The 72,089-nt window shown below is 41.2% G+C and overlaps 1 long non-coding RNA gene across 2 annotated transcripts, besides 2 other annotated features; it reads right to left on the bottom strand.

Annotated features, from left to right (window-relative positions):
* Nucleotides 3,225-3,364: an enhancer, noted in NCBI's record as "active region_22327". NCBI's record gives its function as "activates an Ori minimal core promoter by ATAC-STARR-seq in GM12878 lymphoblastoid cells {active_cell/tissue: GM12878}" and the evidence as "EXISTENCE:reporter gene assay evidence [ECO:0000049][PMID:35858748]".
* Nucleotides 3,515-3,574: an enhancer, noted in NCBI's record as "active region_22326". NCBI's record gives its function as "activates an Ori minimal core promoter by ATAC-STARR-seq in GM12878 lymphoblastoid cells {active_cell/tissue: GM12878}" and the evidence as "EXISTENCE:reporter gene assay evidence [ECO:0000049][PMID:35858748]".
* LOC105374634 (uncharacterized) lies at nt 62,497-67,964 on the bottom strand. Of its 2 annotated transcripts, none has more exons than XR_001742494.1 (3): nt 67,912-67,964; nt 67,441-67,593; nt 62,497-62,681 (listed from the first exon to the last, which is right to left on the bottom strand). It is a non-coding gene; the product is annotated as an uncharacterized LOC105374634 (long non-coding RNA). The 2 variants fall into 2 exon arrangements; XR_001742495.1 differs by lacking the exon at nt 67,912-67,964 and adding an exon at nt 67,751-67,843.
* Between the last annotated feature and the right edge of the window lie 4,125 nt (nt 67,965-72,089).

Raw genomic sequence — 72,089 nt, 5'->3', positions numbered from 1 at the left:
GCTGCAGTGAGCTGTGATCACTCAGTCCCACAAAAAAACAAAAAGGAAAGAAACAAAGAAACAGTGCAAAAAGTTTAATACTGAAAATGGGAAGGAAGTTACAGCCCTCTCAATTTCAATAACCTCAAATTGCTTGCATGTCTCACAAAACAACAGGTTAAGGTATGAAGAAAAAGTTGGGTAGCCAGGGTCTGCTGTCTGAGGAGTCAGATGCAGCCTCCAGAGAAGTGTCACTCCCGTCCATTCTCACACCCAGATGCACCAATGGGCACCTGCAGTGATTACCGTGAGGAACAGACCAGTTCATTTCTAGCCCCAAAGTCTCTGCCCACAAGCTCAATGGTGCATGAATACATTTTTATTTTAGTTTGGGGCAGAATGTATTGACATCTTTAGGAATTATTTGCATACCACACATTCTTAACATTGTCTAAGACAATTGATGAACATTTATTTAAAATAGTTCTTATTCCAAATATTGCTACTGTTATTGTTCATAAAAGTGTGACTTGAACTGACATACAGAGTAGATTTTGAGTATCTACAAGTTTTGCCACAATGAATGCTATGAACGTCACAGACTTTCCTAAGGTTAAGAGATACTTCAAATCCTATGTTCATGGAGGTTCTGAAAACAAGAGAGAAAGGCAATCCAGTACAAAGGATGAGGCCACCGAAATGCCAGAGCATTTGTTGTTATTTCACTTCTGAACTTGATGACAAGGGAGGACCTCCACCCAAGGAAACACCAGGACTCAGGCCCAACCCACATCACTCATCTTGAAAATGGAGAGTCTGTGAACATTTGAATAAAAAGATTAGCATTATAACAGCAGGGAGAAATCTCAACAGGGAAATACTCTATTTATAAGCTGAGTAGAAAATATAAATATTTCATCCTCATTTTAATGTCTCAAGTGAATGCTAATTTCCATAAATATCCCAGTGTCCTTTCAATTTTCTAACATTTACTCATTCTGTGATGTAAACAGTCTTAACACAAAGACAGGAAGCTTTCACTATGATCATTTAAAGAAGAAATACTCACTTTTCTCCTGGCATGATCTTCTCCAGTTTAACTTGAACGGGAGGAAGTTCAGGAAAACAGAGACTGTTCCTTCCTTGTAATACCTATTCAGTTTCCGGCTGGGTGCGGTGGCTCACGCCTGTAATCCCAGCACTTTGGGAGGCCGAGGCGGGTGGATCATGAGGTCAAGAGATCAAGACCATCCTGGATAACACAGTGAAACCCTGTCTCTACTAAAAATACAAACAATTAGCCGGGCATGGTGGCGGGTGCCTGAGTAGTTCCAGCTACTCGGGAGGCTGAGGCAGGAGAATCACTTGAACCTGGGAGGTGGAGGTTGCCATGAGCCGAGATTGCGCCACTGCACTCCAGCCTGGCGACAGAGTGAGACTCCATCTCAAAAACAAAACAAAACAAAACAAAAAACATATTCAGTTTCCAATGAAACTGGAAATCACTAATCACACCTATTTTTTTTTCTGCTTACAGTAGCAAACCAAACTTTCAAGTCACTGAGACAGAATGAGTCTTGTTTTTCTTAACATGTAAGTGAAGCAAACAACCAGATGAACAATTTAATTATAATTGAAGTACAGGTGCAAATGTAAGGCAGGATCCCCCAGGGCTGTCTCTATTGGGTTCAATTTCTAAAACTGATCATCTGGCTGACTCTGGCTAAGGCTGTTGCTGTTAGATGTCAGGACAGGGACCTCTGGAAAGTTAGCTTGGAATTACCTAGTTTCAAGCATGTCTTGTAAGCACCAAAGAAAGGAAGTGATTGGTCAGAAAAACACATTGAGTCAGGTGCCTTCCCCATGGGATTCTCCTTGTTCTACTTCAGGTAAAGACGAGTAGTGAATTTACAAAAATGTATTACAAGAGCATAACCTCACTAAAATGGGATACGCATTCCTGTGAAGCAGAAATGGGACCCAAACACACTGTGTTTAGTAGAGTCAAGACTCAGACCTCAGAATCAGATGGGAGACCCATTCCTGCTGAGCAGCATAGACTGGAGGAGACCTCTGTGAGCAGGGACCAGTGAGGCTCACTTACCATCGTGTGTCCCTGCAGCGACAGGGCTGAAGAGCTGATATGAACCGAGTTCTGAACTAGGCCTTAATGGGCCCCTGAAGCCTTAGTAGCACTGTAGTCTCCTTTCTCCAAGGAAGATGTGTCCCAAAGCCCCCAGTGAACACTGAAACCACAGGTTGCACCAAACCTTCTATGTACTATGTTTTCTCTTATATATGTACCTATGGTAAAGTTTAATTTATAAACTAGGCACAGAAAGAGTTAACAGCAATAACTAATAATACAACAATTATGATAATATGCCAGCATCACTACCTTTGCATTTTGGGGCCGTTCTTAAGTAAAACAAGGGTGACTTGAATATAAGGACTGTGATACCACAACAGTCAATCTGATAACTGAGATGGCTGCTATGTGACTACCAGGCAGGGAGTGTAGACAGTGTGGATCCACTGGACATAGGGAGGATTTTTGTCCTGGGCAGGATGAGAAGGATGGTGAGAGATTTCATCATGCTATTCAGAAAGAATTTAAAACTTATGATTGTTTATTTCTGGAATTTTTTATTTAATATTTCTGGGCCACCGTAGACCTATAAACAAAAAATAAAACTTTAAGGCCCCCAATCATCTGAGTGGACCTCTCCTCTTGGCCAAGGGCATTCCAGAGTTAACCTGAAAATCTAGTTCAGGCCATGATGGAAGAGGGGGTTGGACCTAACCTCATTCTACCCTTCCAGCATGAACATCAACACAGACTTTAAGTCTGATAAGAAACATGTACAACCTATTCTCTCTGAAGCCTGCTACCTGGAGGCTTCATCTGCATGATAAAACCTTGGTCTCCACAACCCCTTATCTTAACCCAGACATTCTGTTCTACTGATAATAACTCTTTCAACCAATTGCCAATTAAAATATGCTTACATCTATCTACGACCTGGAAGTCCCCCCTCCCACCTTCGAGTTGTCCCGCCCTTCCAGATCAAATCAGTGTAAATCTTACATGTATTGATTGATGTATTATGTCTCCCTAAAATGTATAAAAGCAAGCTGTACCCCAAACACCTTGGACACATGTTATCAGGACCTCCTGAGGCTGAGTCACTGGTGCGTCCTTAACCTTGGCAAAATAAACTTTCTAAATTGACTGAGATATGACTGAGTTATTTTGGGTTCACAGACCAAAGGTAACTGAAAACACAGAAGTGAAACTGCAAATAAGTGGGTGCTATTATATCTGTGTGCAGACAGGGAGGGGAAAATTAAGCACAGGTGAACATACACATGAAACAACTTGAGACAAGCCTGGAAACTAAAATTCCAAAGCACGTGAAGAAAGACAGTCCCAGTGATGGAAGTCTGAGCTCCACAAACTCACTAAAGAAAGCATTCATCCCAAAGAAAGTGCAAGTGAGAGAGCAGTCTTCCAAAAGAGAGAGTGGCATCCAAAGAGACAAAATAAGAGCAATAGAACAGAAAGCGAACACAAACCAAGTAGAAAGAGACTATTTAAAGAGCCAGTTAGAAAGTATAAAAAAATAAATTTCAACAGGGTAATTAATGTGTAATAAGAATAAGGTGTTAGGGAATTAAAATGTTGTGGTGGCAAATATCCAAGTCTCATGGCCCCAAGTATGTTACCAGTGGAAGGTATCCAAGTAACCGGCGGTGAGTCTGTAGAGCTCTGCAGCAACCTTAGTTCTTGCCTCCTCAAAAGAAAGAATTCAACTGAGGGGCATAAGGCAGAAGAGGAGACCGGGACAAGTTTCAGAGCAGGAGTGGAAGTTTATTTAAAAAGGCTTTAGAACAGGGAAGAAAACAAAGTACGCTTGGAAGAGTCCCAAGTGGGCACTGAGGTCAGGTGCAGTGTTTAACCTTGACCCCAGGACTTTGTAGGCTTGCCCCTTTCCCATGATTCTTCCCTCAGGGGGGGCATTATTTCCCAGATGCACGGTGTCCTCCTTAGCCTTGGGAAGTGAGCACAGGCAGTGTGTTTAAGAAGCTGTGCACATGCCGGTCTGAGGCTTTCTTCCCTTTTCCTGTGGAGTGCCCCGAGTGGGTCATACTCCGCCATTTTGTCTCTTCATGCACATGCCCAGGAAGTTACTTCTCCCAGGCGCCTGCATTCAATGAACACTTTACTGCAACAGCTGTGGGGTATCAGTAAATGGCCTCTCCCTGGCACACGCTGACAATTTATCACTTTTAGAGAGGCAAAGTGATCATTGTCGAACCATCACCTGACATTCCTAGTGGATGAGGGAGGGCCCTTTCCTGGCCTGCTCATGCTTGTCTAAATACCTGTAACAAAAGACAGCACCAGAGTACTCAACCTGAATTACAGAGAAATTTAGAACAAAGAAAACATAAAAATGATCGTAAAAGAGTAAGGATAAATTGAGAAGCTCCGACATTCACCTGGAGTTGGAGTTAGATGGAATGGTGAACAGGCAACATTTGAAGAGATAGTGGCTTAGAATATCCCTGAAGTAAAAAGAGACATAACTTCACAGGTGTTTCCTGGGTGTATGTGCAACAGGGTAAACTTTCAAAGTCTGTATCTAGTTACGTCATAATGAAACTGAAGAATATCAGGGGTAGAAAGAAACTTATAAAAGTTTCCAGGAGATAGAAAAAAAAACAGTTAACCCACAGAAGACTGATAATTTCTTAACTAAATATTAAAATTAACCGCTGCCTAGAAAAATCCATTAAAGGATTAAGTATATCAATTAAAAGATTTAGTTCATGCAGATAGCATAATTATTCATAATACAAATTGAAGCATCCCGTTCAAAAAAGGTAATTCCAGGCACAACCATAAACAAGAGTTTATGGTTATAATAAGAACCATAAACTCTTATCACTAGAGTATATCTTTGAGTTCTGTTCAACCTCTTCCTCTGTCTACACTTTAAAAGTCTGCAAATCTTTGGATTTGCACATGAATAACCCTCAGATCTGCCCTTTCAGTCCTGCTGCCTTTCTCCCCACGCAAATACCTGTGACCATCTCCTCCACTTCGATACTCAGCCCCACTCAAGGAACTCTTCAAGCAGTAGGATAACATCATGTGAGGTGCCTTTTTTTCTTATCTTGGTGAATGCTATCTGCACCCATTGCACAGTACTAACACACTATCTTATGATTTATCTACATGGTGCAGCAGTATGTTCCTTCAGTGTAAAGCAAAACATAATTTTTATCTGATATTGTATTTTGCAAGCAAAGCCTCAAATAGTTCATTAATTGTTAAATAATTATGTAGATGGCTTGAAGATCATTTTATAACGTGCACAAATGTTTTGCAAATTTTCCTTTATAAGTTTAAATGTTTTTTAATGATATTGGGAGGAATCAGTGGGCATTTCTGTCGGGCTGGGGACATTACAATTTTCCCAATGTAAAATAACAAAACGTAGTCTTCTGCTTTCGGAAAATTCAGAATTAGTTTAGATTTGTGTAATGAAAGTTACTTGGATTTGCAATGCAGTCATTATTGCAGTCACAACTGATTTTTCACCTTCTGGTTTAAGATCTTGTTATGCAACAATACAAGAAACTCATCTACAGAAAGCTCTGCAATGAAACCCGTATTGTAAGAGGGATTCGGTGACCCAACAGAGTGGGACTAGCACACCCGTTGCTTCGGGTCTGACCCTACCTGCCTCTTCATCTGTGCACCATTCCTCTCCCACCCCTAGGACCAGTTCATGCAACTTGAGTTTGTCTGATCAGTCATGATTTTAAGTAGGATGAGAGTTAGGTCCTGCATGTGAGGATTCAGTATTGAATTATACTTGCAGCTTGGACTAGCATGAGGGTTCTAGGTCCTTTGTTCCCTTGACAATGTTGAATTTTACCTGAGCCTTGTGATCCTGAACAATAGTGATAATTGAAGAAACCCTCCCACCCTCTTTTGTCCTGGGAAACAGTTTATTGCAAAGAATCACTCTTCTCTGTGTAACGTATACAAGACTCACAGTTGCTCCCCTGTATACCTACGGAAAAAACAGACACAGATCCTTCAAATTCCCATTCCTTGCCTCTTAAATAATGAGCTGAACTCTTTGCACTCACTCACCAATCTGAGGAAAATACCTGATCCACCAAACTTCTCTCCTTCTCCAAGGTCTCTATACTTCAATTTATCCTCCATCTGAACCAGCAGACAATCTCTCCTTAACCACCTCTCTCAGGAATCAGTTAGAGAAAAACACTCCCTGATGGATTGTGCCATCACACCACCTACTCTCCTAAAGCCAGCTCTTTCTAGCCTAATTCACTTCTTTCTATAAAAGAAGAGTCTTTTCTGCTGACCTCTGAGACAAGTGCACATGTTATGGCCAGAGCACACTCCCTACATCAGTAGTTCCCCTCCCTTCATTGAAACAGTCCCTTTGGATAAAAAGTCTTTCTTTATCTAGTTCCAGGTTTGTTCTTATTTGACACCATGTACTTAAATCTTTATATCTGAGTTCCTGGATCTAGGCTTTTATTTCTGAAATACCCCCAGGGTCAAAAATCATGTCTTTAAATTCTGAGCTTGGGAGCCAGCACTCATTCCTCTAACACCTAACAGTGAGGTCAGACACTGCCTCAGCTTGGGAAAACTGTAGTCCCTGTTTCCTGTCAGCCTCTGACTCCACGGGATGCTGCTACCTTACTTAATTCCTATAGTCTCAGTGTATTCTTCATCATGTGATAAATACTTATTAAGTCACGCAGGTGAATTCACTAGGCTAACCTAGGCTTCCTCCTGAATCTTGTCGCTGTGGGCTTTCCTACAGTGTCTACCTCAGCCCAGTGAGTGGGTATGACCTCATATTCTAGCTTCTCAGAGTCTTCTCAATTCCCCTGTATCTCAAAATTTGAAAAAAAAAATCATCGCAGCACTTCTATTTTAAAATAATGAGGGAGTACTGGGGAAGAATTTTTACAAAACTCATGGAAGCCAAGACATTTTATAGGGTTTATAACATTAAAACAAACTGTAAACAACATAATTGCCCTTCTTTAAAGAACTGTGTTTAAAAATTTCATCTATGTATATGACAAACCATTATAAAACATTTAAACAAGCAATCCAGATCTTTAAAAATCAATACAGTTAGATCTCAGAAAATATGCTGAGTTTAAACATTTTGGATTAAATTTCTCTAAGGATTACAAATATCAATTTCCAGTAGAATGGCCTATCTTCAGATATCAAACTATTCAGCAAGTAAGATATTTTGGCAGCAACTTTTCACAAAGATTTACATTTTGGAATAACTTAAAATGAACTGTGATTATCTCTATATTAGGATGTTCACTGCTTTCTACCATAGCAACCATCTCCTAAATAATCTCTGCATGCTTGGAATTTATGCATAAACTTTGCTGAAATAATTTAATTTGGAAATATAAGGCCCTCCCTGAAGTAATTTGGCACTCATGAGACATTGGCTGTTTTTCCTGGAAAATTTTTCTGATAACTAACATTAATGTAAGCTTGTGTGGCTAGATGATACCTCATCTTATACACACATATGTCAACCACAGGATTGCAGACGCAGAACTACAGGGTACAGTACTCAATAATAGCCCAATGGAATCAAAGTATCCTTGTCTCTTAGCTAGAATTGTTCTCATGCAGATTCAGCTGTTTAAGAAATATGGTTATTATACACTAGAAACTTTCAGAAGACTGCTTCCTGCCCTTCCTCTGTCACCTCAGTAAGAGCAAGTCCTCTCCAAGTTGTCCTCCATGAAAAAAGGTGTGGAGAGAGGAGAGAGCACAGATGCATGTGAGATTTGGTTGGATCAAGTTGTACCTATACCACCTTCAAGCTTTTGACCATGGCCAAGTCACCTAAACACTGGTTCTCATCTCCTTCACTGGTGAAATCATCTAAGTCTCTCTTTATAAAATTGTTATTCTGCAGTGAGATAACACATGCCAATGCACTTGGGAGGCTGAAAGCATGACTCAGTGAAAGTCACCACCAAAAACAGAGAAAACTTCCATGCCAGCTTTGATTTCAATCCCCGTGTTTCAGATAACAAGTGCCACCAACTCAAATATAATTTCAGTTAAGAGCCCCTTATACAACTGTGGTAATTTCCTTCTGCACATAAAATGCACATTATTTTATAAACCCAGAGTAAACTGCTATTAAAGACTTAAAATATAACAGTCCCCCAAATATTCTAATTATGTGTGACTAAGTCATAGGGATTACAGCAGATTTGAATCTGACTTCAACCAGAGGTAAATTGTCCTAGCAACTCAGAGACCCATGAAAGACAAACTGATGTTGTTACTGAAATTCAATGAGATTTTGGGAAAGTGTGTTATGCAGCATTGTTACAGTAAAACTTCCCTAATATAAAAATTGGTATCAGAAATGGGGTGCTGCCCTAACAAATACAGAAATTACATGGCACTGGCAGGGTGGCAAGCAATAGCTAAATGATATTGGAGACTGAAAAAAATGGTTATTTATGTTATGCAATGGCAAAATATTTGGTCAAATTATTATCTCTGATAATCTAAAGTCAGAAAATTTTCTAATGGACTGACCTGGTGGCACTGGACAAAGAGGTTATAAGTCAGATTGTGGTAGTATGAGTTTATTGTTATTATTCTATTTGACAAAGTTCTTTAAGGGGGGTTTGATTTCATAAAAGAACTACAGAGTTTCAAGCAGAATTAAAGGGAATAGGTAGCATCTAGAAATTTCAGATTCTGAAGATTTGAAAAATAAGACATTTCTCATTCATATTTACACAATACATGGGGTTCAGCATACCTTATCATCACACTGAAGGCACTTGTAAGCAATGTTGCAAGATAGATTACAGAGCATCTGAAGGTTTTAATATATCCAGGATGTATGGAATGGATGGCCTCCTGGGTATCCATTTCCCATATTGCTAGATATGTTACTTTTTTCTTTCCATATTCTCAGTGATTTTCCTTCCACTTCAAGAAGTGGCAATAAGGAGCTGCTTTGTATTAATTTATTGAGGGCTAAATCCACCTTGATTCTGGTAACCCAGTTGCCAATAGGTGTGCCATGATGGGTGTTCCTGCATAGCCTAGCTTCTCCCTGACTGAAGGTCAGACTGTGTTATCTGTCTAACCAGGCAATATGTCAAGACTTTCTTTTAGTGTTGGTCTTTTATGAAAACATATGAATGGTCTTTTGTTTTCCCTTTGAAACTTACAGAGCCAAAAATTATAAAAACTTTCAAGGCACATTACATATGCTTGGTGATGAAGTGTCAAACATAGGGTGTTGATACATATAATGATGCTTGAAGAAGAACTGAGGAAGAATTTTGACATTAAGAAGGAAATAATTGATCAGTCTATCTTGAAAAGAAAACATTACATTTAAAAATCAGGCCGGGCGCGGTGGCTCACGCCTGTAATCCCAGCACTTTGGGAGGCCGAGGCGGGAGGATCACGAGGTCAGGAGATCGAGACCATCCCGGCTAAAACGGTGAAACCCAGTCTCTACTAAAAATACAAAAAATTAGCCGGGCGTAGTGGCGGGCGCCTGTAGTCCCAGCTACTTGGGAGGCTGAGGCAGGAGAATGGCGTGAACCCAGGAGGCGGAGCTTGCAGTGAGCCGAGATCGTGCCACTGCACTCCAGCCTGGGCGACAGAGCGAGACTCCATCTCAAAAAAAAAATAAATAAATAAAAAATAAAAAGACACCACATACTCATTAAAATAGCTGAAGTCTAGAACGCTTACAATATGTGAAGCAATAGTGGCTCTCATTTATTTCTGGTGAAAATGAAAAATGATACGGCAGCTCTGAAAGGTAGATTGGCAATTTGTTACAAAGTAAACATAGTCTTCCCCTAGAATCTAGTAATGGTGTAGCTATGTATTTACCTAACCAATTTGAAAAATGATGCCCCAACAAAAACCTGAACATAAATATTTATGGCATTTCATTCATAACTGCTGAAAACTGAAAGCAATCAAGAAGTCCTTCAATAAGTGAATGGATAAATGATCTGTGATAGATTTATACAATGGAATAATAATCAGTGATAAAAAGGAAATGAGCTCTCAAGCCAAAAGAAAATGTAAATGAACCTTAACTGCATATTGCTTAGTGAAAGAAGGCAATCTGAAAAGGCTGTATGATTCCAATTATACGACATTCTGGGAAAGGCAAAACTATAATGACACTAAAAAGATCAGAGGTTTCCAGGGGTTCACAGGAAAAGGGGAAATAAGTGAAGCACAGAAGGATTTTTTTAGAGCAGTAAAACCATTCCGTATGGTACTGTAATGGTAGATACCTGACATTATACATCTGTCAAAACCCATAAAAATTTACAGCACAAAGAAAGAACTTTTACATATGCAAATTAAAAGAAGATCAATTAGGAATTTGGAGGATCTCCATGGGAATGCAGTCTGTGACAAAAGAATATAACTGTATTACAAATACATGAAACAACTTCACTAAAGGGGATGGGGGAAACTATGAAGAGGACTGGAGTTTGTAAGACTAAGGACAAAAGAAACTGCACTTAAGCACTGTACTCTGGTTGATAAAGTTGTCACATATGGAGGTACAGATTAACAATTCTGATACTATTACACATGTGTACTAGAATTGAAAAATGAACTGAACAGATTTGACTGGTAGGAGGCAGATTTATCTCTGTTGGAGGAAGAGTTTACAGATAATCAAGAGAAAGGCTAGAATAATTCAGATAGTAATGGATTACATTAGGAGATGTTGAGGCTCAGAAACCAATACCCCAAAATTTTAACATGCTGAACTAAAGAAGCCTCAAGTTTCTCTGACCTTTCCCTCTCCCACTTTCTTTCCCAAAGAAGTTAGATCTTCTTTATCTGCCTGAGATTCAGACCCACCAAGGAGGATAATTGTTTTTTCTTCCCCTCCCTGTAAGATCATGCATGTGACCAAACCTGAACAGATCCTTTTGCAAGATAATGATTGTGTCCAAGGATCCTTTGAATCCCAAAAATACCAATTTGCAAGTTAATGTATGTTCCCCATCCAATAATTCTCCATACCAATCATTTATTGCCCCTCCATGAAATTCTTCTCTTCCCATAACAAAAATCCAAGCCCCCCTTACTTCTGTAACTTCAAGATGGTATATAAGCTTCTGTAACTCATTGAAGGGATGGGTTTTCATTCTGAAGGCTCCTGTGTATACACATTAAATAAGTCTGTATACCTTTTCTCCTATTAATCAATCTACCTCAGGTCAGTGATTTTTCAGCAAACCTTGACCCTTTTAACCTCCTTGTGGCCCTTGACCCCACAGAGACATCAATATAAACTTGTAGTTAGCTTAATAGAGATGCATGGCTATGTATAGAAATGTTTATAGACATGTGTACTTCTGGTGTTAGTATACACGTATATTCCTTTGATCCATCAGGTGAGAGGACCTAGCAACAGACACTCTTGTAGAAAAGAGCACACAAGCACTCAGATCTTGGTTCCTAATACTATTCAATAAGCAAGGAACAAGGACTACTTGGAGAAAGGGCTTATGAAAAGACTGGGAAGAACATATACAAGATGAGACATCTTATAGCATCAAACAATGATGGAATGTTATGTTCTGAATGTTTGTGTGTCCCCAAAATTCATATGTTGAAATTCTAACTCCCAATGTGATGGCATTAGGATGTAGAAGGTAGGCCATTCTCTGGGAAGTGATTAAATCATGAGGATAGAGCCATCATTGAAACTGCCTTTGCAAAAGTTATAACAATAAAAGCAATCTAACCTAACTGACTGCATCTTGCTTCTAACCTCATAAGCTAACTGCATTTGTTAAATTTAAAACAAAGATAATAATAGTTCCTTCCTGAAAGTGACCCCTCCTTGCTGGGGGCCAAAACCACCTCTGTAAGGCTAATACAAGGCCATAAGTTTAGAATTACAGAAGGGGCCTGAATTCTGCTAAAATGTAGGCATAAACATTAATCAGCTATTGTTTCCTAGCTTGCCTCTTTTCAATAACTTCCCTGATTGCTCCTACAGATCACATCACTATTGTCTAAACCTAAGATTGGTCTTTGAAATATTTTTCAGACTTTGGCATTCTGGCAACCAACTGACTCCAATGGGACCCATGACTCATACCAATGAACTGACTCTACTGTGACCCCCAATCCCACAGGAACTGACTTAGCACATGAAGATGGTTTGTATACTCCTATGGTTTCATCCCCAACCAATAAGTCACACCAAGTCTCTAGACCGCTACCCTCAAATTATCCTTAACATCCTGGCCTCCAAGTTCTTGGGGCAGGGGATTTGAGAAATGTTTCACATCCTTCTGCTTGGCTGGACCTGCAATTATTAAACTCTTTCTTTGCTGCAAAACCTGCTGTCTCAGTGCATTGGCTTTTTGGGCAGCAGGCAAGAAGAACCCCTCAGGCTGTTAAAACAGTAATAGGATTAGTGCCCTTACACAAGAAACCCTAAAAAGCTCTCTCACCATTTTTTCACCATATGAATATACAATGAGAAGAAAGCAGTCAGCAGCCTGGAACAGGGCCCTCACCAGAACCCAACTATGTTGGCACCCTTAGACTTCTGAGCTTCCAAAAGTATGAGAAATAAATTTCTGTTGTTTATAAGCCACTCAGTCTATGGCAATTTGTAACAGAACCCTGAAAGAACTAAGATATGGAGGGATGTCAAATACAAATTCCAACTAGAAGAACTCCTAATGCCCAAAGTGCAAACAATTTGAACAGTAAAATAAAAGAGTATTAATCTATACAATGAATATCCATATATCTGTTCTGATCTAAAGGAAGAATTCAATAAATAAGTAAGGGAAATGGAAGCAACAAATCTCAGTTGCAAAAGAATCCCAAGTTATTTCTATAGATATTGTTCCCTGAAGATGTAGTATCGCAAATCTCCACTCCTTAGGTCTAGGCTCTCCCAAGGAGTCTAGATATGAAAAAGTGTCTAGACTTTCTAGAGTCTAGCATTCTAGAGTCTAGACAATATAGACAGGAAAAAGTGTACTTCACATTGGGGAAATCTGACAAACACTGCCCCAGCCAGGTGACCAACATCAATATCAAAAGTCATGTCGATATATGTACCCTTGATACAATGTGATGAAAATGTCACATTACCTCCATGGCCTTCCTACTGGAAGTTCATAACCCCAGGTTAATCATGAGAGAACATCAGACAAGTCCAGTTGAGGGACATTCCATAGATTATCTGACCCCATACTCATCAAATCATCAAGGTCATCCAAAACAAGGGATGTCTACAAAACTATCACAGCCATTAGGAGTCCAACGAGACATGACTACTAGATGTAACAAGATATCTTTGACGGGATCCAGGGACAGAAAGGGGACATTAGATAAAAACTGAGGAAACATGAAAAGTGTATAAACTTTAGTTAATAACAATGTATAAATAATGATCCATTCGTTATAACAATGATATTATACTAATGTAAGATATTAATAATAGGTGAAACTGGATATCAAGTATGTGGGAACTTTCTATACTATGCTTATAATTTCTCTGTAAACCTAAAACTGTTCTAAAATAGAAAATTTATTTTTTTAAAAAAGACCTCTTATTTTGTGAGCCCTTCCAAAGTTACAGTAAAGTGATAGAAGCAAAACAAATGTTCTCAGATTTTGCTAAGGAGGCTGAATTTAGTGAAATGCACAGTGAAAATGCTGAAGCACAGGGAACTTACCCCAGGAACTGACTGGCCATAACACCAATCCCTCCAGAGGACAGAGGGAAAGGAAGAAGAGAAGTCACAAATGTTTCAGGACAAATGCTTGCAAGAAACATTAAATAATGCAGATAAATGATTGCTGTTGCAAATGAGTTTGACCATGACTTGAACAAAAACATCACATTACAGATACAATTTCAAGTACAGTTGTGTTCTCAGAAATTGAACATTCACAAACAAAGGGAATGCAAACACATGCTGTTATGTATTGAATTATGTCCCTCAAAAAGATGTTGAAGTTCTGATCCACAGTACCTGTAAGTATTTGGAAACAGAGCCTTGCAAATGATTGAGTTAATATGAGGTCATTAGGATGGGCCCAGATATAATATGACTAATGTCCTTATAAAAAGGAATTTTGGATTCAGACAGACACACATACAGGGAGAATACTATGTGAAGCTCAGTTAGACTGCCCGAGCCACAGAGCTCCAGAGATTACCAGCAACCCCCAGCAGCCAGGAAATAGCCAGAAAGAAGGTTCCCCCTCACAGCCTCAGAAGGGACCAACCCTGTCAACACCTTGATTTCAGACTTCCAGGCTTCAGGGCTGTTAGACCATAAAGTGGTGTTGTTTAAGCCACTTGGTTAGTGGTACTTTGTATGGCAGCCCTGGGGAATTAGTACACATGGCTCTTTCCTTCCTTCCTTAGTTCCTCCCTCCCTCCCTCCTTTCTTTCTTTCTTTTTCTCTTTCTTTCTTTTGTCTTTCTTTCTTTCTTTTCTTTCTTTTCCTTCTTTCTTTCTTTCTTTTCTTTCATTCTTTTCTTTCTTTCCTTCCTTTCTTTTCTTTCTTTCTCTCTTTTTTCTTCTCTTTCTCTGTCTCTCTCTTTTTCTCTCTCTTTTTCTCTTTCTCTTTCTCTCTCTCTTTCTTTCTCTTCTTTCTTTCTTTCTCTCTCTTTCTTTATCTTCTTTCTTTCTTTCTCTCTCTTTCTCTCTCTCTCTCTATCTTTCTTCTTAATGTTTTGCCAATTGCATGCCTCCTGATTATTCACTTCTAGGGCATCACATATGATGAAGAGAGACCACCTACCATTTGTGTGAATTCAGATGTGGACCAGCCCCAAGTCATGGACACTCTCTCTTTCACCTGCTTACTCTTGTCGACATTCACCATCCACCAAACAGCAATAGTGACAGCAGACTCCTATCTTTCTCCAACAAACTCCAATCAACGACATGTGTATTCATAAAAAAAACTTTAGTATTTCCTTGTTTATACATTTGATTTTGCAAAGTCTTTTTGTATTAATTATGTATGTTTAATATATTGTTTTATTATTTTTGTTACATTACATGTTCATTTCAGTGTAGAAGGAAAATATAATTAACATCTTGGTCTTTACAGTATCATTGCATACTGCAAACAAATACACAATCTAATGAGTTCACTAAGTGTTAAATAACTAGGTACCTGGTATTTTCAATTATTTATATTGTGGAGAAAGTGAAAGTTTTTTTTTTTAAAAAAGTCTTTAAAATTTAAAATGGTGATAGTTTTGGTTAGCTGTGATACAGTATTTTTGTCCCATTGTGGCTACACTGCTCTCCAACATGAGTCATGAATCAGCAGATCCAATGGCACTCAAAGGATCTGTGACAAGCAAGGCTACTGAACAGGCACTAAGGTCCATTCCAACCAATGACTCAAATCACAGAACCTTAGGTTTCTAAAATAAAACTTCAGAAAAATATTCCTCTTTTGATGCACATCTTCCAACTTGCTACTGAACCCTTATAGTCTCCAAGACTAAGATTGGATGTGAGTAGCAGGAAACCCATCAAGTAGAAACACATGCAACAAATAGGGTTTCATAGAGTCCTGAAAGCACAAATGAGCAGCATGACCATTTGGCACAGATCTCAGGCAACTCACTTCTTCTCTGGATCCTGTCCCTCACCTCACACCTAGGACCTCATGCAGAGTTCCCTATGGATTAGTTGACTGAGGAAGAAGAATAATATTCAGGCTTTGTATGTAGATCATTTTTACAATATGGTGGCACTAACCAATGGTTGACAGCTACAATATTATGGCATCACACAGGGATGTCCCTAAATGACATAGGTGAGGGAAAATTATCCAGGTAGCCAGAATTTTGAGCAATATAATTTGCTGTTCACATTTTCCAGGATAAAAGACAGAATAGAAACAGCTATATATTGATTTATAAGCTATGGTTAATGAGTTGGTTTTATGGTCAGAGACTTGGAATGAACAGTCTTTTGGGGTTGAAAGGCTGGGTAACAGGTGCATAGAAAGATCTTTCAGGATAGGCGCAGGCCGTGAAGATGTTTGCAAGCCTTACGATTGCCTGTCAGAGGGCATCTCTGCAGAGGAGGAGGCTGTTAGAACCAGGTGAGCTCTCTGTTCATTGTCGTCCTTCCTCAGCCACACCAGTGCCAAACTAAAGGGCGTGATGTCTGGTATGAGACAATCCATGGGGTCAACAACATGGAATTTTTCCCACCAACATGGATCTGGCTCCTGTTGCTGTTGAATTCCATTCTGACAAGAGCTCCATGCTCTGGCATGGTCATCTTTCCTTGAGGGGCCATCCAAGTACCTTGCTCCAAGCTGATTATGTGAAACAACTTCTATGATGAAAGGCGCAATGATTTATACTCTCTGAAAAATACACATATTTTGCATATGAATATGGATATGTATTTGCTTTTCTGATCTTTAATGCTTCTGTCAGCAAAATCCTCTGTGGTATGTGGAATACCTGATTCACCATCACGCTGTCTCACCATCACAGCTCATAATAAAGCAATGAGTGTTACAGGGGAAGATGCTAATTCCCTGGAGGACTTAGTGGTGTTGCTACACAGTAAGGGCAGAAGGGACTAAGTTTAGAACCTAGGGGATCCTCAGGGGTTCATATTACTGCTCACATCCTGTGTAAAATATAAGTGGGAAACTATAGCATCCTAAACGGAAAAACAAGATCACTTTAAAAATAAAGATTTGGGTTACTTAAAAAATAAAAGTTTGGGCCACCCTAACTCACCCAGGAGTAGCTGTAGTACTACCTGAGAACAGAGGAAACGTGGACTGGAGGTACAGTTATCAACTATGTTTCCATTGCAGAAGCATGGACTCTAGCAGCTTTGCATATTTCCTTTCTAGCTTGTTATAACTTGCATGTATTTACTAATTTTTGTCCTTCCTCTTTTCCTCTATATTTTATGTAAGAATTGTTAGTTGTTATGAATTTTACAATTTAGTCTTTAATTTACAGAATGTTCACATGGGATTGTGACTGAACTACCAGAGAAATGAGCATTATCTGAAGGTAGACACAGGGACTTTTGAGAGTGGAGTCTGCCCTCTTTGTAGGTGAGACCGTCTTCATCTTGATGAGGCATAGTTGCATTTTCTAAGCAGAAGTCTGCAGTTGCTAAAATGGAAAGGGTTTTAAATACAGGGTGTACTTGGATGCTCAGCAGCCCAAGGGGTGGGCTGTTCAGTCATTTGTTATTGTTTCTCAGTTCCTGGACTGTGTGATGCTGGGACTGCAACCCTGAAACCATTTCTCATTCATTCTCACTCATTTCCTGTCAGGTTCTGAGAGTCAAGATATTGGAAGAAGAATTGAAAGGGAAAAGGCACTTTCTTCCTGGGTCCAGCTCCTCTAAGCATCTGTCTCCCACCCACAAACACATGCAGCAGAGGGCAGCTATAGTTCAAGGCTCTCCCTTCCTCTGGCATCAGCTCCCAGGACAAATGCCACAGCACAGTTTTCGGTGTTCCAAGATCCAGCCACGTGGTGATTTGCCCTCACATCTAAATACGAGCGGTTTCTCTGTTGCCCCATTCTGAGGTCTGGGCGTTATCCTTGTAGGGGTTCTCCTCTGAGCTTCAAAGCCAATAATCCAGTTCCTTCTTGTGTTTCCCCAACTGTAGAGAGGTGATGGCTGTTTCCTTCAAGTTACTAGTAAATGCATCACCTAAAGCCTGGAGGTGTTAGGTACTTCCAAAATTTACTAATTACCCGGGTTACCCTTTTCTTGCCTTTTTAGAGTCTCAAATTATATGTAAACAATTACTTGTGTCCTCTGTTAGAAATACCTGGCATGCTTTCTGCTTTCTGCATTAAATCCTAATGGATTCCGTTCATCAGGGGAAATCTGCACCTTCTGTATGTCGAATATTCGGAATCCTCATGCTGCTTGTGGCTGCAGTGCACGTCGCACATCTAGAACTGAAGCCAATCCCTTATGAGGCAGTGACCGTGACCCACAGAGAAGTGTAGCAAGGAGGGTCGGCTCTCCAAGGCCATGGCTAATTGTGAGAAAGAAAAACCAATATAACAAAAATATTGGACTTGATAAGCCTGAGTCTGACAGAAAACTACACAACATGTTACCGCACCTGGGTGGTGAAAGGACGGTCTGCAGAAGAAAAATGGCTGGTTTTGAGTTTGCAGAGTAGATTAATTTACCCCGATTTCCAGGGAATTACCTAGAAAGAAAGGAGCATGAAAGGTGAATTTTAGTCTCCTAGATTGGATTCTGGATTTCTAAAGTAAATAAAACTATTCCTAGAGAAAGAGGGGTTCCAATGCAGTTAAACGGCTCATACTTTCAGAGAACCAAGTGGGAGCAACCTCCTGGGGTCCACCAAGAACTGGATATCAATGTTGCACTCCAGAACCCAGTCTGCAGTGGTACCCCTCAAACTGCCATTGAGTTAAATAGAACCTGATGATCTGAGATTCTTGTACCAAGCAATCTTCCTTCCAGAGAAACCTAAACTTGAGCAACCAACCTACAATTATGTTCTGAAATAAACACTGTTTTTTTTTTAAGGTAGAGTCATCCAAATATAGATACTTCCCCTCTCCTTTTACTGGGAGAAACTTTCCTGAAGTTAGAATAACATGTGACATATCTAACCCACAAGAACAGAAGAGAAAACAAAGTTATAGGGGTGAAAGAATTACCCAGGTAAATCACAGCAGCCAGCCTCTGGGTGTCAAGTACAATTGTGGAGTCTGTCTTGGAAATAATGGGTGGCTGTGTCAGCAAAACCAGGCATGGCTTCCATCTCAGAAAAATAAAATCCTCATTGGACAACAATTAGTATCAGCAAGTTTTGAGTTCTTGAATATAGTTGAAAAATGTATGTGAGAATTTCTTGGTGCCTGATTTCTCATTGTCTTGGACCCACAAAAGCTACATGAGGTATTCTGGGAAGCTTATGCATGACAAGTAACACAGGATACAAGCCCTGATGAGCCAGCCTGAGCCACTTCCGACTGACTGCCTCTTGCACTGCAACTCAGGATTTCGGAATATTGACAACCAGAGGTGGCTCTGATGACACATAAATTCTTTTTCTTTACATTATTAAATCTCTGAAATAAAGACGGATAAATTTACAGTAGTGGGTGCCATGTGACATCCTTCAGCTTTAATTCAGAACCCAAATGCTATCCTATGCTGGCCAATATGCCATCTTCATGGTGTGTGGTCACCCAATGGTTCACACACTTGATTACATTAAAATGTACTTTAGTTTTCAGTATCTGATGGCACTCTCAAAGCAGTAACATTTTGGAACTATTAGAGATATTTAACATAATAACTCCATTTCTCAAAGTGGTGATGTATTCTGTAAAGGCCACGAAGCTGGTAACCATGTACCTCCTAAATGATTAAGATTTTATCAATTTGTATTTCTTAAAGTGAAGAACACTGGCATTTAAGCTTACATACACACACGCCAAAATAAAACAAACCTTTCCCAACCACTGAGTTACTGTAAAGCTCTTATTTCTAAAAAATCTAAAAGCCATAGAGTATCATGTTTAATTTTGTGAAATTCATCGGAATCTGCTTCTAGTTTTTGATTTGGGTGAGTCCGTCTTCCCTCACAGTCATCCACTCTCCCAAAGGGACTTGTTTTTTTATTCAGAGAAGCAATTTTCGAAAGTTTAGAACCCCAAGGTTTGCCAAATGTGCGCTCCGGAGGGAAGGCTGAGACCATTGCAAAGCGTTACCTGCACTGCACTGACTCATTATGAAGACGAACATGCCACTGACCCTCAAGAGTTTTAGGCAACATTCCCTTGACATCAACTCATTTCAATACGATTGCATTATAAAGGACCATCTCTGGCACTGACTGAATATTTCTAGATATACTTTTGCCATTTTACAAGTATGCCCAGAGTCAACCTTAGCTTCTTTAAGCTAAAAATTTCAGGAAAAAATAATCTAAGCTCACTTCCTCTTTTTCGTGTTTCTTGATTTAGATCTAATCATTTCCTAGTTTCCTTTGAAAATACTCCCATATTGAGACTTCAGCACCCCACTGACAGTATTAGACAGATTACCAAGGCAGGAAACAAACAAAGATATTCAGAACTTTAACTTGACCCTTGACCAAATGGACCTAATAAGTATCTACAGAACACTCCACCCATAAGCAACAGAATATTAAGTTCTTCTCATCTGCACATGGCACAAACTCTAAAATTCAACACAATCAGACATAAAACAATTATCAGCAAGTTAAAAAACAACAACAACAACAACAAAACAAATCATACCAACCACGCTCTTGGACCACAGCATGATAAAAATGGAAATAAATACTAAGAAAATGTGTCAAAACCATATAATTACACGGAAATTAAACAACCTGCTCCTGAATGACTTTTGGCTAAATAATGAAATTAAAGCAGAAATCAAGAAATTATTTTAACTTAATGAGAACAGACACAACATACCAGAATCTCTGGGACATAGCTAAGGCAGTGTTAAGAGAGAAGTTTATAGCACTATATGCCCACATCAAAAAGTTAGAAAGGTTTCAAATCAACAACCTAACACCACAACTAGAGGAAATAGAGAAACAAGAGCAAACCAACCCCAAAGCTAGCTGAACATGAGAAATAACCAAAATCAGAGGTGAAGAGAAGGAAATTAAGATGCAAACAAACAAAAAATTACAAAAGATCAACTAATCCGGGAGTTGGTTTTTTGAAAAAAAAAAAATATAAGATAGACTGCTAACTAGAATAATAAAAAAAAGGGGAGAAAAGATCCAAGTAAACACAATCAGAAATGACAAACGGAATGTTACCATTGAACTCACAGAAATACAAATAACCATCAGAGACTACTATGAACACCTCTATGCATACAGCCTAGAAAACCTAGAAGAAATGGGTAAATTCCTGGACACACAACCTCCCATGACTGAACTAGGAAGAAACTGAATCTCTGAACATAGCAATAACAAATTCTAGACTTGAATCAGTAATAAGAAGCCTATCAGCGCCCCCCCTCAAAAAAACCCAGGACCAGATGGATTCACAATCAAATTCTACCAGATGAATAAAAAAGAGCTAGTACTACTCCTACTGAAACTATTCCCAAAAAATTGAGAAGGAAGGGCTCCTCCTTAACTCATTCTATGAAACCAGCATCATCCCGATACCAAAAGTTGGCAGTGACACAACAACAATGACAACAAAACTTCAGACCAATATCCTGGATGAACAGAGATGCAAAAATCCTCAGCAAAATACTTGAAATCTAAATCCAGCATCATATCCAAAAGCTAACCCACCACAATCAAGTAGGCTTTATCCATGGGATGCAAGGTTTGTTCTACATATGCACATCAATATATGAGATTCATCACGCAAACAGAACTAAAGACAAAAAGCACATGATTATCTAAATAGACGTAGAAAAGGCTTTCAATAAAATTCAACACCTCTTTATTGTTTAAAAATCTTCAGTAAACAAGGTATTGAAAGAACATACCTCAAAATAATAAGAACCATGAATGGCAAACCCACAGCCAGCATCATGCTGAATGGGCAAAAACTGGAAGCATTTCCCTTGAAAACCAGCACAAGTCAAGGATGCCCTGTCTCACCACTCATATTCAACATAGTATTGTAAGTCCTGGCCAGAGCATTCAGGCAAGAGGAAGAAATAAAGGGAATACAAATAGGAAGAGAGAAAGTCAAACTGTCCCTGTTTGCAGACAATGTGATCCTATTCCTAGAAAACCCCAAAGTCTCTTCCCAAAAGCTCTTTGATCTGAAAAAAAACTTCAGCAAAGTTTCAGGATATAAAATCAATGTGCAACAGTCAGTAGCATTCCTGTACACCAACAAGATGCAAGCTGACAGCCAAATCACAAATACAATTTCATTCACAATTCCCACAAAAAGAATAAAATATCTAGAAAAACAGCTAATGAGGGAGGTTCTACAATGAAAGGTACAAAACACTGCCTGAAGAAATTGGGAACAATACAAACAAATGGAAAATCATTCCATACTCATGGATAGGAAAAATCAGTATTGTTAAAATGGCCATACTGCCCAAAGAAATTTACAGATGCAATGCTATTCTTATCAAACTACAAATGACATTCTTCACAGAATTAGAAAAAAAATTACAATTCATATGGAACCAAAAGGAGTCCAAATAGGCAAGGTAATCCTAAGCAAAAAGAACACAGCTGGAGGCATCACATTACCCAACTTCAAACTATACTACAAAGCTACAGTAACCAAAAGAGCATGTACTGACACAAAAACAGATATATAGACCAATTGGACAGAATAGACAACCCAGAAATAAGGCCACACACCTGCAACTATCTGATCTTTGACAAAGTTGACAAAAACAAGCAATAAGGAAAGGACTCCCTATTCGATAAATGGTGCTGGAATAACTGGTTAGCCATATGTAGAAGATTGAAACTGGACTCCTTCCTCATACCATATGCAAAAATCAGCTGAAGATGGGTTAAAGACTTAAATGTAAAACCTAAAACTATAAAAAACCCTTGAAGGTAACCTAGGAAATATCATTCTGGACATAGAGCTGGACAAAGATTTCATTATGAAGATGCCAAAAGCAATTCCAAAAAAAAAAAAAATGACCAATGGGACCTAGTTAAACTAAAGAGATTCTGTACAGCAAAAGAAACTATCAACAGAGTAAACAGACAAGCTACAGCATAGGAAAAAATATTTGCAAACTATGCATCCAACAAAGGTCTAATATCCAGAATCTATAAGGAGCTTAAATTTACAAGCAAAAAACAACCCCATTAAAAAGTGGCCAAAGCTCATGAACAGATACTTCTCAAAAAAAGATATACACATGGCCAACGAGGATATGAAAAACAGCTCAAAATCACTAATCACTAGAGAAATGCAAATCAAAACCCCAGTGAGATACCATCTCACACCAGTCAGAATGGCTATTACTACAAAGTCTAAAAAATAACAGATACTAGCGAGGTTGTAGAGAAAAGGGAATATTTACACATTGCAGATGGGACTATAAATTAGTTCAGCCATTGTGGAAAGCAGTTTGGCAATTTCTGAAGGAACTTCAAACAGAATTACCATTTGATCCAGCAATCCCATTACTGGGTATATACCCAAAGGAATTTAAATCATTCTACCATAAAGACACATGCACACATATGTTCATTGCCACACTATTCACAATAGTGAAGACATGGAATCAACCTAAATGCCCATCAATGATAGAAGGAATAAAGAAAATATGATACATATGTACCATACTATACTTTACAGCCATTAAAAAAGACGGAAATCATGCCCTTTGCAGCAATGTGGATGCAACTGGAGGCCATCATCCTAAGTAAACTGACACAGGAACAAAAAACCAAAACTGCATGCTCTCACTTATAAGTGGAAGCTAAACACTGAGTGCACATGGACAAAGAAGAAGACAGCAGACCCCAGGGTACACTGGAGGGTGGAGGGTGGAAGGAGGGTGAGGATAGAAAACCACCTATTGGGTACCACATTGATTACCCAGGTAACAAAATTATCTGTACACCAAACCCCCATGACATACAATGTACCTATATAACAAACCTGGGCCAGGCGCAGTGGCTCACACTTGTAATCCAAGCACTTTGGGAGGCCGAGGCAGGCAGATCATTTGAGGTCAGGATTTCCAGACCAGCCTGGACAACATGGTGAAACCCCATCTCTACTGAAAATACAAAAATTAGCTGGTCGTGGTGGTGCACACCTGTAATCTCAGCTACTCAGGAGGCTGAGGCAGGAGAATTGTTTGAACCCAGGAGACAGAAGTCGTAGTGAGCAGAGATCATGCCACTACACTCCAGCCTAGGAGACCGAGCAAGACTCCATCTCCAAAATAAATAAATAAAAATAAATAAATAAAAATAAATAAATAAAACAAAACAAAAGAACCTGCACATGTATCCCTGAACCTAAAATAAAAGTTGAAAAAAAAAAACAAAACAGTCGTATGTTGCTAACAGTTGTTTTGGATAAAACGTGCCTCATTCCCTGCTGCCTGTAATTTAGGTGAGAAGGCTGGAGTGGGTGATACATCCTTGTACGTGTAGAGACTAGGATATCGAAACCACAGTGATCATAAGAGCTATCTCTCTCTTTTTTTAGATGGAGTTTTGCTCTTTCACCCAGGCTGGAGTGAAGTGGCGTGATCTTGACTCATTGCAACCTCCGCCCCCCGGGTTCAAGTGATTCTCCTGCCTCAGCCTCCTGGGTAGCTGGGATTATAGGCACCCACCACCACACCCAGCTAATTTTTTTTTTTTTTTGTGACCACGCCTGGCTAATTTTTTTGTATTTTTAGTACAGATGGGGTTTCACCATGTTGGTCAGGCTGGTCTCAAACTCCTGAGCTCAGGTGATCCACCTGCCTCAGTCTCCCAAAGTGCTACAATTACAGGTGTGAGCCACTGCGCCTGGCCACGAGCTATCTCTTAATGCTGTATGAGGATGGGGTGCAGCAAAAGCAAAACCACCTGTAGCAGATTGCTGGGTTGATTGGTAGCAACTCCATTGAGAAACAAATGTGTTACGCATTTTACTAAAATGTTCACCTAAAATAATTTTAGAGTGTTTTCCTTCCCTCTCTCAAATCCGGGAATCAGTGAGTAATGAGAGTTCCCAGGAGTGGGTGCTGAGGTTCCAGCTGCCTGCCCAGGCTTGCAGTGCTGCTATCCATGCGAGATCCTCTGATCACAGACATCTCCATTGCTTCCTACAAGGGTTTAGCTGGTGCACGGCTTGCATGGATGTGTTAAGTGAAGCAAGGGGGAAGCAGCAGAGAGAAGACAACCCCAGCTGTGACGGGAATCTCCGTCAAAAGCCTTAGAGAAAACCAATCTCTATCATATGCTCTCTGTATCAACATTCTCATAGGCACACAAATGTTTCTTGCCTTGTGAAGTTTTTTAAAAAAATAAAAGGCTTGATCTTTGTATGCTTGTTGTGTAACATGCTAAGTTTTACAGCAAGTTCTCTGAAAATTTCAAGCAAAGAATAATGTAAAGTTAGAAATGTTTTATATTATAGATAACAGAGATACAATAAAATAAAACTAAGATAAAGCTATAGAAGACTTCATTATGTATGTCCCCTAAGAACACTGTTAATTTTCATCTTAGCTTGAACCTGGGTTTGTGTTTCCTTTCTCTCCCATCCACCATTTAAAATAGCTTTTATTCACAATTACCACCACTTGGAAGCAACCAATGTGTCATTCAATAGGTGAAGAGATAAACTACATGACACTCTGGAAAAGGCAAAACCATGGAGACGGCAAAAGGATCTGTGGTTGCCAGCGGGTGGGGGAGGGCAGGATGAATAGGCGGAGCACAGAGGATTTTTTTAGAGCAGTGAAAATATTCTCTATCATACTATAAATGAAAGACTATGTCTGGGCACAGTGGTTCATGCCTGTAATCCCAGCACTTTGGGAGGCCGAGGTGAGCAGATCACTTGAGGTCAGGAGTTCAAGACCAGCCTGGCTAACGTGGTGAAACCCCGTCTCTAAGAAAAATACAAAAGTTAGCTGGGCGTGGTGGCAGGCACCTGTAATCCCAGCTACTCAGGAGGTTGAGGTGGGAGAATTGCTTGAACCCAGGAGGTGGAGGTTGCAGTGGGCAGAGATTGTGACACTGCACTGTAGCCTGAGTGACAGAGTGAGTCACTGTCTCAACAATAAATAAATAAATAAGTAAATGAATAAAATATTAAGTGATATAAATAAGTGAATGATTAAGCCATAAAAAGACATGAAGAGACCATAAATGCCTATTACTCAGTGACAGAAGCCAATCTGAAAAGGCTGCATACTGTATGATTCCAACTACATGACACTCTGGAAAAGGTAAAACCATGGAGACGGCAAAAGGATCTGTGGTTGCCAGGGGGTGGGGGAAGGCAGGATGAATAGGTGGAGCACAGAGGATTTTTTAGAGCAGTGAAAATATTCTCTATCATACTATAATGATGCAAACACACCATTATACATTTGTCAGGCTCATGGAGTGTACAACCCAAGACTGAACCTTAATGGAAACTGTGGACCATAGTTAATCCATCAGTATTAGTTAATAAATTCTAGCAAATATACCACACAGTATGTAAATAATAGGGGAAACTGTGTTGGAGAAGAGAAGGGTACAGGGGAACTCTATTATAGGATAGATTTTTCCAGAAACCTAAAATTGTTTTTAAAAATCTACTAATGTGGCTGGGTGCGGTGGCTCATGCCTGTAATCCCAGCACTTTGGGAGGCCAAGGCGGGCGGATCACGAGGTCAGGAGATCGAGACCATCCTGGCTAACACGGTGAAACCCCGTCTCTACTAAAAATACAAAAAATTGGCTGGGCGTGGTAGCGGGCGCCTGTAGTCCCAGCTACTCGGGAGGCTGAGGCAGGAGAATAGCGTGAACCCAGGATGTGAAGCTTGCAGTGAGCCAAGATCACACCACTGCACTCCAGCCTGGGTGACAGAGCCAGACTCTGCCTCAAAAAAAAAAAAAAATCTACTAATGTTTGATAAAACTGATAACATTGGAGCTATAAGTATTGATGCACAAAGCTAGGAGATGAACCCCATAGAGTAACTGTGTGCAAGGAGAACCAGAGTAGAGAATGAAATCAAACAAATATCCATAAAGATGAGGATCAACCTACCAAGTCTTTATCGTTGGTTAATTTGGTCTAGTATTTCATGAAAAATGTATTTGAAACATTCATAAGGATCTACTGTGTGTTATATGCCAGGTTAGGCTTAATATAACAGAAGTAAGCAAGCTATCATCCAGCCCTGAAGATCTGACCCATGACAATCCAACCCACCACATTCAAGTGCACTGCAAGCTGCAAAAGAAGCAAAGAATTCTGAAGGTGTGGGTGAAAAGCCGTCACGAGGAACTGCGCGCATGCACCTCCTTTTCGTGTTCTGAGATGGTACGGATGACGATGGGATGCTAGTCATCCATTGGCATATTAAATGAGCTCATGGATTAGACTCTTTTCAGAGCTGCAGGTTGCTTGCATGATTCTCTCCTGGGAGGGCACTCAGGCACAGAAGCAGATCAAGTCCTGGTTTGATAAGACATAGAGAGAAGGAGAGCCTGGGGTCACCCAAAGTGAAATCAACCCAGGAACAAAGCTTTGATTCTCAGAAGAGATGGGAAATTCCACGAAGGACAAAGCATCCACATATTTTGTTAGATGTGGGTCTGAGCTCTATGGAGGGAAGAATTTGCAATGAAAAACAGAGGTCTGTTTTGCTAAAATCACTGCAAGAGGATGAAATGCAGGCCACATTTCCAGGGGACCCATCTAGCAAGGCATCCTGCATGAAGAGCCCAGGGCTCTTACCCCACACCTCATGACACAGTAATGTGAAGCTCTGCTTGCTTAAAGTCTCTGCTGTTGGTAGCAATGAACTGCAGTGCTGGGCAGAGCAGCTGTCACCCCTAGCTAGAGACTGCAGTGTTTGTGGCAGAACAATCCACAGCCAGCACTTGGCAGAAATGGGTGTGTCTGCAACAGCACCATGTCCTATGAGACATACAAGGTATCTCAAAGGGATGCCCAGAAACACTTGGGGAGGAAGCTCTGCATGGAACTGGAGGGTCCTCATCAGGTTGGAGGAAAGCTAGTGAAATAGGGTTCCCCTAGGCTATAGTGGTCATGGGGACTCTGGTCATCCTTTAATAAATCTGTACTTATTAAGACTTAAAGCCAAGAGATTTTAAATGCCATATACATTTATAATGATTGCACGAACAGGAGTTAGGTTAAAAAGTGTCAGCACCTTTCCAATAATACAAGGTGAAGACCACAGGCAGCAAGAGGGAGCTGAATGTCAGAAAGAAGGAATAGAGGGCCCAAAAGTCAGCAGGGATGATTCCAAGAGTGCAGGAAATCAAGCTCCATCTAGGTCTGGTCTTAAGGGATCAAAATCTCTCCTGATATGTCTACTGAAGGCAATTTCTGGGGCTGTCCTTGGTTATCTTTGAAAATCATTGCTTTCTGTGGCCTCGAAAATACATGATGTCTGTATGGACTAAGTGACCCTGCCACATGCCAGACCATAGGTAAAACGAGTAGAAACATATGCACGAGTGGGAAGAATACGCAGGAAATCAGGAGTTCATGGCAGACACTCAATATGACCTGGAAGTCTTACTGGGTCTGAAAAATTGTGGCAATTTAGCAATTCAGAACACTGCCACTGAAAAGAGAGAAAAATGTTTTTCAGATTTCCAGCTCCTGCTGCAAAATACGAGACAGGGTACAACATATTGTTACATTGTTATTCTAAAACATGATGTTTATTGGAAACAAAGTGAATAGTTAAATAGGAAAATAATAAAAGAAAACAATAAAACAAACAAGCTATTAATTCCCAGCCCAAGTGGATGTTATGTCTCATTGTATGGTCAGCCGTAGCAGCATTCTGTTTACCCAAAGATTAGATTTCCAGCAACTTCAATTTTGTGTTAGCAAACAGCTGTGACAAAGCCCATGAATTCAAAGCTTTTGAACCACCTTGGAATGGAAAATTGTGCATAAAATGTAAAATCTTTCCCTTTATCTTTATCTTCACTGTCTGCGTGCACTCTGTACACACGATGCTTTCCTGTGGGCCACTGAGCTGTGTGTGTGCTCTGTAGCAAATTAATCACAAATTTAGCAACTTAAGACAACACAATTTTATAATTTTACACAGTTCTGGAGGTCAGAAGTCTGACATGGGTCTCATCATACTAAAATCAAAATGTCGGCAGGACTGAGTTCCTTCCTGGAGGCTCTAAGGAAGCCCATTTCCTTCTCATCCAGGTGGTTGACAGGACAGAGCAGGACAGAGTTCCTTGTGATGGGACTGAGGCCCCTGTTCCTCACTGGCTGTCTCTTGGAGGCCACCCACACTTTGTGGCTCATGCCTGTTCCTCCATCTTTGTGGTCAGCAGCACTGGGTTGAGTCTCTCTCACACTTCAGAAGCCCCTAGCTGTTTCCTCCCTCTGGAGATTCATCCCTCTGGGGATTCTGCCTCCGTCTTCCACTTTTAAGGGCTCACGTGATTACATTGATCCCGCACACATAATCCAGGATAATCTCCCCATTTCAAGGTCTGGTACAGGCCTTAATTCCATGTCCATCTGTGATATAATGTATTCCCAGGTTCCAGGGATTAGGACATGGACATCTTTTAGGGGAGCCCAATTCTGCCTGCCACTCCCTCCAAGTGAAGGCAGGATTTGTGTGGTTCATTTATGTCAAAGTTCATGCCCCTGTCCTTCCACACTCTTCAGACACAACCTCATCATTCCTCCCTCTGCTTTTTGCTTACAGGAAACCGTTATCCCCAGGACACTAGCAAAGTCAAGACACTCTCACTCTTGCTAATGTGCCATTATTGAGAGCAGAACAAAATCCAGATAGCCCCTTTCTCCTTCAGATCCTCCACAAACTAAAAACTGCTCTGACCTCTGCCTGAATGCTCTCTTACTCCCCCTGCTTGTTGACTCTTCGCGGTTGGGCGCAGAAAATGGACAACTTCTCAGTTCAGTTGAGTGACAAGTTGTGTTGCACTTTCTACGGAACAGACTTCTGTCTCATGGACACAGGAGATGGAGGGAAGGGCTTCAACGATTTTTTATTTTTGATGACTGGAGAATTCCTTCTTTAATCTGTTTGGAGGACTCAAAGATCACAACTTTTCCTTTCTCAATTGTCAGCTACTTATTTATAAAAATCGTCATGACATCACAAGGGAAAGAGCCACATATACCACAGAGGAAAGGCTTTAGGTTGATGTTTTTGTTCATAGGGTCTTCAATGCATTTTTCATGCTCAATTATAGCTGGTTAAAGTCAATGCCAGTGACCTACAAGTGTCAAGGAAAAGGAGCATTGTCCATGTTCTAAAATAAAAAGTAAATGCAGTGCAGTGGAAAGAGTAAGGTAAATTCATCATGCATGGCTTCCATGCTTGGAGTTTACGTGAATTTATGACCTAAACAAGTAAAGGCCCCATCACCTAAGCTAAAACAGGCCTCACAGCTTCACCATTTTACCTGACCACTAAGGGAGGTAATGGGAATTGGGGGTTAAAAAAACAAAACCCAGAAAATCTTGAGACTCATTAGAGAAGGAATTGAAAGGCTTCAATAAGGAAAGACTCAGGGGAAAAAAATCAGGGGGCTCAGAAGAGACCTGGAAACAGAAGTTTCTATTAAGACAATGGTATTTTAGATGCTGCTCTTGAAAAGGCAGAATTTCAAGATCCCTACCTCCAGGGCAGTGTTCCCCTACATGGTGGGATTCAAGAAGGTCCTGGAGCTGCAGCCCATTTCCATGCCCCAGATCCCATTTCTCTCCTCCTCCCCACCTGCTGAGATAGTAGGACAGGTGTGGCTTCCTCTCCTAACAAGAACACCTTTTCCCAACACACACACACACACACACACACACACACCCTTGAGTCTCCTTGCGATGGAGAGGGTCACGTGGTGTCTCACTTTGGCATTATTCTTGTCAAAAATGCAGAACCTCAATCTAACCATGAGAAAACGTTAGGCAAACCCCAACTGAGAGAATTTCCACAAAGGGCCAGGTTACTGTAGCCACACCTTGGAAAATGTTTAGCAAGAAGCAGCAGAAGAGTGCTCCCCAAGGCAGGGGTTTGGGGCGTTGTTGCCTTCAAGCTTGCTTTTATCCTGACACAAGAATCTTGCCTTAAAGGAGCTGATAGAACAGTTTGGGAGGTAAAGACTGTTCAACTGCATGCTGCAGATATAACCACTATGTAACTCAAAGAAGAGGAGAGGGGAGGTCATCTTCAATTGTTGGGTTGGGAACATTGGGAAGACATTGTTAGATGTGCAGAAGCTTTCTGAGGGGAGAGATGAAATGAAATCTGAGTTTGGACAGAAAGATGTATTGTACTGAGTTTGGGGAAAAATAAATATTCTAAGAGATAAAAACACACAATGGTCTAGCAGTGTGGAGAACAGCCCCTGGGTTTACAGCAGAATGATTTGAATTTAGAAGACAGCAGCACCTCCTAAGCAAGTGTGGAACAAAGAACAAGCGTAGTCACCATTGAGCTAATAATTCCTGCCTCTGAGTCATGCATTCGTTCCTATGGCTGCTGTAACAAAACTCACAAATTCTGTGGATTAAAACAAGACAGGTTTGTTTATCTTAAAATTGCAGAAGTCAGAAGTCCAAAATTAGTCTTAAGGGGCTGAAAGCACAGCTCCTTCTGTTGGCTGCGGGAGACCATTGGCACTGGCCTCTCCCATGGTCTGCTTTGGTTGTCTGTCCATCATTGCCTCTCCCCCACTGGTGTCACCCCTCTCTTTTATGAAGACACTGTGATTACATTCATAGTCCACTCAGATAATCCCAGACAATCTTGAGCAGCAAGGGTGGCTTAGGTAAAAAAGTTTTAGAGGATCTCACAAGACAAGCCCTGTGAGTTAGACTTTCTATGACAACTGGACAGCAATTTAAATGGGAAAGATTTGTTTGAGAGCAAACAAATGTGTGTCTGTCACCTGCAGGTCTCTTGAAGCAAGAACAGATGGGACACCTGGACACTGTTGCAATAACCCAGGCACAAGTAGGAAGGAAGAAACAAAGGGAAAGACAAGTAAGAGGAGAGTCAGCTTGGGGAAGGGGCTTCCAAGGATGTTCATTGCCCCAGATGCTGCAGCAGGCTGGCAGCCAGCGGCCCCAGAGGCTGTAAGGAAGAGCATCTTCCCAGCACAGTTCGGGGAGGTCTGCTTCCAGGCATTGGGATCATTTGATGTATTCTTGTTCCTTTATAACTAATTTGTCATACTTTTCTAGCTCATAGTTTTTCATGTTTTAATTTGGGAACAGTGTGAAGGGCATACCACACCTCAGCATAGAAACAAGGGATTTACTCACGGATGGATCTGAGTTTGTTTTTCATTTTCACGAAATGAAGGTAGTCTTAAACCAGTGACAGTGAACATTCAAAAAGAAAGTGAAGAGCAGGGCCCACCCCCACCCACAGTACCAGTCCGTGGCCTGTTAGGAATGGGGCCTCACAATAGGAGGTGAGCAGCAGATGAGCAAGTAAAGCTCCATCTGTATGTACAACTGCTCCCCATTGCTCACATGACTGCATGAGCTCCACCTCCTGTCAAATCAGCAGCAGCATTAGATTCTCTTAGGAGCATGAACTCTATTGTGAATTGCCGTGCAAGGGATCTAGGTTGCATGCTTCTTATGAGAATCTAATGCCTGATGATCTGTCACTGTCTCCCATCACCCCCAGGAGGGACTATCTATTTGCAGAAAAAAAAGCTCAGGGCTCCCACTGATCCTACATTATAGTGAGTTGTATAACTATTGTATTATATATTACAATGTAATATATTCTAGAAATAAAGAGCACAATAAATGTAATGCACTTGACTTCTCCCCTCCAACCCCCAGTTGGTAGAAAAATATTGTCTTCCACGAACCAGTCCCTGGTGCCAAAAATGTTGGGAACTGCTGGTGTAGAGAATTGTGCCTAGAAATGCTACACATGGAAGATAATTTAAATAGGAAGTTTGACAAAGAATAGAGTTGAAACAATTGTCAAAATTAATAGGTATTCCCTAAAGCATGTTCCCTGCCCAACCTTCATATGACATTGACTTGCACGCACTGTGATCCAAGAGTGAGGTTTGTTCTCTCTTAAAAAAGTCCTGACAGAAATTTGATGTTACAAAAAAGTGAAACTTACATAATAAAAAATCAGAACATTTGTTATAAAGGCTATGAAACTAAGTAAGAGTTTTCTGAAATGTAACATCTATATTTGCACTTGCTACAATATACATTTTACTATTCTCATTTGGATAACACTCAATTCTATGCACAAGTTAGCTGGAAAAGTCAATTCCAATTCACTGTGGGATCACGTCGTAGATATTTAAGATTACCTAATTGCTTTGATTTGAATTCTTTAAAAAGAAATGTTATCACTTTCAACAGCTATTTAAATTGATCACTATTGCATATTCAGATGTTCATGCGAAAAACTAACAAGCAGAATTGCAAAAAATAATTCTTATTCAATCTCTTGGAAGTAAAACTGATAAACTCAACTTACTTTCATAGTGACACAAATTACTTAGCCAAGCTTTTTTTTCCCCATCTATCTTCTTTTCTGGGTAATATATTTAGATGTTTAGTATTTTTTCCTGAATTTTCTTTTCTTTTCTTTTCTTTTCTTTTCTTTTTTTTTTGAGACAGAGTCTCGCTCTGTCACCCAGGCTGGAGTGCAGTGGCGCAATCTCGGTTCACTGCAAGCTCCACCTTCCGGGTTCACGCCATTCTCCTGCCTCAGCCTCCCGAATAGCTGAGACTACAGGCGCCCACCACCACGCCCGGCTAAGTTTTGTATTTTTAGTAGAGACAGGGTTTCACCGTGTTAGCCAGGATAGTCTCGATCTCCTGACCTCGTGATCTGCCGGCCTCGGCCTCCCAAAGTGCTGGGATTACAGGTGTGAGCCACCGCACCCCGCCTTTTCCTCAATTTTCTTACTCTTTTCATCGTTTCAACAAATTTTCAAATACAAATAAACTTTAAAAATATATTAAGAGCCCTATTTTGGGGAATGCCAGCATGAACATTTTTACCCATGCTATTGTGTTCTTTACTTTCAATTTAAATAGAATAGTTGAGCTCGGTCAGATAAATAATAAGATTGTGAGAAACTCTTTTTGCCTGAAGTGATTAAAATGGATCCATCATTTTCCTGTCCTCCGCTCCTTCCCGTTCCCACCCCAGGAAGGGCCTTCAGGACTTTGTTCCACGACCACCTCCGCAGAGGCCAATGGAAGAGGTTCATGGAAACAGCCCTATTCTTTTCATCCATGTCAAGAACCCCGGAGCTTTAGCTCAGTAAGAAACATATTGTCTGGTACCTTGACAACCTGAAACACTTTGAAAGCTAATTCCAGTTTTTTTCTAGCTATATGTACTCCAAGTGACTCAGAACCCCCAGGGCATGTGCTAACAGCAGAATCTCTCAGAGTAGGTACAACCTGGAGCAAAATGAAACAAATAGAAACAAGAATGCAGCTCACCTTGTTCAAATAAACCTTAGTCCTCACTTAAAACAAGAAAGCAACATAAAAATGCAGCCCTAGGTAATATCAAGTGCCTACACCAAGAAATCCCAAAGGGTTCACCTCTGTCTCTTCTTGTGTTTCCTTTCCAAACCAAGAGCATTTTTCAGAAGTTAACTAATAGCAAAAGTATCTCACTCTTTTTATAAAAAAGAAACTATTTTCCAAAAATATTTAGGAAAAAGGTTAATTTTTCTGTTTTCTCCAAAAAAAAAAAGCATTTTAGAGGCATCTTTGATTTCAGTTTTGCATCATAGAGTTTAAATCAAACAGAGAAACACATCAGTCCTTGTGTCAGTCCCTTGGTGAGTGGGAGACTTCCCAGGGACCTGATGGAGGCAGCCAGTGTGGTGACACCTGCCCAAGACTGCATGTCCAGGAACTAGCCCAGTTAGCAGGACCCAGAGCCTGTAACTCCATCTTCAGAGCACTTTGGAGGAAAACCACATAGGAATGTAGAAACCTCCAAAAGGCCATTCCTGAGGTCTGGTGGGGCTGTCTGTTGGTGGTGGGAGCAGGGCTGAGTTTGAGGTATGGACCTGTGCTGTCTCACAGAGCCCTGCTAAGGACCTTGCACTCAGTTTATAGGCTGCTGTTGCCGCCCTGAAATTCTCAACAATATAATTGAGAAGGTCCTACATTTTCATCACGCATGGGCCCCATGAAGCCTTTAGCTGGTCCTGGTTAGAGTAGAAGCAGGATAGCATCAATGAAAAGCATTGGTGTGAATCCAGCTTCAGCCAGCTTTGGCATCTGGAGCAACTAATAGGATTTTCTGAGCTCCGTTTAAACCTAGGAGAATCATACTTGCTACCTCAGAGGTGAATAGGCTTACATATGTGTTAAGGCATGTAAAGCATCAAACTGTAGAAAGCATTTCATGTGTGCTGTCACTCTGAAAGCCCATTTGCTTGCTAAACTGAACTAAATATTATAAATGTGGAGTGGAGATGTTTGGAAAAATCAAGAGCTTCATTTTTAAATCACCATTAATACCTCCATATTTTTAGGCCCTGTCTCTAAACAATATTTTTACTTCCATCTTAAGAAATATTCCATCATTTAACCTAATCTAATTGCATTTTTGCTCTCAAATTCCTCTTTAAAAAAATAGGTAACTAAAATAACTTCTTAAAGTGTATGAAGAAAAGAATCAGCCAGGCACGGTGGCTCACACCTGTAATCCCAGCATTTTGGGAGGCCAACGTGGGAGGATTGCTTGAGCCCAAGAGTTGGAGACCAGCCTGGGCAACATAGTGAGACCCCATCTCTACATTTTTTTTTAAATCAGCCAGGTATGATGTTATGCCTGCAGTCCCAGCTACTAGGGAGAATGAGGTGAGAGGATCACTTAAGCTTGGGAGGTTTTCATTGCAGTCAGCTGAGATCATGTCATTGCACTCCAGCCTGGGCCACAAAGGAAGGCCCTATCTCAAAAAAAAAAAAAAAAAAAAAAGGAAAGGATCAGGGAAAACCCTAAGTAGGCCATTTCTTTCCATACAGGGCTGTAATTTATTTTCTGTTCTGCGGCACCCGGAGCAATACCAGCATAGGTGGGAGTCACAATCCATGGCTTTGTAAGACAAGAGAAAGGATGTGTGGGACAGTGGCTTTTAAGCCTTCCTTGGCCATGAGTCCAAAGTGAAGGCTGCACAGATCGCTGCCAACAGTGCACATCACACACGCTCCTGAAAGACAGGTCATATGCAGCGTGGAACCATCCTGACTCTGCCACTGTTCACTCCCCAGTCTGATGCTTCTGTTCTACTTTGATTTTTTACAGGCTGAACTGGGTTGTTGCAAAGTTCCTATGTTGAAGCCTTAACCCCCACTACCTCAGAATGTTACTGTCTTTGGAGATACAGCATTTAAAGAGGTAATTAGGTAAAAATGGGGTCACTGAGGTGGGCCCTAATCCAATACGACTGGTGTCCTCATAAGAGAGGAGACTAGCACGGAGGAGAGGCACCCAGGATGTGCAGGCACAGAGGAGAGGCCGTGGGAGGACACGGCGAGGAGGCTGCCATCTGCAAGGCCAGGAGACAGGTCTCAGAGGAAATCGCACCTGCCAACACCTTAATCTCCAACTTCCAGCCTCCAGAAATGTGCAAAAACAGATTTTGATTGTTGAGGTCACCCGGCCTGTGGCACTTTGTTATCACAGTCAGAGTAAAGAGATACCAGGCCCTTCGGATGAAGATGGCTGATTGAACAAGCTTAATCATCCTCCCCCTGAACACTCACTTACATGATGGCAAAAGGGTTAACATGCATAAACCACAAGAAGAAAGGGAATGTGAGGAAAGGCGAGAGCCACAATATTTTGGAAGCTGAAAAGCAGACAGATGAATGAAACTGCCTTAGCAACCCTAAGAAAGGTGAAACCTAAGTGGACAGAGTGGTTCCTAAGCAACCCACTATGCCACAGACCCAGACTCACTGGGGAACTGAAGCACTGTAGGCAAGCTCTTGAGTGGCTCATAGGGCACAGGAGAGCCGTCGAGAGTGGCTATGAAGCGGTGAGACTCTCGGCTGCCCAACCCAGCCCACATCAGCCCACTCCCTCCTGCTGCCTTGAGCTCATCCATGGCTAAGTCTGCAGAGCTGTCCAGAGGACCTCTGTCCTCCTATGCCAGGCACAGCTGGGCACTGGGGGCTGAATGAAAACAGGAGATCCAGGGAAAAACCAGGCTGGATGATAGGGAAGATAAAAATATACAAAAGTACAGTGCAGAAACAAGAACATTTTTTCAAAAATACATAATTAAAGTCCTCAAAAATAAGGGAAAACTTGGCATTGATTGAAAGAAGCAGCAGAATAATGTCCCATAGTATAAAGATTATTATTTATCAATTAAAAATTAGCTATGGATAAACGTTCAGATTATTGGCAGATTTTAAAAATTAGTTTTTTATTTCAAGATAATTCCAGATTCACATGTTGTTCTAAGGAACAAATTACAAAAAGGTCCCCTGTACCCTTTACCCAGTTCCCCTGATGATAATTTATTTTAAAACTATAGTACAGGCCGGGCACGGTGGCTCACACCTGTAATCCCAACACTTTGAGAGGCCAAGGCAGGCAGATCACCTGAGGTCAAGAGTTTGAGACCAGCCTGGCCAACGTGGTGAAACCCCATCTCTACTAAAAATACAAAAATTAGCCGGGAGTGGTGGTGCATGCCTGTAATCTCAGCTACTTGGGAGGCTGAGGCAAGAGAATCTCTTGAACCTGGAAGGTGGAGGTTGCAATGAGCTGAGATCACACCATTGTACTCCAGCCTGGGCAATAAGAGTGAGATTCCGTCTCAAAAACAACAACAACAACAAAAACCATAGTACAATCTTACAACAAAAATGATGACAGCAATACAATCAAGATACAAAGCAATTTTATTGTTCATTGATCTCTCTTGTTGTCTCCTTTTTCCCAGCTTTATTGTTGTATGATTAACAAATAAAAATTCCATATATTTAAGGTGTACAGTGTGATAATTCAATATATGAATACATTGTAAAATGATTGCTACAATCAAGCTAAGGAATATATTCATCAATTCCCATGTCTATGACAGCATTATTCACTATAGCCAGAAAATAGAAGTAACCTCGTTGTTCATCCAGGGACGAGTGGATAAAGAACATGTGGTATGAATACAAAATGGAATATTTCCAGTTTTGAAGATGCTCAACAATGCTTTGAAATATTACTACACCTGTCTTTTTTTAATCTAAGGTGCTTTTATTGTAATGAGATAGATTCTAAAAACATGGGTTTTCTGGGCAAAGGATATATGTATATAACATTTCGAGAAATATATTTCAAAAAGTTGTAGCAATTCTCATCTCAATCAGCAAGGGCTTGTTAGCATTGTTTCTCTTAATCCTTGTCTGTGTGGGAAGTTACTGTGCTTGTTATGGTTTGCGGATCTGCTGGGTGGAATATATTAACTTATTGTTACTTAAACTTTCATTTATCCTGTATTTTGGTGAGATTGAAGTGTCTAGCTATTTGCATTTCCTCTTCTATGAATTGTCTTTCTATATTTATTGCCCATTTTCTCACTGTGCTCTTCATCTTTTTCTTGTAGATTTATAGAAGCATTTTATACTGGCTCTATATCATTTAGCCAAGGGTGATATTCAAAATATTTGGGAGAGTGGGGATCGAAAGTGTGAAGAGTATGTGATCGCAAAACTCAGAGAAGTAATGGCTGGCTTTCAACCTGAGTGCATCAAGGAACTGATGTGGGGATTGAGCATGAAAAATAGGGTCTAACTCACCTTTCAGGAGAACCATTCTGGTTGCGGGGTGGAGAGTAAACAGAAGGGACAGAGGGGAAATAGAGATGGCTTAGAAGGCAGTTCAAGTTTTCTCTTAAATCATCATGCCTATGTGGCTTTTTCCTCTTCACAAATCCATGTGCAATTGAGTCTATGTATTTCCACCCTTTGTGAAATGGTTGTGCGTATAGGGAGTTGTCTATTTATCCTTCCACCTTGAATCCACCTCATCAAAATTTTCCCAGCACCTCAACAGAACAACCCTTATCAAGGCCACTGATGACCTCTGTTTTGCTTACCCCACACATCCACGCTTACCTAACCTTAAACCACACACAGATGCTTAACTCACCTTAACTCTCACCAGCATATGACACAATTGTGAGGCAGGTTCACTGTGCACAGGTTACCGATTTGTCTGAGTACAGTGAGACAGAACACCCATGCACACAGGTTACATGCAGCAGGTTTATTATTAATACTTCCAGATAGACTGCAGGAACACAGGAACCTGGGATGCAGGGTGAGCCAGTCTCCCCAAGGCCCAGGAAGCAGCCTGGGGCCAATGTAGTTTTGACTGTGTATGCCCCGTGTTCACTACAACTGAGGGACCAGGACCTGAGAGAGGAACTCACCCTGGGTTTTATACCCTGAGACGATGAGAACCTCTGGGCTAAAGCATCAAAGAACATCTTGTTTCCAGGGGGCACCTGGAATAGAGTCTGGGCTGTTCCAGTCAGTCTCTTCCTATTTCTGAGTGTTACATTCCCAGCACGTTCGAGTCATTCTTGAGAACTACAAGCAAAACAGTGGGAAGAAATGACCACCCACAAAACCATGAATCATCCCCTCTGCCTGGAAAGCTCTCTCGTCCCTTCAATTCTAGAATGCCAGCAATCTGGTTCCACTCCTAACCACTGGGTGCATCTCTCAGCATCCTTCTTACTCTTCCTCATCTCCTGAACTCTCCCTTTTCAAGTCCCCGAAGCCCCTTTCCTCTCTATCCATACTCACTCCTGCCAATCTCAACCTGATTCCTGATTTTTGGCAACTATCACATTTGTACCTCTAGCCCAGACCTCACCCTTGGACTTCAGAGATGAGTTTCCAACTACCTGCTCAGTATCTCCACCTACACATTTCCATCTGTTTCTTGGGGCTGCCAAAACATAACGCCACAAACACGGTGCTGTAAAAAAGTACAGAAATTTATTATCTCATAATCCTAGAGGACAGAAACCAAAATCACTAAGTTAGAGGGCCCTGCTTTCTCTGAAAGCTCTAGGGGAGGATGCATTCAACACTGCTCTCCTTGTGTCCGGGGGTTGTAGGCAACTCCCAGCATTCCATGGCTCGTGGATGCATTGCCTCAGTCTCTCCCTCCACCCTCACATCACCTCCTACCCTTCGTGTATGCATATCTGTGTCTTCACTTGGCCTTCTTAAAAGGAACCATTCACAGGATTTAGGCCCCACCCTAACCCAGCATGGATGGCTTCAATTTAGCTTAACTATCTATATCTGGAAAGATACTGTTTCCAAAGAAGGTCACATTCATAGGTACTGGGGTTTATATCTCCAGTCTATTTGAGGGGAGGCAGCATAATCCAATGCCAGTGATATCTATCCGGGATCTTACACCTGCCATGTCCAGAACCAGGTCGCCATCTTTTCCCTCAAGCCAGGATCCTCCCCGACAATATCCCCACCCCAGAAAATGTCCCTGCCATCCTCCTAGTTGTTCAGGCCAAATGCCTCCTCTTTATTCATCCCACATCCAGCCATTAGAGAGCGGGGAAGACTCCGCCTTCAAAGCACATTTCACTAGCATGAGCAGAGCTCACCTGGTCCACTGAGACCATCTGTCCCAGCTGCTGCCATTTCTGGCCTTGATTGTTGCAGTGGCTTCTTGCTTGCCCCTCCTGCCTCCATCCTGGTCCTCTTCAGTCAGATCTCCATTGAGGAGCCAAGCAATTCTTTGAAGCACAATGGCAGAAAATGACATTGGCTTACTCAAAACCTTTCGGTGTCTTCCCATCTCAAAGTAAAAACCAAAGTGTTCACAATTCACCACAATGTGCTGCAACACTGACATCCCACCCCACCCCTCTGTCATTTCCCCACCCTGCAACCCTGCCCCACCCTACACCACCCACACTATCTTCCTTGCTCTTCTGCCATGTGGTATGGTTACCTCTCTAAAGTATCTTCCAAATTTCTCCTCGATTTGAGATAAGTGAGATTGTGTGAAATAAATAGATAGCTGCTCATGGGTTTCTACCCACTGGAACATAAGTTCCCTGTGGGTGAGAATTTTTATTCATTTTGTCTCTACCCAGTCCCCAGCACTTAGAGCAATGGCTGGCACACACTTGGAGCTTCCTAAAGATGTGTTGATTGTGTGAAAGGTGCAATCAAGATATTCAGCTAGAATAAGCCGTCTTCCGTGAGAAAGCATAAAATGTGTAAGAGGAATCAAAAGCAAGTTACTATAAGGGAAGGCAAATGAATAATTAAGTTGGAGGTTTGGAGACACATATTAGAGATAAGTGAACTCATGCAAGATTTGTAGTCAAGATCCAGAAAGGTGGCTGGCATGCCTCCATGGCATCAAAAGCTCATCTACTGAAGAAAAGCCCTGAAGTATTTTACGATGCAAAGAAATTAACGCTCCCTCCTCAACTGCTGTCTGGCTTCAGGCTTCTTGGGCACAATTTAATGAAACAGTAGGAAACAAAATGGTCATGGAGGTGTGCCAGTGCAGGCTTCTCTTCATTCTGGATGGCAGGTGGCACAATGGCGTTGTGCCTGCCAATCACAAATCAAGGAGTCTTCCTGGAGAAGGGAAGACCAGCCCTGATGTGGCTTTAGGGACTTGGGTTCCTTACCGCCATCCAAGGTAAGGATTAGTCTCCTTGAGGGGTATATTAGTCCATTTTCAAACCACTATAAAGAACTACCCAAGACTGGGTAATTTAAAAAGAAAAGAGATTTAATTGACTCACAGTTCTGCATGGCCGGGGAGGCCTCAGGAAACTTGCAATCATGGTGCAAGGCGAAGGGCGAACAAGGCACGTCTTACATGGCGGCAGGAGAGAGAGAGAGAGAGAGCAAGAAGGGAAGTGCCACATTTTTAAACCATCAGATCTCGTGAGAACTCCATCACTATCATGAAAACAGCATGGGGGAAATCTGCCCCCAACATCCAATCACTTCCCACCAGGTTCCTCCCTCAACACGTGGGGTTAGAATTCGAGATGAGATTTGGGTAGGGACACAGAACCAAACCATATCAAGGGGGAACTACAAAACAGTTTTCATTCTATTTTTATTGTCCTTTAGAGTGCAATAGTATTTCTGAAACTATGTAGATGATATAATATTTTAGAACTAGAGATAAAGACTGTTGAAGTTATGAAACATGCCTATCACATATTAGCATAGATAAGAACATGCAGTCTTGATGTTGATGAAGTAGATCTTTTCCTGTTCAGTGCAACTGCTCTGAAAGTGGACAGACAGAGGGAAAGCAGAGTGCATTGCGTGCCATGCAGATGAGAAGTGTCATTCCTGAACACAACTACCTTTCTATTACTGATTACCTGAATGTACTCTGGGTCCTTATGATTGAGAAACTCACGTGCATATGCACATGCATGTGTGTATAAGTGTGTGTGTGTGTGTGTGTGTGTGTGTAAGCTATGATGAGTTTATTTAGCAGAGATATATCTTCACTTTGGGAACTATAAAAGAAGACAAAAAGCAAAGGTGAAAAAGCAAAGATAAAAGAAGACAAAAAGCAAAGATGAAAAAGCAAAGATGACTTTTAGAAGGGAACACCGCAAGCCACCAAGTGGCTCACCCCTGTGACTTGGCCAGTGCATGCTGGGTGGCTCTTTAGGCTCATCTTCATGACTTGACACCCTGGCTCTTCCTGACAGGGTCACTGGGTTGGGAATCCAGGCACAGAGGGCTCATCTCACTGCATCCACCCCGACATGCTCCTAGGTCTGGTTCAGAGTCCATCGAGTCTCAGATTCCCCAATGCTCAGTCTCAGTGTGTGCAACTGGACACAACACATCTGATACTGCACTGAGCAATAATTCACAAATTCAGATTTTCTGTGGGTACATTTCGTTCACACTTTCTCTTCTTCAATGATATTGTTTGCTTCTAAACTAAATTGTGTAGGGGGTAGGGTAGAGAAATTGGCCATAAAGATATGGGATGCCATAACTGCAAGTGTTTGCACTGTGAATGCTGGCATGCCACAGGATGCCATGTTGTTCCACCACTGTACCTAAGCCTAGTGGCACCTGTCGTACCCCAGGCACCAATGAAATCCTTAATAACTGCGTCCCTGCCCGGCCTCTGAGCCTCGACCTCAGTTCCTCCTGTCTGTGCTTCTCTCCCAACAGTGACGGCAGTGGCTGCTGCCATCATGCCAGCTGCAACAGAGAAGCGCAGCTGGGGCTGCACGCTCCATGGAGCCAGCAGGAGATCTGCCCCTTCTGAGTTGGGACGGGAGGTCCCTGTTCCACTGCAGCCACCTAAACAGCAGCTGCAGACCCAGGCCTCCTGTTCTATGGAGCATCCAGGATCCCCGATCTCCTGGGCAGAGCTATAGTCGCCTAAACTGCAACTGTGGATGGGGGCCCCCTGTGCTCTTGAGGGAGGGCCGGGAGCAGGCAGGATCTGCCTTCCTGGGTGCAGCTGTGGCCACCCTCCCGTGTGCAGGAGCTGGGTGTCTGGAGCCTGAACCCTTGGGGTCCCCAGCAAGGAGCCTCCTCATCCCTGCAGGCTTAGGGGTGTCTTCTCCTGCTGCCTGGCCTCTCTCCACTCCCAGAGCCTGCTCCAATCTCTGAGTGGGAGGTTGGGGCCCAATCTGGGGGCCACAAATGGCAGTGGGAGGCAGATTGATTCCTGGGTGGAAAGGGTCAGGTCCCCAGTAAGGCCCTACCTTCAGGGCTTGAAGGCTGGGGACCAGCTGCCAGTCCAGTGGAAGGGAGTGGGGACTTGTGGTGGCTCTTCTGGGCCCCCCATGGCCACCCATGGGCCAATTCACAAGCACTTCCTCCCCTCTGAGGAAGAGCAGAGGATGGCCAGTGGATGAAGAGGGCAGAGAGACCGCAGCACAGGACAGTCAGCTGCAGAGAGGAGAACCCTCTCCACTGAGAACTTCAGAGACCACCTGCTGGCAGAGAGAAGCTACCCTCTCTGCTGAGAACTTCAGAGACGTGCAGCACGTCTGAATGACTTGCCTGCGGAGAGGAGCCACCTTCTCCAGGGCCTCTTCTCTGCTGAGAGCTGAACAACTGAAGGGATGACCTGCCTACAGACAGGAGTTACCCACTCCTCTGAGCTGTTCTAAAGCTAAATAAAACTCTTCTTCTTCTTCACCCTTCACTTATCTGCATACCTCATTCTTCCTGGATGCAGGACAAGAGCTCAAGCAAAGGCACAGTGGCCCCAGAGGTTTCCAGCCTGAAAAATTGACACCCCAGAGAGCCCATAACAACAGCAGACACCACAACCCTCTTTTTTGCAATCTTTCTTCTCCTAAACCATCTGCAACGGAAATATATTTTAGCATATTGAATTAATTGAACCAGAAGTGATTTTCCACGACTAATGTGAAAAACAGATAAATAGGATTATTCTATTCCTGTCCTAAAGAACAAACAAAAAAAGATAAATTACCTTTCAAATTTACATGGTGAAAAAATTGTGTGTGGTGTGTGTGTGTGACCCTCAACCAAAGAGAGCTTCTTCCTTCTTATAGAATGTCTGCATGTTGGATTAAACACTTTTCAATGATAAAAGAGGCCACGTCTAAAGACCCACTTTCCCCTACAGTCTGCATTTCCTGGCCCATAGCAGGCAGTCATTTAATGTGTCCAACTGAACTGAAACATTGTTGAGGTTTCTTGTTTGTTCCAGTTAGGCTGCAAAGCCCTATTTTAAAAATTCACTTTCACAGGGAACTAGATAGAGTCTGGAATCAGAAGGAAACAAAGGGCATTCAACCTTTAAAATAGTTTTTCTTTTACATTATATAATGAGTAGAGGGCAGTCCCTCTTCACTACAGTTCAGGGTTTCAGAATAAAAACTTTCTTTAAGGAGTTATTGCATTTGGATGTGAGATACAAATCAATTACATACAAATTATATTTCCAGTGAACTTTCCCACAGGAGGAGAGATTAACAACAAGAAATCAAAGCAGAAGTTTTTCTGTCTCTAAAAATGATGGATGCTGGCAGCCACAGCACCAAATAAAAGGTTCTAATTGCTATTTCTTGATGTTTTCATACAGCTGCCCTGGAGAGAAACACTTATGTTAGAGTTGATAAAATCTATTTCCCCTAGAGTTTTTTATTTTTTTGTTGAAAGAAATGGCCTCTAGTTAATGGACCTGAGTGTTTACTGTGCAGTTTCCAGAGTCCACATGTATTCAACGAGGACAACTTCCACATTTCCCTCTTGATTAGGAAAATTACATTAACCTCGTGGAGGACAAAAAAACTGTTGTTGCATAACTTTTAAGAGCAAAAGAGAACCTAAGAGCAGTTTAATTTGTGAAAACAGAAGATAATGAAGCTCAAACAAACTAATTTATCTCTAAAGCAGGCAAAGTAATTTTAAGGTTGGTGTTTTTGTAATCAGCCAAGTGTTGGAGCTGTTTTATGATTTTCAAAGTTAAAAATCATAAAATTTGATTCTGCTTTTCAGAAGCCGAGAAGCCAGGCAAAACCTTGGTTCTGATCCAGGGGAAAACTGACTTTGCTGAAAACTGGCTGATACATCTCAGTTGCCAGACTAAAAACACTTTCTCAAAGACAAATTTTCGGGAATGCCTGTTTATTCCCATGGCCATCACATCAATCAGTGAAGACTGCCACTAGAAGGGTTCCGCCGTCCTTGTGCCTGTTCCTCCCAGGCGCAGCATGGCTCTGCTTCCAGGCAGCTGCTGGTTCTCCCTTCACTGTGTGAGGGCAATCAGATCGGAGCATTATCAGCAATTCTGGGTCCTGGAAGAGATTGGTGTCTGCTTTGGAAACTCAAGTAGCTAGAGGCATTGACAAGCTCTACAACACATTACACAGCAGCGAGATGAAGCAGGCTTCTCTCCATCATTCACTCTCTAGTTCCATCTCGGGGACTGCTGCAGGTACACGAGCCTGCCAAATAATAGAAAAATTGCTCTTTCATTACCCAGGCTCTCTAATCAAATGGCAGGCCTATATCTTCAGGGTAAGCTACACTATTTTAAAATGGAGAAATATCTACAAGAGTCATTATTTATCCCAAATATTCTGAGATTTATTTGCTTATGTGTACTTTCAACAGCATTGCCATAAATATGTAGAAACACTATAAGACTTTTCTAAACATAAACTGCAGAGCTTGATAAATTGTCAAAAAATCAAGACTCTTTCCATCCTCTACTTTGATTTTTTACAAAATAGAATGTTACAAGCTTCCTGAAAGTACTTCTTATGTCCCTTCTCAAAGCCCACCTGCCCGCCTTCTGAAAAGTTACTACAACCTGACTTCTATCACCACAGATTATTTGTGCCTGATTTTGAACTTCATATACATGGAATCATTTGGTTGGTAGTTTTTCTTAATGTGGAGTCTTTTTATCAATATTATATTTGTGAAATTCATTGATATTGTTGCATATAGTAGTAGTTGAATTTTCATTGCTTTGTGGTATTTCTTAGTATGAGTATAGCATAATTTATTTATCCATTCCACTGTTGATAGTCATTTGAGTTTATTTTAGTTGGGTTTGCTATCAATTATATTAACATTTATATTACACATGTTTCTTTTGGTATACACATGCAGGTGCATTGCTGGGCATTGTATTACTTTCTGATGCTACATGGACAAAGTATCTCCCCAAAACATAGTATGTTGAAAAAATCGACAGTAATCACTTGTTACCTCTCACAATCTTGATTGGTCAGGAATTTTGAAAGGGCACAGCTGGACAGTTTTGCTTGTGATCCCTCCTGTGTTTATGGGCAGATGTTGGCTGGGACTGGAGTCATGGCTCACATGGCTGGCAGATGGTTGTTGGCTGCTGGCTCAGGGGCTGTGTTTCTCTCCACCTGGGCTTCTCCATGTGGCTGCTTGAGTGTCCTCGTAACTGGCTTTCCCCAGAGCATGTGATCCAGAAAAGCAGGAATTTCCTATGGATCTGCTTCTGTTTTCTGTTTTGCCTGTTGGCTTTTGGTAATTTGTTTGTGCCTCCTGCTAGGCCTGGTAATTGTTTATTGAAGGTCAGACATTAAGTATGAAAAAGCTGTACCATTAACTTGAGTCTTTTGCTGCAATCATTTTCCTCTAATGAATATTTGCTTTTTAACTTGATTGATTTTCATAAATTTACAAATGAAAATTGTATATGCTTATGCTATACAACATGATGTTTTGATGTATGTATATATTTCAGAATGGCTAACTCAAGCTTAGTAACATTGTATTGTATACTTGACAATTGCTGAGAGTAGATTATAATTGTTCTCACCACAGATAAATAAATATGTGGGGTAAAGATAAGTTTTTCTTTGTTTAGAAGGCATTTGGGTGATGAGGAGGTTACTTTAATCAAGTCTGGGATTAAGCTGCTTGACACTACTAGGCTGTCATTTTCACAAAAGGGCGGTTCTATTTCTGGTTCTAGGGTTCTTCCTGGAAATCCGGAGGATTTGTGAGGGCACCCCCTTTTTTTCAGGCCCTGAACTCCAAGTTTTGTCCCTTCTGCTCTCTTCCCCTGACCGTGTCTCTCTGCCCAGAGCTGCTTACAAATCGGCAAGTGCCTGAGGGACACAGGAAGTCATGTTCACCTTCACACACTTCCTTCCTCTCTAGACTGCAGCCCCTGAAATCTTGGGTACCTTAATAACCCTTGACTCCACATGTTGTATCAACAGCCGACCTTAGCCCAGGTTCTCAAGCATTCGTCTGCTGCTTTCTGTTCAAATCCTTAGCTCTTGGGTTTTGCAATGCTCATGAATTAACAAGTGTTGTGAAGAATGAAGCCTCGGAGAATGTTGAACCTATCTCATGAGTTCTTCTAGGAAATTGTATTGTAATTTCCAGCTACTGACGCAGTTCTCTGATGCACTTAAACCCATTCAAGAGGTTTTTTTATCTCAAGATTTTCTAGTTCTCAGGAGGCTGGTTGGTCTGAAAGAGGTTGTTACATCATCATAAGAAGCAGAACTTGTACAGATTTTTAAACGAGACAAGCATTTGGGATGTAAGGCTTTCAAAGAAAGGAAATCATAAGGGTATGGTAGGTAGGCAGATTAGTGTCCCCACCCCCACGAAAAGATGTCCACCTCCTAATCTTCAGAATCTGTGACTATGTAGGTTACATGGGAAAGGGGAATCAGGATTTCTAATCAGCTAACATTAAGGGAGGGGGGCCATCTTGGATTATCTGGTAGAGCCAATGTGATCAGAAAGGTCCTTAGGAGACAGGAGAGGAGTCAAGAGTCAGAGAGAGCTTCGTAGATGCTACACTGCAGGCTTGGAGACGAAGGAAGGGGTCATGTGCCAGGGAATGCAGGCAGCGTCTAGAAGCTGGAAACAGCAAGGGGACAGATCCTTCCCTCAGCCGCCAGAAGGAGCTCAGCCCCACCACTACTTTGGTCTTAGTCCAGGAAGACTTTTGATCTCTGGAACTGTAAGATAATACATATATATATATGTATGTATAGAGAGAGAGACAGAGAGTCTTGATGTGTCACCCAGGCTGAAGTGCGATGGTGCAATCTCGGCTCACTGCAACCTCTACCTCCTGGGTTCAAGCAATTCTCCTGCCTCAGCCTCCCGAGTAGCTGGGATTACAGGCACCCACAACTATGCCCAGCTAATTTTTGTATTTTTACTAGAGATGGGGTTTCGCCATGTTAGCCAGGCTGGTCTTGAACTACTGAGCTCAGGTGATCCACCCGCCTCTGCTTCCCAAAGTGCTGGGATTACAGGCGTGAGCCATCGCGCCCGGCCATATATGTTGTTTTAAGCCACAGAGTTTGTGATTATTAATTATAGTTGCAATAGAAAACTAATACATGCATATCTTTTGATGTGTTATTAAATGTAAGGTTTGTTTTTTTTAATTCCCCCCAAAAAACAGTGTAATTCAGCTCTTATTCCATAGAAAAATGCATGACATAGCATCCAGGCTAGCAAAACTAAGGTTATATTTAGTTAGTGCTGCAGATACACTAAAAATATGAGAGGACCAAATAAGAAGTCAAGTTTCTATTAAAATATCCTAGAGGTACAGCATCATAGTGTTTCCTTTCCAAGCGGATTGGATGGAAGGCAGAAGGGGATAAAAGTACATTCATCTGAGAATTAAGGCCATCGCTTTAGGTCTTGGCTCAGACACTACTTCCATAGAGTCCAGTGGTGGCTCGTCTAAGTCCACTCAGGGTGCTGTAAAACATACTCTAATCTGGGTGGCTGGTAAACAACAAGCATTTATTTCTCACTGTTCTGGAAGCTGAGACGTCCAGGATGAAGGCACTGGCAGATCTGGAAGTTCCTAGACGGAGACTTCTTCCTGTGTCCTCTCATGGGGGCAAGGGTGAGGGTCTCTCTGGGTCCTCCTTTTAAAGACACTGAGTCCATTCATGAGGACTCTGCCCCTGTGACCCAATCACCTCCCCAAAGCCTCACCTCCTAATCACATTACTTTAGGGGTTAGGATTTCAATACATGAATTTTGGGGAGACACAAAGATTCACACCGTAAGACAGCTCGACCTGGCTCAATGTGTGGCATTTTATTGCAGTGAATCCTAAGTGAGCATTTTCCAAATCTTTTCCAGTCATTAAACTTGTAAAGGGCATCCCTTTAGAAAGGATGACATCTTAGTGACATGTTTCAACTGTGGTGAGAGCTACAGAATGGATCATCAATAAAGTTGAAGTGAATTTAATTAAGAAGAAGGGAATGGATGGAGGAATTGAAGACCTTACAAGGAAAATTGTTAGGGAAACTTAGTAACATTTTGTGTTCACCACATTAAATAATAAAGACATAAATCAAATGAAAAAGAATATTGGTTACAGTTCACTTTTAAAGAGTAAACCCTCAGCTAGTTATATTAATTATGATTATTTTTACAAAATTATCTGCACATCACTTACTGTATCTGTCTTCCAATGCCAATGCCTGGGTCTGCTTCCCAGCCCCCCTCTCCAACACAGACTGAATTGCAATTTGAAAATGTCAAAATTAAAATTCTCATAGATTCTGGAAATTACAGAGGCAGAAATTCATAAATGCTAAAATTTTTTTAAGGAGAAAGGAGCTCTTGTTTGAGGATATATATTAATATTTACTATATTAATATATATTTGGGAATAGATACCAATATTTTATATATATAGAGAGAGAATATATGTATATACTGGGAGTATATCTCCCTCTATAGATAAATATAGATATATGTATAAATATATAATATTATATATTATTATGTTTAATATATGTATAAATATATAATATGTATTGCTATATTTAATATATGATATAATATATACTTAATGTTATTATATTTAATATATTATATATAATATAATTATATATAACATTTTATATTTACATATTATATAAATTATAACATTATGTATTATATATTATAATATGTTACATATTATATGTTAAATATAACATATTTAGATATTATAAATATATGACATATAATATCATATATTAAATATAATATATCTTTATATTATAATATCTTAATACGTTTCTGTAATATATAGTATACCTATGTAATATTGTTATGGACTAAATGTTTGTTCCCTCCCAAATTCATATGTTAAGAACCTAACCCACAGTGTGATGGTATTAGGAGGTGGGACCTTTGGGATGTGATTAGGTCATAAGGGTAGAGCCCTTATTAACAAGATTAGTGCCAGAGAAAGACCCCTCATTCCTTCTGCTCTGTGAGAACAATGCAAGAAGGCACCATGTGTGAACCAGGAAATGAGCCCTCACTGAACACTGAATCTGGCAGCCTCTTGATTTCGGACTTCTAAGCCTTCCGAACTTGAGGAAAAAGTTTCTGTTGTTTAGAAGCCACCCAGTTTAAGGCATTTTGCTATAGCAGCCTGCATAGACTAAAACACTTATATTTGATATCTGTTTCATGGACCCATTTCCTACCTCAAGTTTAGGGTAATTTAGGATGAAAAGGAGGAACATTAGGCTCATAACAACAAATTACTGCAGGAATGAAATGAAACCAGAGAGGACAGTGGAGCATGAAGGTAACGTGTCCCGTGGGAAGTGGGAGTGTGGGATATTTAGCGAAGGCTGGGAATAAATTAGCCAAAGTCGGAAGTCAGATTGAGGTGAAACAGGAAATACAGAGCTAACTGGAGTTGAGACAAGTGTTAGGTAATAAGTGAGGAGGAAAACACGTTCTAGGAACATGTAAGGACAAGCCACAGCCCGGCAAGGCAGGAAATGACCGGGAGCTCCCGAGAAAGGTCAGCAAGGCAGGTGGCCTGCATGACCAAACACCCTTTTCTCTGTACGCCATGCTTGTAATGTCTCCTGCTGTGGTATAAATCAATTTTTGCAAGGCTAACATTGGCTCTGGGGAAGGAGAGTGAGCAGGTACCTGGGAATACCTAGTTGAGGCAACACGTTTGGGAGAAGAGACAGGTGCCCTGGTGACAGATCCAGGAACAGTGACCCAGGGGTGAGGGGCTGCTTCTCAGAGCACCTTGCAGAACTCACCGTGGAGACCCATGCAGGTGAAGAGTCTAAATTCTATGTTGGCATTTTTTAGGACAACGGAGATCTCAATAACAAAAATAATGTTCAAGATAAGCAGAGAGAGAACTGGCATGTAAGCAACAAAAGGACATTTCACCAAGACAAAAAGCCAGGAGCACATAAGGATTTTAGGCTAGACATAAAATAAAATGAACGGGTTCACTCTGCAATGAAACATTTAGAAATTGCATTTTAACCAAGACAGTAAAGAACTAAAAGATTATGGTAAAATACAACAGATCCGAAGTACCTGAATTTTTTTTCTAAATAAAATAGGCAGAAAGTCTGTAAAGTAAAAATTGGTGTCAGCAATATTTATAAGATAGTATTATGAGCTCTTTGATGGGAGTGTTTCTGCAGTGGCTTCACATTCATTAGTACAGTTCCATCAAAGCAGGCCACATAATCACATCAGTAGACAGACATGAAAATATTTTTCTTTCTTAGATGTCTATTCATTTTGAAATAAACTTGTGGTAAATGAAAGCAATTTGTGTTAATGCATGTTCCATCCATAATTTATTTTTGTCAGCTCGTTCTAGAATTAAACATTCATAGCAAAGTTGCCATCATTGTGTGAGCATATTAATAGGCAATTACAAACTGTTGTCACTGGAAACCAGATCTATTTCAATAATCAACCTTTTCTTGGCAAAATTTAGCTCAGCGTTACTTGCATAGCTGAAGAAAGAGACATGACACTGGATCCCCTGGTCTTTTCCCTCTTCCCTTCCCCTCCTAGTCTATCATGAAAGGCACTTGAAAAATCCGGTCTGATTCTGAATGAGACAGTCCAAGGGGCAGAGCTTTTTCTTTTCAGATGCAACTCACATTGATGATTGACAATTCTTCGGGCATGCTCTTGGCCACGTGGCAAAATTATCTCTGTGCATGGTATGCCAGGGAGACTTTGTTCTATCTGTGTTATTTCTCCACTGTGGGAATCTTATTAATCTGAAGTTAGTGATTGAGTTAGAGCTAACACTCAAATTTAATCTCGTGTTTTATTTGAAGAGCATCTATTAAATAAATGTATAGTATAAATAATATTTTAAGTAAATACTAAAACTACTTCCATGAACACAGTTTTCAAGCACTTCCAAGTGTCTAGAAGCATCTGTTTACTTGTAAACACTTGACACACTGATTGGAAGTCACTCTTGTTTCTTTATTAAGGAAATTTCCTTGTGAACCACTTTCAGATAAATTGTTTCCAATGAGGCTCTTTTTAATATCTGTACACATAAAAGTACCAAAATAAGTTTCTTCAAAAATTTGCAATTCCTTCCATAAGTTGACTTCCAACTGGATACAACTAAGGCTATTGTACAAATACGTATTAATTCATTCCATAAATATGGGCTGGTGCCTGCTGTGTATACAGGGACTCTGTGGATACAGGGACTTGGGCAGCTGTTGACTTCACTGTCTCCTGGTAACTAAGTGTATAACGTTTAAGGCTCCAGTGGTGACGCAGAGAAGGAAGTGAGAAAGTCTCTTTCCCTGAAGAAAGCTGTAATCCATGAAGAGAGAAAAAAAATCCATGTGTACAAATGATTCGAACATGGGCTCGGCCTTATTTTTTATAAACATTTTTTCCCGCACACACTATGCTCTAAGTACGTCCTACCTTCAGCTCTTACAGGCCTTCGACAAACTAGGTGAGAGCGATACTCTTAGTTTCTCATTTTCAACATCAATACCTGAGACCAGAGAGGTTAAGAAACCAGTACAAGATCACACAGCCAGTAAATTCTAGAAAAAAGCCAGAGTCCAATGCAGGTGTTTTAACCTTCATATGAAGTTGCCCATTCTTACGTGATAAATTATAGTTGCAGAGACTTTCACACATTATGTTCTCAGGACCTCTCCTTCCCTTCACACATCTTGAGGATCCCCTAACTTCATTTATGCAAATAAAACTGAGCTAAACTTTGCCAAGGGAATGCTCATGATTAAAACTGATCTAGATTTTAACTACTACTGCTAAGAATTGTTCTTTATAATGTTAGTAATTAAAGCTGTGACATTTTAAATTTATTTCATATATAAAATTAATTTAATTTATAAAAAGTAGGTATTGACACATTTTAAAATTGCAATGTAAAACTACTATCATGTTAACATAAATAACAAATTTCTGCTAAATAAAACTACATTTTCCAAAACCAACAAAAATTAGTCAAAGATGGAATTGTTTTACATTTTTGCAAATTTTTTTATTGCCTGGCTTAATAAAGTCAGCTGGATTCTCAAGAGACTTCTGTAGTTAATCGATTGAGATACAGCAAGTCATGCAGCCTCTAAAAATGCCTACTGTATACTTCTAAAAGAATGATTTTTAAAATGTAAATAGCACCTTAGCATTATTAAGAAAATGATTTTAACCTTGCAGGTCCCTTGTAAAGGCCTCAGGGCCACCATAGGGTCCTTGGGTTGCATTTTATAAACCACTCATTTATTGATTACTATAGGGCCTGATATGGTTTGAATCTGTGTCCCCACCCAAATCTCATGTGGAATTATCATCCCCAGTGCTGGAGGTGGGACTGGGCGGGAGGTGATTGGATCATGGGGGTGGTTTCTCATGTTTTGCCACCACACTTCCTTGGATGTTATTGTGATGGTGAATTCTCTCAAGATCTGGTTGTATAAAGGTGTGTAGCACCTTCCCTTCACCCCCTGCACTCTCTCTCTCTCAGTCCTGCTCCTGCCGTTTAAGATGTCTGCTCCTGCTTTGCCTTCTGCCAAGAGTAAAAGCTCCTTGAGGCCTCCACAGAAGCAGATGCTGCTGTGTTTCCTGCCTGCAGAACCATGAGCCAATTAAACCTGTTTTCTTTACAAAGTTCCCAGTCTCACGTTTTTCTTTACAGTGGGGAAAACAGACTAATACAGTGCCTTAGGCACTATGCATTGGGGGCTAAAGAGAAGTCAGGAGAGACATCAGAAATCTCAAACTCAGTGGAAGAAAAGAGCTGTAAACTTTTATTTCCCAAATTCTTATTACAAAACATTCCCCAACATACAGCAAAGTTGAATTTTATCATGAATGTCCATATGCGGACAAACCTCCTAGAGTCTATTACTAACATTTTACTGTATTTGCCTTTTTCCATATCTAGCCATCAATTCATCCCTCCCTCCATCCGTCCACCAAACCGTCTTATTTTTCATGCATTTCAAAATACACTGCACATCATCACATTTTTCCCTAAAAACTTCAGTATTTATAGGATTAATTGAAGTTTAATATTCATATACACATTTTTTCTCTTGCTATAAATTTAAATATAATGAAACATGCAAGTCTTAAGTATACATTCAATGAGTTTTGATAAATATATGAACTTGTGTTACCCAACCTCTCTCAAGGTACAGAATGTCACTATCTCCCCAGAAAGGCCTTGATATTGCTTCTCAGCCAGCCCTCACCTACATCCCAAGGATGTAACCACTATTCTGATTTTTCTATCATAGATTAGTTTTGCCTGCTATAGAAACTTCATATAAAATGTACTCTTTCATGTAAGACTTATGTTTCACTGCATAATGTTATTTGCCAATCATACATGTCTTGCATATATCAATAATTTGTTTCTTTTTTGCTGAGGAAAATTCTATTGTATGAATGTATCAGTTTGTTCACTTCTTCTTTTATTGATGATCACTTAAACCATTTCCAGTTTTTGTCTATTTTGAATATAACTGTTATGAGCATTCTTGTGCAAGTGCAAGAGGCTTTCACAGGACAGACCAGCCAGGAGGACATCCATGCAGATGAGGACGGATGAAGTGCTAAAGCCCCAGGAGTGTTCAGAGAGGAAGAAGAACAGGATTTGGTTGGAGAAGATCCTTGGAGGTAGGTCAGAAGAAATGAACATACATCTTCATTTCTTTTGGGTAAATGCCTAGTTACAGAACAGCTAAGATTGTTTAGTTTCATCAGAAAGCTGCCAGAACATTTTCTTGAGCTCCCAGCCTCAAGTGATCCTCTCACCTCAACCTCCCAAAGTGCAGGGATTACAGGAGTGAGCCACTGTGCCCAGCCTCAGGAATTTTTCTAAAGTAGATGGACCATTCTTCTTGCACATCAACAAGGTATGAGAGCTTTTGTTGCTCAACATTCTCACAGGCATTTTCTATTTGTGGTCTTTTGAATTGTGGTATTCTAACAAGTATGTAGTAGTTTCATCATAATGGTGATTTGCAACTTCCTGATGACAAGAAGCTGAGAACTTCATGTGCTTTTTTGCCATTTATCTGTAGGGAATTCTGATTTGTTGCTGCCTGAAGGGATTCTGAGAAGGCTGCATGGAATAGTGGAAGAGGCTTTCACAGGACAGACCAGCCAGGAGGACATCCATGCGGATGAGGACGGATGAAGTGCTAAAGCCCCAGGAGTGTTCAAAGAGGAAGAAGAACAGGATTTGGCTGGAGAAGAAGATCCTTGGAGGTAGGTCAGTGATCTATAGAGTCATAAACTGAATTAAATGGGAAAATTAAGAAGCATAAGTTTATTTAGTCATTCAGGATGAATTAAAATCTTGAACAAAAGAAGTACACAGCTGGATTTGTCTGTGTACAAAATAGATCGAGGGAAGAGAGACTACTGGGTGGCCAGGTAGGAAGTTAATGCAGGAGTTCAGGTGAGAGAGGTGAGGGAGAGTTTGAGTTAGATTTAAGCAGGTCTCAGCATCTGGAGTGGGAGGGAAATGATGGGTCATCTGGAGAACTTGACTCTGTTACTGGGGTATTTGGGGCAGAGATGGAAGTAAAAGAGATAAATCTGAGTCTTTTATTCCACGTGTCAGGTTCAATGGTGGTATCATTTCCTTAAACAAAGGAGCAGAATTGTTTAAAGCAGAGGACCTGATTCAAACCCTGCTCTCCCTTCTGGTTGGGTGGCCATGGGAAAGTTATTCAACCTATCAGTGCCTCAGTTTATTCACTGTAAAATGAATGCAATTAGAACAGCTACTTCATAATGTGATGGACACTAATTCATTTAGTTCATTTATTCCTTCAACAAATATTTATACTCCTGAAATGTAGAGAGGAATACATGACATGTTGTAAGCAGTCAGTAAACATCAGGTCTCATAATAATAAATAGGACATTGAGACTTGGTGTTGAGGGGAGTTCATGTATATGCTGTAGGACTTTCTCCTTATTTCAGCTAAGAGCTGGGTCCTTATCACACAGCCATGAAATACTAGGCTCACAGATACTTTGAAGGGTGAGAAAAATGGAATTTATTGGGTGAAAAGGAAAAAAAGGGGAAACAAGGACTCTAGCAGAGCACGAGTCCTGCTAGTCTGGGCGTCCTGCCTCACAGATTGAATCCCAGGTTCCACAACCAAACAGGAGAGGCTGGGTTCCTCCCCAGCCGCAAAGCGCAAACTTCCCAAGGCTCCACCCCAATGCACGCTCTTCCCAGTAAGCAGGCCAGCTGGGAGTTTGTCCAGGGATCCTTTCCCGCCTGGCTGTCTCATTCCCCCTCTAAAGAAGGACATCTGACTGCCCGTAGATTAAGGATTAGCGCAAGGATGAAGACCAGTCTTAACTGCCTTCTGCTGGTAGGGGGCGCTGTTTTGGGGGAAATGGCAGTCAGCGTTCCCTCCGAGGCTGATCGAAGGGTTCCCAGAAGAAGGCGCCATTATCAGAGGCTTTGGTTGCATGACCGTTGGAGTTCCATGGCCTGAAGGCGAGAAGGGACAAGCCGTTATTAGAAAACATGTATCAAACCAAAACAAAACAAGGGGAGGGGTAAGGACAGCTCAAAAGTCCTGAGGCCTTTTACCAGTCTGCACAGGGAGGGAGAGGCCAAAAGCTCAACTGGCAAAAAACAACAACAACAAAAAAACCTTTGCCCTTTAGCCAGCATCTTGGGCTTCTGGGTTTCCTTCCTCTTAGCCCAATCCTAAGCCAACCGGTTTAAGGTTTGGGAAATTAACTTTTTCTAGTTTGAAAGATACATCTGAGTGTAGTGTCCTGTAGTACGGGAACACAACTGCCTGTCAGTGAAAAGAGAGCCAAGGAAGAGAAAGGAAAAAAAGACGGCATTTTTCAAAGGAGCCCCAGGGTTTCAGGATGCATTTGAAAGGGGTATAGATTAAAGATGAATGGATATCCATCTAGAAAGAGGGGAGCAGTCATCCCTGGTTCCCTTCTCCTCCTAGCAGATACACGAGGGGGACAAAGAAGAGCATCCTCTTTCCCTCTTCCATCCTTGCATCCCTGAGTCTGGGTGACCTTGGCAGGCACCTCCCATGGGTGCTAAAGTGGCTTGCACCCATGAAGCAGGAGGGCCTAGAGAATAGGAATTATCTGCTCTCACCTATGTCTTTATCCCTCCTACTGCATTTATGCCATGGATACTAGCATGACCTTTATCCATGAAATGGAAGGCTTGGCTTAATCTGCAGTAATTAACCATACTCATCTGTGCTGTACATTTTAACCTCTATTATCATCTGCCTCTGGATCCCTTAGATCCAGTTTTCTTCCTAAGGCTTTGACCCAAAGCTTGGAATTGAGTTTGGGACAAAAATGTGTCTCCTGGGGGTTGCATGGACTCCTTATCATAAGCTGAATGCTAAGGTGAAGCTGTGTGATTAAATCCTCCTCCAACAAGGGAGAGAAAAGATGTCTTGTGACACACCCAGATAACTGGTGGCTACAGTTACGCTTGCTAGGATTTGGGTGCATGGTGCTTGGCTTTGGTTAGCCCCCTTGATCTTACCTCCCCAAACGGAAACCTCCAGGTGATAGGCATCCTATTTATACGCATCACTTGGCAGGATTTGCAGGAAAATTGCACAGTACTAGAATATTGATCCAGATTTTTACATTACCCATCCCTCTTTTCCTTTCTGAGCTGCAGCCAGAGATTGCTGGTAGGTTCACAGGAATAAGCAGGGTTAGTCTAAAAATGTAGGCAATACTTAAAAACAACTAGTGAGTTTAGAATTTAATGACAAATGTATAAGTTTTGAAAGATAATTTCTCTCTCTCCAGTCCCCATTTTTGCTAAAAAAAAAAAAAAAAAAGAGAGAGAAACAAATCATGATAGGACTGAGTTGTTTGCAGAATAGACTTTAGTCTTATACTTGGCCTGTTTATTTGTATAAAGTGCAGCAAGAATAACTATTTCTACATAGGCCTTTTAGATTGGCTTTGATGGAACTCTATTCCACAAGGAGTCTCAGGTAAGACCTTTTAAAGCTGAACCCAGTCATGGGTTTGTATCTTCAAATACCTGTGAGTTGAGTGATCCTCTCCTCTTAAGGTCCCAAGATAAACTTGGAGCTCCTAGGCCTGTTAGAAAGTGACATTCTTTATTGAACACAGGCCAGGAACCCTGTACAGGGACTGTGTAGGCAAGGGTATGAGGCTAGTTTCTCCTAAGGGGCTCTTATCAGGTCTACAAGTCGAGCTTGACTCCTTTAAGGGGAAGCATACACTTTCAGTCCAAGCCTTGATAAAACAACCAGTTTCTCCAATTGCATCCTGTTGCAAAAGAAAAGTGAATTCTTACTGCATTGATGCAAACAAGTATATTTCCATAAGTTATGAATACTCACAGATAGTTTCCAAATTCTGGAGAAGCCAGCCAGAGACAGAAAATATGCTACAAATTTTGTTCACAGGAGTATACCTTACTCAATTATTAATGGCCATAAATAGTTCAAAATAAGTTTCCTTGACTCTGAAAATCAAAACAAGGATCAGCAATACTCCAAGAAAAAGTCAAACAGTTTGCTTCAGCTTTCTGAGTTCAGTCCATTTAGTTAATACTTGTTTTGCTTGATATTCATGAACATTTTAGCTTTCATGAGTCCTGTACATTTTCCTTTATTCCAATGTCACAACCTCCAAAGTTATCAGAAACCTGTATTTAAGAGTACGTTTCAGAGTGCTATCACTTATTATAAACTATCTTTTGAAAAGGATTAAAACAAAACACCAATTGTCTGTGAATAACAAAATGTTCACGGTAGTCACAGTTAGAAACACAATTGACAAGTTTGCTTATCTCTGTGGCTTACAACAACTTAAAAACCTTAACTGTGTTTGATAGCATATACTCAGAGTTTAGAATTTTAGAAATCCCATACAATTTTGGAACATATATTAGCCTTATTCACAAAAATATAACCTAAAGAAGATTGAACATCATTTTGGCAATCTCATGTGCCTAACATATCAAATAATCCTGTTTACATCTCTTTTCTGGGCACTCTGGGGGCCCTTCTGGAGCTTCCAAAAAGAAGGTTTCAGGAAAGACAATTTTGAAACTGTAGTTTGATTTTGGGAAGGCTCTGAAATGTGTTAGAGGTTTAAAACACTTGATGTAATGAAATAGAATTCCAGATTGCCATAAGTTATTTATTTTGCCAAAATGATGACTCAGAAATTTTAAAGAAGCAAAAACCTTTTATAATCCTGTACAAATTTTGCTAAAGAGCAGACCAGTGCCTTAAGAAAACCTTATTGTGCTTTTATTTCAATGCTCAATTTACAGAAAAACTATATAAAACCCTTTTGAATTTAGTTAATGTTTACACACAGAATTTCTTCTGCAAGATTAATTTTTAGAAACCTTTCAGAATGTGTTTGAATCTTCGGCTTTATCCTAATTCAAAACAATTCTTAACCCTGGGTAAGAGTTTACATTTTCATGCTTTTTTATAATCTCTTACTAAAAACACATTTTACTGTTTTTACGCATTTTGCATATAAATCTATTTTCAGTAGTTTCAATTACATGTCATAATGGTAACTTTTACCAATGTTAACTTTAATGTAAAACCTGGTAAGTTGTTTTAATTGCATGCTAAGTGCAGCCAAGCTTTGACTCCTTCCAGCATAATTAAGGTTGTGGTTAGTTCCGTATGTCCCTAGGCCTTACCAATTGTGGAGCTAACAAGTTAAATAGTTCTCAAAACCCAAAAGGCAGTTTACAACCTTAAAACACTTAGCAAATCTTGCATCTGACCTGCACAATTTAAGCCCACCTGTTTACATTTTGATGGCATCTGCATTTTACCAATAATCTTTAAGGCTGTTTTTATTTCTCAGAGATTAAAGTCATGTGAACTGAAAGGAACCACAGCTCTTCCCTTTAAAAAATATTTTATCCAAGCACATGTCTTCCTTTAGGCCAAGTTAATTAGAGCTCTTTTTACAGGTATCATTATGCACAACACATGTATAACTACACAGACAGGCAGAAGAAAACCCAGTTGCTGGGTGGAGCCCTTTAAGAGAAGGGGCTAGGAAAACATGCAGATATTAAACCAGAAAGGAATCATTTCCTAAGGCAGGATATCTAAACAAAACCTTGCCATGGGGCTATAGGCCACGGCCCCAGGATGTAAAACAAGACGGATGCCTGCAGTGAAGTTTGCTGCAAGCCATATAGACATGCAAAGTACACCAGATTGGCTATAGCTTAAGACCAGCCTCACAAATCCTTTTTCACAATTAAAACTTTACAGAGGATATAACAGTGATTCTTATCATTCCTAGCCTAGTAAAACGTCTTCTAAAAGGAAAAACCTTGCTTTTTCCTTTTTAAAAGTTAACTGCTGACAGAGTGGAGAAAGGGATGAAAAAAAAAAAAAGTTTAAAAATGCCTGGGGAAGAACCTCTTATTCTTATGCAACTGGTTCCTCCACCCGGGAGAAAAGCTTAATTGCTTTGGGATGGAGCTGGCCTCCCTGGCCAGGGAAAATGGAAACTCCATGGGCACGGAGGAGAAAACACCAACCAGCAGCCTGGGGCTTCTTGGGCCATGTGTCCCAGCCCTGGCAGGGAGGGGATGGTGGTAGGGAGCTGCTGCTCACCTGGCCATTCCACAAAAGGAAGAAAAAGGACATGGACAGGCCCCCAACCCCCAGTGGAGGTGGGGGCATGGTTTCCTCTATCCTCAGATGTCCAAGGATGAAAAGACTTAGAAATGAGAGGGAAAAAGATTTCTTGGTTTACATCTCACTCACCCTTCTCAAGCCTCACATTATGAGCACCAAAAATGTTGTAGTACCTTCTCCTTAGTTCATCTAAGAGCTGGGTCCTTGTCACATGGCCGTGAAATATTGGGCTCACAAACACTGTGAAGGGTGAGAAAAAAAGAATTTATTGGGCAAAAATGGGAAAAACTGGAAACAGGGACTCAGCAGAGTGAGAGTCCTGCAAGTACAGGCTTCCCACCTCACAGATTGAGTTCCTGCTTCCATCTCTGAACAGGAGAGGCCAGGCTCCTTCCCTACGGCAAAGGGCAGGAACTTCCCGAGGCTCCACCCCAGTGCACACTCCTTCCAGTGTGCAGGTCGGTTGGAGTTTCTCTGGGGACCCCTTTACACTTGGCTGTCTCACATGCACATTCTGCCTTTAAATGCACTTTGCTGTTGACGAAACACTTCTGCACATATTATTCCATTTAATTCTCCTTCAAACTGTAAGATCTGGGTATTGTCATCCAAATTTAACTCACCCAGGGTAGAAGCAAGAAATGGACATGTGAAAATCATCTGAAACCAGGACCCAGAGGAAGCCCAGATGTTGGGAATGTTGAAGGAGAAGAAAGAACTTGGGGAGTTCTCCAGGTGAGAGTGTAGGAAGCTGGGATCTGAAGACAGAGTTCAGGCTAGAGGGATGTGCAGTTTCCTCTTGCTACACAGGGGACCCTTGCAAATTAACATTTCCCAGTTCCAGCTCCCCATCCCTGACTCGCCTAGCAAGATCCAGTCTCTCTTCACTAGACCCAAGAGTTTCTTTGTTCCTGCATTGATTTTTCCTCTTGAGATCTCCTTCTCCTTCTCCACGGGTGCCTGTGGAATGGGGACATATTGACATTCCTAGGAAGACTGTAAGATCCTGGCCATGTGATACTAACTAATAAAATAACCACATAATCCATTAAGTGAGCATGCACTAGCATTACCCAACTAGGCAGTAGATGTAAAACTGTCAAAGGTTTTATTCAATATGAAAGAACTTCAGCACTTAAAATAAATTTATGTAATCCCTTGGATTTTATAGAATGCAGTTATTAAAATAGAGGTTTCTGTAAAAAAACAAAACAAACAAACAAAAAAAAACTTTTCAAACCTTAGGTCGGAGCACACCAAAGAGGACTCTAAGAGGGATAACCACCGATAATGACTCAAATGTGCCGTTCATTATTTATGATTTCTGAAAGCCAGAATGTTATCCTCAACTCGCACTTTGAAACTGAATTCTCTGAAAAACAGAAAAACAGAAGTCCCAGTTAGCGTTTTCCAGGAAATATTGGCTGAGATTCAGATTTAGAAAAAATGGTTTTGTTCAACATTTATTTGACAATTAAATGTCTATATGTCTGTCAGGGAGAAAGTTAAATATTTGTTTATCTGTTCAGATAAATGCCTTCTACCTCAACTTGGAACACTGACATACATCCTTATTTCCTGAGTGGAAGTGATGTTTCTCCAATCTTCTGCCCTTCATGGCAGGAGGATTTACCAGGAAGCACATGACCTTTCTGTCTTTTCTCATCTGCCTTTGAGCCTTGTAATCAGCAGAATAATTATCCAGAAATAGGTTGTGTGATCTTGCATCTTTCATGCAAATAAAAAAGATTTATTTTCTCAGTAAACTTGACTTACCAAACAGAGCTGGCTTCGCCTGCCTTGGGATTCTATAAAGAGAAAATTGGCCTCAAGTTTAAAGGAAAAGCATCTTTATCAATTTCAGATACTATTATGATATCATATTTCAATATTTCAAGTTAGATTAGATTAAGGATCTTGAAAAAATTACTACTTAAATGTGTATTCAAGCAGTCTCTTAAAAATTAAGATTTTAACTTCCTAAATATTTCAATGGGATTTAGACCTTCCTTCTGGGTCCCAGAACTTGCAGCTTGAGGTCATAAATATTATTTTTCCTTGTTTTTCCACAAAAGTATTTATACAGTGGGCAATGTAGGAGGCACATTTGCAGGCTCCCAGCATTGGAACTACTTTCATAAGTGGATTTGTTACCGGTGGATGGTGTCCAGGTTCTTGGCATCTTGAACAAAGAATTGGACAAAACACACAAAGCGAAGGAATAATAGTTTTTAAAGGAAAAACTGAGAAAGATTACATACTAGTTATGAAATAATTATCCTCGGCTACAAAGATGAATAACAAGGGTGACACCAGTCTGAGGTTGGACAGGCAGTTGTTGGGTGGATGTCCTTCCAGAAGTATTGTTTGTGAGAAGTTGTGATGACCTTTGTGCAAGTTCGTGATTTTTGCAGTTTTTTTTTTTTTTTTGCAAGAAATTTTGTTATCAGGCATATAAGCATAAGAACTCTCTCTTCATGGCTTTTCTGGGCTCTATTTGTCAGGATTTTTTAAGTGATATGACTCCATTTTTATTTTTACAACATTCAGATGAGCTTACTTACCCACCTGGTACCTGCTGTGAATTTGTGTGCCCTTCTAATAAGGGCCACCTGCCCCAGACTTCAAATGGGGTGCTAGCAATACTTCTGTCTGTTATCTATTGGCATGATGATGCTGCATGGCAAACAGCCATGAAAACTCAGAAAGGCATAATAGCATTTATTAGCGCATGGGCTTGTGGGTTAGTGAATTAGAACTTCAGCTGGGAAGTTCTGATCTTGGCTGAGGTCACCCAGATGTAGAGTTAGTGAATGAGGGTCGGCTGAGGAAGAGCTGGCCAACTCCATGCTGTTCCCTGTTCTTTATCCTTGGACAGGCCAGCCCCAGCACATTGTCCTGAAGACAGCAGAGCAGCAAAAGCCAAGTGTGAATCCAAACGCACTTTTCAGCCACCTGCACACATCACATTCCCAACAAAGCCAGTTCCCCAAAAGATGGGGTCTTTCCCTGTTGGGTACTACAAAGCCAATAGACAAAAGTAAAAATGAGCATCAGCAGTGCAGGCTTTATTCAACGGCCATGGAATTGAAAAGCAGACACATGACTCACATATCAACTTCTAAGCTCATGAGAGCTGGAAAGTTACAGATATTGGGCATCTTTATTGAAGGAGTTGGGCATTAGAAGCAAGGGGAGCAAAGTTTATGTCTTTTCTGGGAACAGATAAAGAACTTCTTGAACTGAGTGTCATTCTCTTTTTTGTCCTCTCATGGTTTCTTCTTGCCATTGTAGTGGTGACTGTCAACTGTCATGGCTCTGGAGGGAGTGCCATTTTGCATGAAAATTAGATTATGATAAAGTTAGATGTTCTTTTTTTTTTTTTTTTTTGAGACGGAGTCTTACTTTGTTGCCCAGGCGGCTGGAGTGCAATGGCGCAATCTCAGCTCACTGCAAGCTCTGCCTCCCGGGTTCACGCCATTCTCCTGCCTCAGCCTCCCGAGTAGCTGGGACTACAGGCGCCCGCCACTGCTCCCGGCTAATTTTTTGTACTTTTAGTAGAAACAAGGTTTCACCATGTTAGCCAAGATGGTCTCGATCTCCTGACCTCATGATCTGCCCGCCTTGGCCTCCCAAAGTGCTGGGATTACAGGCGTGAGCCACTGTGCCCAGCCTAGATGTTCTTTAGAGGTAAAGTGAGCTGCCACTTTGGATCCCACCAGTCTTAGCTGGTTTGGTCACAAGGGGAAAACCTCTGACCTCAGGCATCCTGTTTCCTAAAGATAAGCAGAATGAAGGCAGGTTAGAAATACACCTAGGTCACATAGACATCACACTGGGTAACAACATCTGCTAACATTCCATGACCTGAACAGCTCATGGCCAAAATCCAGGGATATGGAAACAAATGAAATACATTGTACCCCTTTAGCGAGAGGAAATGCAAAGTTCCAGGATAAAGGACTTGAATACGGGGAGGGGTGTGGAACGGGAATGACTAAGGCACTCAATATCCTTAGTTCACTCTCTGATCAAAGCTATTCACATACCTCCTGTCTTATGTGGCTTTCACCAAAATAGACTCTGAGATACCAATTTGTGTTCACGAGGTTTCTGGGGAGTGCTGCCCACGTTGGGACTCAAATAGGATACCCCAATATGTGGTGCCTTGGCATGCTGAGTATTTAAATGAAGGACTTGAAAGAGCTCAGAAGAAAGGTCTCTATGACCTTCTTCTACCTCTAGCCGTTCTTTCTCCTCCTAAGCAAGCCATGACCAGAATTTCTCTTCCCCTAGGCGGGCTATACGAACTAGTGCTCCTCTACCCCACAGCAAGCCATAAAACCTAGAAAGGTCACTCTCTCCCTTTCTCCTTCTCCCTCGAAGACCCTCATTCCACAAAGACCCTGCCACAGATCTAGGAGGAAGGAAGGCTGCACAGAGAGGCCAAGAAGAATCTGAGCAGACAGGCCTGCTGGGTTTCTTCTTGGTCTGTGTCCGTCAGATCACACGCTTTTGTCGAATCACACATCTACACAGCTGTCCACTCTTCATTGAACCTGAGCATAAAAACAGACAACGTTCGCTGAATCTTTGAGTCTTCATTTCTGAAGGCTCCTGTGTCTGTCATGTCAAACTTTGATTAAATCAATACTTTATGCTTTTCTCTTGTTAACCTGTCTTTTGTTACAGGAGTGTCGGCCATGACCCTTATGATGGGTAAGGGAAGGCATCACCCTTTTCACCCACTCATCAGAAGCAGGCCCTGAAGGGGAGTGAGGGAAGTGAGGGAAGCAGGGCTAAGAGAAAGAAAATGCAAAATGCACTGCATTTTCAAAAGGGCTACCTGGGGATAGGATGACCCTTCAAAGCTGTCTCGTTTCATGGAAGGGAACCTGGCCTTTCTACCTCCTGGGTAAAAAGCTCTTTTCAGGGGAACTCCTGAAGATTAATACATGTGTGAGCCAGCATCTCACACTCCAGGAGGCTGAGTAAGGATTTCAGCCCTGATGGAGAAATCGAGGCAGTGGACACAGCATCCCCTGCAGGCTCCCTCCTGCCCTACTCAGATCACTTGGCTCTTAGAGCAACTTCACCCCCACTGAAAACAGCTCTTCCAGATTATGCTTCATCTAATTTCCCAAGGAACGTGATACAGGAGTTAAGAAGAAATTATTTAGGCAGATAGCGAGGGTAGGGAAGTCCTCGGAAAGGTTTTTCTTTTAATGAAAAGCAGCCCCCAAAATCATTTTCTTTTCTGACAAAGAGCAACCTGTAAAATCAAGCTGCAGACATAGACAAGCAAGCTGGAAGCTTGCACGGGTGAATGCTGGCACCTTTGCCAATAGGAAGAAGCGACCTGGGGTCTAGGCATGTCCAACATGATGGCTCCATCTTCCCCTTTCTTTGTCAACCACGTGCACAGTAAGGAGCAGGCAGCAAAGTGTGGGCCAAGTAAAGACCCCATTTGCATAATAATATTAGGGTGAGGTGGCCAGCTTCCTGATGCTATGAAAAGGTCACACCCGGTCCAACCAATCTTTGGGCCCTATGTTAATCAGGCATCACCTCCTCAAGCCTGTCTATAAAATCTGGTGCACTCTGCCATGGTCCAGAGGTCCCACTCAGGTGCGCCTCTCTCTCACAGGAGAGAGATCTATTCCCTTTTCTCTTTCTTTTGCCTATTAAACCTCCACTCTTAACCTCACTCCATGTGGTTCCATGTCCTTGATTTCCTTGGCACAAGGCAACGAGTCCTGGGTATTTATCCCAGACAGTGATGCAGCTTCAAAAGTAGCAAGAAAGAGGCTAGCACAACCAGCTAAACCCCAACACTGCAGCAGGTCTAAGACCACACTGATACTTTCATCTCTCTCTTCTAGTACCCATCATATAGTCCTTCTCTGGGTGGCTTCCTAGGAGTGTGGTGCAGACCCTCCTGTCCAAGGCTGTGATGTGTCATGTGGCTGTCTCAGGTTGTGGCTGCTGTAATTAATTATCTGTTACCATTAAAACCGGGCAGAGGTAGGTGCCTCTGGAAATGGCAAAGCAGTCATGTGAATTCCTCGCGGGTATCAATGGTAAAATGGAATAAAATAAATAAAACAGCACTTAAGGACACTAGAACTCACCCAAAAGCAACTGGAAGAAATGGTGGAATTGCAAGTTCATGGCTTCCTGTCCAGGAGTGCTGCCCTGGCTGCAGAAAGTGATGTGGGGAGGGACAAAGACGCAGCTGGTCAACTGAAGGTGATAGCACTTGGAGCTTAGAGCCGGGAAAGCAGCTGGAAATAGGAAGAGGAAATCCTGGCACACAAGTCACAGGAGTGAAACCCAGAATCAGAGCACAAACTTCCCAAATCCCTGGCTGACAGCTAACATACACACACACAGAAATGACCCTCCACAGGGGTAGCAGAAAATCAGGCAGTAAAGAGAAACCTGCTGTTACAAGACAGAGCAATGCCAGCCAGATCTGTGAGCCGGATGTGTTCCTTAGTGGAGCTCATCCTCCACCATTGCATTGGAGGCAGCAGGAAGCTTGAGGAGTCTGAGCGGAGCGGCCGGGAAATGAAGGGTCACCCTAGGAGCAAGGAACTTACAGACAGCATGAGCTCCCTCTCTGCCCAAATCCTTGACTGATGACCACATTTCATTTCAAAAAGGAGGCTAAAGGTGACAAGGGGTCAGGCTAAAAAAAGCAGCTCCAGGAAGTACTAAATCTATTTCAGGACACCTTACACATAGCTATTTGGAATGAGCAGACTTCTACCTCTTTTGTTGGTCAAAATAAAGCACTTTCCTTCCCAACTATTAAAAGAGCTTTTCATCACTCCTAAATCATATACCTTACACTCAACTCTGCATTGCAAAGTTTTTTTTAAAAAAAGAAATCTAGAAATATATTTGATATTTTTAGAATATTTAGTATGTACTAATCTAGTGAGTCCAGTAGAAATACAATGCTAATGATATATGTAATTTTAATTAATTAATTTTACCACATTTTACATTAATTGATAAAATTGTACATATTTACCATGTACAACATGATGTTTTGAAGTCTATATACATTGTGGAATGAATAACGTACATACATATTACCTACATTGTTACCTGCATTCCCTTGATGGATGTAATTTTAAATGTTCTAGTAGCCACATTAAAAATTTTTAAAGAAACAAGGGAAGTTATTTTCAAAAACTGATTTTATTTAACCTAACATATTCAAAATATTTTCATTTTAACACAAAATAAATATAGACATTATGCATATTTTATATACTTATTTCTGTCCTAGGTCCTCAAGATCTGTTGTGTATTTTTTACACTTGCAGTTTTCTTTAATTGAAGTGAAAATGCAGTTCCTTGGGCACACCAGCCACATTTCCTGTGCTCAACACCCGTGTGTGACTTACAGCTACCACCCTGAACACAGCGATGCCATTCTGTGATTAATATGGAGGTATCAGAGAGAGAATTAGAAAGAGTGCCTGCCCACAGGACACGTCAAATAGTGGAGCACACAGAGAAAGCAACAAAAGGTGAAATAAGCAAAGCGAGGGCTGCAAAGGGTGATGTGGGACAAGAGAGAGTGTCTTGCTCAGGTTTACAGGGAATTGAAACAGGCTCTGCAGAGGACTTGGCATTGAGGATGGGCTGTTTATGGTAGGCAAGAATGTCTGGGGCAGAGGGAACAGTGAGAGTGACAAGCTGAGAGAGACTATGGGATTTTCAACCAGTGCAAGCTGATGGTCCATGGTGTCATACAAGCCTATGACTGTGTTGATTGACTAGTAAATGCTGCATCCACCCATAATACTAGCATGCAGAGCTTGAGATCTTTGCCAAATATTTTCAGAGCTCACATCTTATACATGTCTCCAAAATCCACGTGGGAGAGGAGAAGTGAGGCTGGTTTGTCGGAATCAGCTATGTAGATGCCTGGTTAGAGATGCAATCAAACTGGGGTTTGGACATGCAGTTGGCCAAGAACAGTGAGCAACTGAGATTTTTAACACACATTTTCTTTATTACCTCTCATTGCCAAGAACAGTGAGCAACTGAGATTTTTAACACATAGTTTCTTTATTACCTCTCCAAAATGGAAGATCACTAAGTATTTAAGACAATTGTTTTATCTGCTTGAAGCATATTGCTTATAATGTCCAACATCACTGAGCACACAGTGAATATTTACATGGATTGCCCTGTAAATGTTAAGAGTTTTTCAAAGGCAGTTTGGGGGTGATAAAAGAAAAACTTTAGCCGAATTAAATTTAAAGGTGATTAATTGAGCAATGAATGATTCGCAAATCAAGCAGCCCCCAGAATCACAGCGGATTCACAGACTCCAGTGCAGCCCTGTGGTGGAAGAAGATTTCTGGACAAAAAGGGAAGTAAGGTGCAGACATCGGAAGTGAGGAACAGAAACAGCTGGATTGATTACAGGTGGCATTTGCCCTCTTTGAACACAGTTTGAACACTCAGCAGTGTATGAGTGGCTGACATATGGCTGCTAAGATTGGCCAAAACTCAGTGATTGTTACAGATGCATTCTCCTACGTTAGGTTTTCAATCTTATGTACCTATTAATTTGGGTTATGGTCTGTCCGCAAGGACTTTTTGGGGCATATTTAATTTGCTTTAATGGGGGAAAGTTGGGGTTGGCTAAAAGTGGGTGCTTGCTGCTAACTGGTTGGGGTGGAGATGAAATCATCGGGGGTCGAAGCTGTCCTCTAGAGCTGAGTTGCTCTTGGGTGGGGCCATAGGAGGGGGTTGGCAGTTCCAGGGGGAGGCATCAGGTCCAGGTGGAGTCATGGGTGTCAGACATGAAGAGAACCTGAAAAGATCTCTCAGGGGCCAGTCGGCAGCAGTGATATTATCTGCAGGAGTAATTGGAGAAGTTGCATATCTTGTGAACTGTCCATAGGGTCGCAGAATTCAGGCTCCTCTTCTCCCCCTAGCCTAGTAGTTTCTTATTAGCTTTTCAAAGGTGGTTGAGTTTTGGGGAAGAGCTATTTTTGTTTATGATCTAAATGTCTTCCAAAATTAGCTTGGCCCAAGCTCCGGAATAATTGAGACAGCTTGAAAGCTAAAGGCAAGAAGGACATTGGCTTGATCAGATCTCCCCTCCACTGCCATAATTTTCTCATTGATATAATTTTTGCAAAGGTGGTTTCAAAGTTGTGTTTTTTTAAAATCTTTATAAACATAATTGTTTTAAGAGTAGTTTGTACCTCCATTCTTTATTTCTTGCCTAAACTAAAAATCTATTTGAAACTAAAATCTTGGCCAGGGGCAAGGACAGAAGAAAGGCCCTGTTAAATAAGTAGAGGAGAAAAAGAGGCTCGGGCCCTTTAGGCTGACAAAGAGTTTTACAAAGGCATAAAGACAGTACCAGGGCAGCAGAGGCCAAGAAATGAATGGAAGAAGGGTAAGCGCAATTGTCCTTTTCCACTGGGGTCCTCATTCATTCTCTATTTTAATTTTCTCTGAAATTCTTCCTGCCTACAAAACATGAAAGGGAGAAGTGAGAGGCTCCCAAGACAGTATTATTTTACCACAAGCACATTCGTAAATCACCCTGGACCCCCATGGCCCTCACAGCCAGAAATAAGAGCCACAGCCCAGGCCCTGAACTCAGCTCCACCCAGAAGACAGTGACTGCAGTACACTGAAGTCTCATCAACACATGCTGTCATGCATCAGGATGGGACGCGGTTAGGAAACCATCTGCCATCTTGTTTCGATATCCTATGCTGTGAAACAATACTGCATTCTCCCTGGTCCTCATCCTTAATGTGTAGGGATTAATTCATTTCTCATTCAACTTTTAACTGAAATGGTAGTCCTGAGTAGATTACATGAAGAATTTAACTTCTCTCTTTCTCTGATATCTATCTCTGCTTATCTGTCTAAGTATATCCTTTTGTCCCTTGGAAATACTGTGTAGGATTTAATCATGTTCCCAGAAACATAGCACTTACATATTATTAAAAAAATGGAAGAACTTAAGGACGTATAAGCCAAATGTCAATTCTACTCTTTAAACACTGGTGTTATAAAGGGTTCCACAATATATGAAGATTGTTATTACATTGCTCCTTTTGAAGTTGCCTTTGCAAAATTATGACTGAGACAGTGCGAGAGATCTAACCTAACCGACTTATTTTGCTTCTAACCTTTAAGCTGTCCTCGTTCTTTCCTGGGTGTAGGCTCAACTAACTTTGGGAGGAACTAAGCTTATAGTTTAAAACAAAGACAATAACAGCTCTTGCCCAAAACAAACCTCCTTCTTGCCTGGGGACTAGATTGCCTTTGCAGGACTAACAAATAAGCCACAAGATTAGAAAATATGGTTTAGGAGTCATGCAGCTAGAGGCTACAAGATCCTGACCCTCCTTAAACTGCTCCTAAGATCAGTGCTTGAGATATTTTGCAGACTCTGCACTTGATGGATCAGCCAGCGTCACCCAGATCAATAAACTGGCTCATCTGATCTTGTGGCCCCCACTCAGGAACTGACTCAGCACAAGAAGACAGCCTTGACTTCCCATTATTTCATCTCTGAACCAACCAATGAGCTCTCTTGACTCCTATGTCTTCCCTTACCCATCAAGTTATCCTTAAAAACTCTGTCCCCGAATGCTCAGGGAGACTGATTTGAGTAATAATGAAACTCCAGTCTCCCACAGAACTGGCTTTGTGTGAATTACTCTTTCTCTATGGCAATTCCCCTATCTTGATAAATCGGCTCTGTCTGGACAGTGGGAAAGGT

The sequence above is a fragment of the Homo sapiens genome, chromosome 5 (assembly GCF_000001405.40).
Source record: "Homo sapiens chromosome 5, GRCh38.p14 Primary Assembly".
NCBI classification, from domain to species: domain Eukaryota; kingdom Metazoa; phylum Chordata; class Mammalia; order Primates; family Hominidae; genus Homo; species Homo sapiens.
This window is presented reverse-complemented; position numbering and strand designations above follow the sequence as displayed.